The 72,089-nt window shown below is 41.8% G+C and overlaps 4 protein-coding genes and 1 long non-coding RNA gene across 5 annotated transcripts in view; 2 read left to right on the forward strand and 3 right to left on the reverse strand.

The window, feature by feature from the left end:
• The window catches only part of LOC138947630 (uncharacterized), a 55,533-nt gene extending 39,326 nt beyond the window's left edge, over positions 1-16,207 (reverse strand). Inside the window, exon 1 of the mRNA XM_070319139.1 lies at positions 16,050-16,207. The gene's annotated coding sequence lies outside the window, so the exon portion shown is untranslated. The remainder of the gene's footprint in view (positions 1-16,049) is intronic.
• A 2,417-nt stretch (positions 16,208-18,624) lies between these two features.
• On the forward strand, positions 18,625-29,739 carry LOC138947633 (glyoxylate reductase/hydroxypyruvate reductase-like). Its single transcript, XM_070319142.1, has 5 exons — positions 18,625-18,937; positions 22,382-22,552; positions 22,807-23,006; positions 25,786-25,971; positions 27,827-29,739. The coding sequence occupies exons 1-5, from the start codon at positions 18,736-18,738 to the stop codon at positions 28,040-28,042; spliced, it is 975 nt and encodes a 324-aa protein (XP_070175243.1). The 5' UTR covers positions 18,625-18,735; the 3' UTR covers positions 28,043-29,739.
• A 258-nt stretch (positions 29,740-29,997) lies between these two features.
• On the reverse strand, positions 29,998-41,481 carry LOC138947631 (uncharacterized). The gene is made up of 9 exons (XM_070319140.1): positions 41,234-41,481; positions 40,878-41,067; positions 40,474-40,559; positions 39,817-40,002; positions 39,112-39,233; positions 38,381-38,537; positions 37,651-37,789; positions 36,701-36,954; positions 29,998-30,430 (listed from the first exon to the last, which is right to left on the reverse strand). The coding sequence occupies exons 1-9, from the start codon at positions 41,380-41,382 to the stop codon at positions 30,205-30,207; spliced, it is 1,509 nt and encodes a 502-aa protein (XP_070175241.1). The 5' UTR covers positions 41,383-41,481; the 3' UTR covers positions 29,998-30,204.
• A 119-nt stretch (positions 41,482-41,600) lies between these two features.
• LOC138947632 (uncharacterized) lies at positions 41,601-60,108 on the forward strand. Its single transcript, XM_070319141.1, has 6 exons — positions 41,601-41,906; positions 45,023-45,162; positions 51,706-51,905; positions 52,610-52,717; positions 53,145-53,291; positions 59,031-60,108. The coding sequence occupies exons 1-6, from the start codon at positions 41,737-41,739 to the stop codon at positions 59,346-59,348; spliced, it is 1,083 nt and encodes a 360-aa protein (XP_070175242.1). The 5' UTR covers positions 41,601-41,736; the 3' UTR covers positions 59,349-60,108.
• Positions 55,728-58,540, reverse strand: LOC138947635 (uncharacterized). The gene is made up of 2 exons (XR_011449737.1): positions 58,179-58,540; positions 55,728-57,293 (listed from the first exon to the last, which is right to left on the reverse strand). It is a non-coding gene; the product is annotated as an uncharacterized lncRNA (long non-coding RNA).
• Positions 60,109-72,089: the final 11,981 nt, after the last annotated feature.

Consider the following 72,089-nt stretch of genomic DNA (forward strand, 5'->3'; position numbering starts at 1 on the left):
TACACTGGCGGCCATTTTGAAAAATTGTTTAAAAACTACCAATTTTATTTAATTTTTTGCGATGGCTCTGTATCAGGTTTTGTTAAGCACATAAAACTCTTCATATTTGCTAAATTTGGTGTTTGTTGCATGATTTGAATGATTTTGCAACATAGGAGCCCCACTATATCCTAACCGATACCAAAACACACATTATTCCCCCCTGTCATAAAGTGATTTGCATGTGAAATAAATGAAATTGCTTTCATATGTACGTGTTCTGCCCTATTGCACTGTCTCTACCCTTTTCACACCAAACGCTTCAACAACAGAATTTGGGAGGAGCACAGGCTCATTATTTCCTCAACCAAAACAACATACTTCTTCACTTCAAATACATCAATACGAATCAACTTTTCGACACACAGTTCACACAATCTTTTAGCTTTCACTCAATGCATGTAAATACATATTATAAAGATACTTTCTCAAATATAGACTAACGCACAAAAGAAGGTACTGACAGACACTCACGAGTTCGAATCACGGCTCACTGCATGTCGCCAGTTTCACTTCCTTGTGTCGCTGAATCCTCGTAGAATAATGAATTCCCAAAAACTCTCACTGTAGATGCCAACACACACACCTTTCACGTTTCTCCCCGAGAAACCCTTCCGCCATTAGCGAAAACAACCGTCGTCAGCTACGACCGGTAACGACGAAGACTCCTTCGTCTAGTCATCCTGCGCCGATGTGGTCCCTTGCTCGCCACCATCGTCCCGCGCTCTTCCGTGTAAGGTCCCTCCCTCGTACACGCCATGGAAAACCCTCATGGAAACTCCTAAAGAATTTAACCAAGTCTTAATACAACATTCTCTAAAACCATCTCTTCTTCCAAACGTTCATGTACCAACTCATACATTCTCGTTCATTCTACGTTCACATTCCGTCCACATTCAATATCCAAACTAATACTTAATCTATGAATAACACTACCATACAAAGCATCACCGTCTTAAACATAACATAAATGCGTAACATTTATGTTCAAGAAATTCCCCATGAAAACCCGTGATACACTTACATCAAGAATTCTCTCAAAGCTTCACACTAAGATTTGGTGCACTTTGTATACACTAACCTTTACACTCCAGCTATGTATTCCAACGTCAATAATATACAACATAGTAAATCATTTACCTTAAGAGACCCGTCTCTTGAAAGAGTACTTGTTCCCAGAACAAGACCGACACGCGCCGACAACCTTCCCGGTTGAAAATCTCAAACGCTGTGACGTTATTAACCCCAGACCAGCTACATGTCTCAAAACACAGCTCATCTCAAGCTAAAGCCAGTTTTGCGTGGAACGCACAAACACGAGAATAACGCTCTCCAGTCTCTACGCCTCTCTCTAAAACATTTAGGGAGGTTAAAATCACGACGTTGTTCACATCACAAATTATGCTACTCACATCTTTGTGACACCCCCTCTGCTTCTTTCTCTCTGTAAACTTGTAGGGCTAGGTATTTTTCGGTAACTTACCCAACAACCAAAATCACTTACCCAACAACGGGCCTGAATCCTCGATAGCTCATGGGTAGAGACTGTACACATTGTGGATCTACTTTTTCAATCAATCAATCAATCAATGAGTCTTATATCGCGCATATTCCGTGGGTACAGTTCTAGGCGCTCTGCAGTGATGCCGTGTGAGATGAAATTTTATACGGCCAGTAGATTGCAGCCATTTCGGCGCATATTTACCTTTCACGGCCTATTATTCCAAGTAGACAATTATTAACTGTGCCTAAGCAATTTTGCCAGGAAAGACCCTTTTGTCAATCGTGGGATCTTTAACGTGCACACCCAATGTAGTGTACACGGGGGGAGGTTCGGACTTGACTCCGTGAAATAAATTTCCGCCGAACCTGGGATCGAACTCACGCTGACAGCGGCCAACTGAATACAAATCCAGCGCGCTACCAACTGAGCTATATCCCCGCCCAAAAGTTCAGAACACTCTAATGTACAAAATATACATTTCTGGAGCAAACAATACAACCATACCGCATTTAAACCAGCAACTACAGGCTTGAACACATGAATCTCAATATAAAATCCATGAGTTTGGTTGTTTTCTGAATTCAGATCTGCCGTGCACAATCGTTTATCGCTAGCAAGATTCCAAGGAAAAGTAACTCTCATACTTTGTCTAGCGACACGAGTAGTTCCCCTTCCAGATTTCGGCTGCATCGACAAGACTGCAATCCGACGGTCAGTTTTCAACAATATTTCATTTTATAAACAGATCATACGCAATCAATTGCAAACATTTAATCAACTTAATTAAAGAACATGCAGCGGTTTCATACACTATTTTGCCCCAGAAAACTGAACTTCATACAGTTTTTAACGTTGGAACACGGGTGTAAAACTTCGTCTGCTAGTCACATTCGAGGCCGGAAAGAACATTTCCTGAGCGATACCAAAACATGAACAGAACACACACTATCTGCCTTTACCGCCACAACAGAATGACAACATAACTGTGTACTTGATTTTAGTTCAAAACATGGAAACTGACAAGAAGTGTTAACAAAATTGAATGATTTGCACGGAACTATACAACCGCGCATTATAATCGAGGTAGACTGGTTGGGTGAATATGATTCGATCAAACTTTCGCACAAAAACTCCTCTTTTCTTTGAATAACTGAAGAAAGGAGGAATAAAGAGGTTACATACCTCGTCTCAGTGATTATCAAAAATAATGGTCTCAGTTCGCGGTCATGAAAAAGCTCGCTGAAGCTCGCATTTTTCATGATCCGCAAACTTCGACCATTATTTTTGATAATCACTGAGACTCGGCATGTAACCTCTACATATCTGCCTTTGCCGCCACAGTAGAATAACAGCATATCTGTGTACTTGATTTTAGTCCAAAATAGGAAAACTGACAAGAAGTGTTAACAGAATGGAATGATTTGCACGGAACTATACAACCGCGCATTAATCGATCGCCTGCGCAGGTTGACTGGTTGAGTGAATAGGATTCGATCAAACTTTCGCAAAAAAACTCGTCTTTTCTTTGAATAACTGAAGAAAGGAGGAATAAAGAGGTTACACACCTCGTCTCAGTGATTATAGAAAATAATGGTCTCAGTTCGCGGTCATGAAAAAGCTTGCTAAAGCTCGCATTTTTCATGATCCGCTAACTTCGACCATTAATTTTAATAATCACTGAGACTCGGCATGTAACCTCTACGTATAAGCAATGTTGTAATTAGTAATACTGTATGATTGCGATTGACAATTGTCCTTTTATTGTCTTTATTTTTACATTTAGTCAAGTTTTGACTAAATGTTTTAACGTAGAGGGGGAATCGAGACGAGGGTCGTGGTGTATGTGTGTCTGTCTGTCTGTGCGTATGTGTGTGTAGAGCGATTCAGACCAAACTACTGGACCGATCTTTATGAAATTTGACATGAGAGTTCCTGGGAATGATATCCCCGGACGTTTTTTTTTCTTTTTTTCGATAAATACCTTTGATGACGTCATATCCGGCTTTTTGTAATTGATTGAAATTTTGGCTAAGCAATCTTCGACGAAGGCCGGACTTCGGTATTGCATTTCAGCTTGGTGGCTTAAAAATTAATTAATGACTTTGGTCATTAAAAATCTGAAAATTGTAAAAAAAATAATTTGTTTTTAAAACGATCCAAATTTACGTTCATCTTATTCTTCATCATTTTCTGATTCCAAAAACATATAAATATGTTATATTCGGATTAAAAACAAGCTCTGAAAATTAAAAATATAAAAATTATTATTAAAATAAAATTTCCGAAATCGATTTAAAAACAATTTCATCTTATTCCTTGTGGGTTCCTGATTCCAAAAACATATAGATGTGATATGTTTGGATTAAAAACACGCTCAGAAAGTTAACAAGTCGCGTAAGGCGAAAATACAATATTTAGTCAAGTAGCTGCCATTTTTCAGCAAGACCGTATACTCGTAGCATCGTCAGTCCACCGCTCATGGCAAAGGCAGTGAAATTGACAAGAAGAGCGGGGTAGTAGTTGCGCTAAGAAGGATAGCACGCTTTTCTGTACCTCTCTTTGTTTGAACTTTCTGAGCGTGTTTTTAATCCAAACATATCATATCTATATGTTTTTGGAATCAGGAACCGACAAGGAATAAGATGAAAGTGTTTTTAAATTGATTTGGACAATTTAATTTTGATAATAATTTTTATATATTTAATTTTCAGAGCTTGTTTTTAATCCGAATATAACATATTTATATGTTTTTGGAATCAGCAAATGATGGAGAATAAGATAAACGTAAATTTGGATCGTTTTATAAATTTTTATTTTTTTTTACAATTTTCTGATTTTTAATGACCAAAGTCATTAATTAATTTTGAAGCCACCAAGCTGAAATGCAATACCGAACCCCGGGCTTCGTCGAAGATTACTTGACCAAAATTTGAACCAATTTGGTTGAAAAATGAGGGCGTGACAGTGCCGCCTCAACTTTCACGAAAAGCCGGATATGACGTCATCAAAGACATTTATCAAAAAAATGAAAAAAACGTTCGGGGATTTCATACCCAGGAACTCTCATGTCAAATTTCATAAAGATCGGTCCAGTAGTTTAGTCTGAATCGCTCTACACACACACACACACACACACACAGACACACACACACACGCACACACACACGCACATACACCACGACCCTCGTTTCGATTCCCCCTCGATGTTAAAATATTTAGTCAAAACTTGACTAAATATAAAAAGAATAGAGATAAAGAAAAGCGTGCTATCCTTCTCAGCGCAACTACTATTTATTTATTTATTTATTTTTATTTACGAGGATTTATATCGCGCACGTATCTCACCACACAAGGCGACTCAAGGCGCATGTCACCTATGTTACCCCGCTCTTCTTGTCAATTTCACTGCCTGTGCATCGAGCGGTGGACTGACGATGCTACGAGTATACGCTCTTGCTGTAAAAATGCAGTGAGTTCAGTTTCATTCTGTTAGTTCGACAGCTTGACTAAATGTTGTAATTTCGCCTTACGCGACTTGTTATGTCTTAGTTTAGCAGGGACAGATTGTAAGACTAGGCGTGAGCCTAAAATCTCCATCCTTGAGTAATAAAGTTCGTTCGTTCGTTCGTTCGTTCGTTCGTCTCTCTCTCTCTCTCTCTCTCTCTCTCTCTCTCTCTCTCTCTCTCTCTCTCTCTCTCTCTCTCTCTCTCTCTCTCTCTCTCTCTCTCTCTCTCTCTCTCTGTGACTGTCTGTGTTTGCGAGGGTGTCTGTCTGTCTGTGTGACTTCATGACTGTCAAAGTACATGTCTGTCTGCCGTTCTGTACATTTATTTAAAGGCCAGCTAGTGTAAGTCATCATAAGTCATCCGCGAGCTTTAAGTATCGCCATGCACCAGGTTTGTACGGTATGTTTTGCTGTGTTTGGTTTTGTATTGTCCTTTTAGTCTTCCATGGTTGTAGTCGTGCATCTTCGTATTCTGTTACATTTACCTTTTTTCGTATCTCTCTTGGAATTAAAGGCACACACCTTTCCTGTGAAAACAGTTGAGATGATCATCTCCGGTCTGGCCCAGGCTCTAACATGGGATACGACCATCCCTCAATTTGGTAACCTTCCACAAATAAACAGCCTGGGTCATCTCTGTGCACAGTGGCAATTATTTCACGAGTCCAGCTAACAGTTTGTTTTTTTAGGAAATTATTTCATTAAGAAATATATACCACCGCAAGCAGTCAGGTCGCTGACGTTAGGTAGTGTGGTCAAGTGGAAGGATGGTCTTATCCGTTGTACAAGCCTGGCCACAGCTGATCGAGACGGTAAGCTCAACTGGTTTTTGCGAGAAGGAGCCGTGTGCCTTTGAATCATCAGCTTGTATCCATGCAAGGTGAGCACAAGCCGCCTCATCGAGATCTGGAAGATACTGAACGCATCTGATGACGTCATCTCGCTAGACAGTGGTGCTGTGGTCAGCATCTTTCCTGGACCGGGTAAAGAGCAGCAGGTTAGTTATGTCCCTTTAGTTTACATTACCTGGGTCGAGTCGTGTCAAGGTCGATCACTTCAGGTGGTGCTAGGTGAGAAGGGCTGGATTCCTTTTTTTTCAAAGAATTATATATATTTCGAATGAGCTGTTCTTCGTCACCTCATGCGACCGCATGATCTGAATCGCAAATTAGAAGCTGAGTCATGTCAAGGTCAATCAGCTAATTATAGTTTGGGTCAAACACATCAGGCTGAAAGTATTTTCAAATCAGATATTACCCCCTCCTTTTCTTTGTTTTTAATATATTTTTATCATCTTTGACAGGCCACAGCTGATTGTTAGATCAGTTTGACCGAATGATTGATTGATTGATTGATTGATTGATTGATTGATTGATTGATTGATTGATTGATTGATTGATTGATTGATTGATTGATTGATTTCCTTGTGTGTCCTTCCTTCAAGGTGTACGACAAGTTGAAGAACTTCCACCCCAACCTGACAATGTATCGGCAGAGCGATCTCCCCGACAGGTGGCACTACAAGCGTGGCCGCTACGTGGCGCCACTGACAGCTGTTGCCGACCTGGGATGGTTCATCATGACTGTAAGTGTATCATTAAATGAACCAGAGATGCGTACATACACACATACACACATATGCAGTAGCTTTGCACTTACCACTTTATTGCCCAAAGAACTAGTGCGTGAAATTGGTTCAGCATTAATTTTGTGCGACATACAGGCACAAATAAACGAGGGAGGGGGGGGGGGGTTGGGGGGTGGGGGGAGAGGGGAGGGGGAGGGAAAGAGAAGGAAAGAAAGAAAGAAGAAAGAAACGGTACACGGCTTTATTCCCCCCTCTGCTTCTTTACCTCTGTAAACTTGTAGGGGTAGTTATTTTTCGATAATGACCCAGCAACCAAACAAATAACGACCCAGCAACAGCCTGAATCCTCGATAGTGCAATGGGTTGAGAAGTTGTTCTGTTTCGGTACTACTTTTTGCGACTGAAAAGTTCCGAACGCTCTAACGTACGAAGTATACATCTCTGGAGCAAACAATACAAACATACCGCATTTAAATTAACAGCTACAGGCCTGAACACATGAATCTTCATATAAAATCCATGAGTTCGGTTGTTTTCTGAATCTAGATTTGCCGTGCTCAAACGTTCATCACAAGCAATTTCCCGCAAGGCAAGTAACTCATACTTTGTCTAGCGACAAGAGTAGTTCCCCTTCTTTTCACTCAGTTTCTTCGACAACAGACTGCAATTCGACGGTCAGTTTTCAACAATATTTCATTTAATAAACAGATCACACGCAACCAAATGCACACATCTCATCAATTTAAACAACATAAAGCGGTTTCATACACTATTTTCCCCAGAAAACTGAACTTCATACAGTTTTTAACGTTGGAACACGGGTGCAAAAGTTCGTCTGCTAGTCCCATTTGACGAAAGAACACAAGCGATACCAAAACATAAACAGAACACACAATATCTGCCTTTGCCGCCACAGCAGAATAACAGCATATCTGTGTACTTGATTTTAGTCCAAAATAGGAAAACTGACAAGAAGTGTTAACAGAATGGAATGATTTGCACGGAACTATACAACCGCGCATTAATCGATCGCCTGCGCAGGTTGACTGGTTGAGTGAATAGGATTCGATCAAACTTTCGCAAAAAAACTCGTCTTTTCTTTGAATAACTGAAGAAAGGAGGAATAAAGAGGTTACACACCTCGTCTCAGTGATTATAAAAAATAATGGTCTCAGTTCGCGGTCATGAAAAAGCTCGCTAAAGCTCGCATTTTTCATGATCCGCTAACTTCGACCATTATTTTTAATAATCACTGAGACTCGGCGTGTAACCTCTACGTACATGTACCAGTTGCTTAATAATAACAACCTTAAAGGCACACTTCTTCTTGTGAAAACAGTTGGGCTCTCCATCGCAGATCTGACCAGGCCTTTACATGGGTCGTACACTGACCAGGCCTTTACATGGGTCGTACACTGACCAGGCCTTTGCATGGGTTGTATACTAACCAGGCCTTTACATGGGTCGTACACTAACCAGGCCTTTACATGGGTCGTACACTGACCAGGCCTTTACATGGGTTGTACACTGACCAGGCCTTTACATGGGTCGTACACTGACCAGGCCTTTACATGGGTCGTACACTGACCAGGCCTTTACATGGGTCGTACACTGACCAGGCCTTTACATGGGTTGTACACTGACCAGGCCTCTACATGGGTCGTACACTGACCAGGCCTTTACATGGGTCGTACACTGACCAGGCCTTTACATGGGTTGTACACTGACCAGGCCTTTACATGGGTCGTACACTGACCAGGCCTTTACATGGGTCGTACACTGACCAGGCCTTTACATGGGTTGTACACTGACCAGGCCTTTACATGGGTCGTACACTGACCAGGCCTTTACATGGGTTGTACACTGACCAGGCCTTTACATGGGTCGTACACTGACCAGGCCTTTACATGGGTTGTACACTGACCAGGCCTTTACATGGGTCGTACACTGACGTGTTTCAGCCAGAAATATTAAAGTACAACCGGAGAGACAGCCACAAAGGCTACCACGGCTACGACCCACAGCACACACAGATGCAGGGCATTTTCCTCGCCACGGGCCCCGGAAAGAAACCGACACTGAAAGGTGCCCGGTATAGCTCAGTTGGTAGAGCACTGGATTTGTAATCTCATATATTTCATGGTCATTAACTTCTTTAGAAGAGTATATCTCGTCCGTGTTTCAGCCAGAAGCATTGAAGGTCACAGGTTCGAATCCGAGTCGGGAAGGACACGGGTCAACGCGACTCAGTTGCTGCTAGCTTTCCACTGGCAGGAAGCGACCCAAATTTTCCAGCGATATACACAAAATAAATATGAAAATTAAAATGAAATGGTTTATGAAACTTGAATTGTAGACAAAACAAAACATCCACAAGTAGAACGACATGACGATCTTTGTAAAGTCAATATAACGATCACCCACACGAACGACCAAAAGTGGTCTTTATAGACAGGTGGTTGCTATGAAAAGGTGAATTATATAGAAGAAAACTGGTATCATTCTTTATTTTGAAACGTTACCACTCCGGCCGGCCATCTGTTTGGCGGATCAGTGCATAACAGCAGTAGGCACAAGAAAAATGTTCATTCAAAATGAACAGCGTCGATGCAATGTCCACCAAAGATTTATTTTGGGAAGTGTTAAAGGTTAGGGTCAAAAGTTAATGAATTGCATGTTGTGCTGGATATATAAATTGTTTATTTCAGTCAATGCTTGATTCATAAGTACATTTTTCAGCATGGTGCATCTACAGGAGGGTGCTCCAACAATGATGCATAGTGCCAACATTTAGCGCAAACTTTTCACAACAGTGCATTATTACCACAAAGCGCATACAGCGATTATATAGTAGCAAGTTGCACTAAACATTTGAACAAAATGCATTTTGTTCAAATGTTAACAGCACAGCACCAAGTTTTGCATAAGTGCACAACAGCACTGACCATTTCACAAAAGTGCATAACAGCTGTGACAATTTTACAAAAGTGCATTGACCATTTCAGGCAGATGGCTAACATGCAGATTTCGCTTTTGTCTGTCTTTCTTTGAAAAGTAGGCATGTTCAAGATCGATGAAGTCATGAGCAATTGGGTTAGATGACAGAAAAGATTCAAAAACGTCAGATTCAGTTAGATGACAGAAAAGATTCAAAAACGTCAGATTCAGTGTTTTGGGCACTGTTGAACAGGAACATTCTCTCCTGTTCAACAAATGTGGGTTCAATTCAAAAGCAACATTGTCACAGATAGGCTAGTGTTACATTTCTGTAAAGTTTCAAAAACATCTTCCATGTTTTGGTTACTGTTGAACAGAGGCATATTTTCCTGTTCAAAAAAGTCTGACACAAATTGTCGTAGTTGTGGGTTAAGGTTCGATCTATACTGTCCTTCAAACGAGTCGTAGAACCGTCATTGTCACAGATAGTGTTACATTTCTGTTTTGCATTCAAACGAGTCGTAGAAGTAGTAGTACATTTGCGTTTGGTTGTTTTTTCTTTTAGATTCCTGTCACTCATACTAGCAGTATTGATTGAGGTACATAAATCTGTTGATGTACAGGGATGACTTGTTTGTAATGAATCCTTGTTTCCTCCACATTGAGTTTGCATTGCAGTTGGACAGAAATGAACAGGTGTTAATTGATAAACACATTGATAATGGCTTTTGAGAAAATCAATCAATTCTGCAAAGGAATTAACTTGATGACATCAAAACTGCAGCGCCATTTGAAGAATGGTTACCATTTCTGTTTCTTTGATGGGAATCAAACAAATAAAAACATTGACTATCCAAGTTACCATGAATGGCAATAGTTGACTCCTGAAAAGTAGCAAGGATATAATTTGAGACGATAAACGCCTGATGCAATCCCTCCTCAAGGTCAGTCAACTCAAAACCTTCATCATTCGCAACATCAGTAGGCAACACAGCGGCATTCGTATGTCCAGAAATCATGTCGAAAAAATATTACATTTCAAAAGCATGTCCAACCACAGTTGTTGGCAAGTGTTCGTGTCCGAAGTAGCCTTCAGTGTGTGTATATGTATTCATGTGACAGAGAACGTGACCTCATTGTTCAATCCTCTCTCTCTCTTCTTTCTCATTCGAACGCACACACGCAAGAACGTAGCCTACGCACGCATGCACGCGCACGCACACACACACACACACACACACACACACACACACACACACCCCGCTGACGCACACGGCAAACCACGCACACACACTGTGACTGTCGGCAAGCATCTCTTTTTGTTTTCTTTACCTTTGTTTATTGTGTTTTCGATATTTGTGTTTATTTTTTGCTTGACTTATCTGTTTTATTTTAATGTTTGCTATCCACATCGTGTGATAAATGTTTCTTCTCAGTCTCCGAGTCAGTTTAGTCAGTTTCTGCACGCCGTTTTGGTACTCCTTGTTTTTCTAACTGGTGTATTGTGCGCGACTGATTTGCGGATTTATTTTTATTCCTTTCATATGCAGTTGAAGTGTTGTGGGTGTTATTGTCTGTATATGCTATGTTGCGTCTGTGTATGCCTACAAGAATTTTGGGTGTAATGTGCCTGTGGTCTGCTCGCAGTCGAGCACAGAAAACATGGCGGCGCCCTGTAGGCAAATTCGTGGAAAGTCTTCCCGACCGCAGATACCAGCGTCGTCCGCGACGCTGGAATTACCGCCAACGTGCATACACCCACATACAGCCACATGTGCGCACAACGCGCACAATTAACTCAATGTAAGTTGACTGTCTTTATGCAACAGTGATGAAATGAGTACACTCGATTACTGCAATAGTATTGGGAGTGTACATTTAACGCTAAGTTCTGCGCCATGGATCAGAGAACACATTGACACCTTTGTGCCTAAAGCCTGTCCTTAATAGACTTGACCCACAAGTCAGCAGCGAATGTGATAAACGGGTTATCTCCCCTGAAAAGCGAAGCAAGCTTCGAAGATGGCGACGATGGAAAAGAGAAGAACTGTGAGCGAACTGCGAAAGGTGTGTGTGGGTGTGTGTGTGTGATGTGTGTCAGTGTGTGTGTATATGCGCGTGCTGTGTGTGATGTGTGTCAGTGTGTGTGTATGCGCGTGCTGTGTGTGTGTGTGGCTGTGCTTGCGTGAGCTTGTGTGTGTGTGTGTGTGTGAGAGAGAGAGAGAGAGCGATAGTGAGAGTAGGGTATGGTTGTTGGTGAAAGTTGAGTTGGACGCTGGGGTTGGGCGGGTGTGTGTGTCAGAGAGGGTTGTGTGTGTGGGGGGGGGTGGACTGCGTGTGTGTGTTTATTTGTGTGTGTGAGGGTTGTGTGTGTGTGTGTGGGGGGTTGACTGCGTGTGTGTGTTTATTTGTGTGTGTGAGGGTTGTGTGTGTGTGTGTGTGTGTGACTGCGTGTGTGTGTTTATTTGTGTGTGGTGTGTGTGTGCCTTTCGCCTTGTATTGAGGAAATTAAACTGCGTTTGCGTATTATGTGTGTGTTTGCAAGCGTGCGTGTATGTTAGGCATATCTCAGTAGGTGTGTGTATGTGCGCGTACGTGCAATGTGTGTGCGTGCGCGCGTGTGTTTGTGTATGTATGTATGTGTGTGTGTGTGTGTGTGTGTGTGTGTGTGTGTGTGTGTGTGTGAGAGAGAGAGAGAGCGATAGTGAGAGTAGGGTATGGTTGTTGGTGAAAGTTGAGTTGGACGCTGGGGTTGGGCGGGTGTGTGTGTCAGAGAGGGTTGTGTGTGTGGACTGCGTGTGTGTGTTTATTTGTGTGTGCAGTGTGAGGGTTGTGTGCGTGTGGGGGGGGTTGACTGCGTGTGTGGGTTTATTTGTGTGTGAGAGGGTTGTGTGTGTGTGGGACTGCGTGTGTGTGTTTATTTGTGTGTGGTGTGTGTGTGCCTTTCGCCTTGTATTGAGGAAATTAAACTGCGTTTGCGTATTATGTGTGTGTTTGCAAGCGTGCGTGTATGTTAGGCATATCTCAGTAGGTGTGTGTATGTGCGCGTACGTGCAATGTGTGTGCGTGCGCGCGTGTGTTTGTGTATGTATGTATGTATGTGTGTGTGTGTGTGTGTGTGTGTGTGTGTGTGTGTGTGTGTGTGTGTGTGTGTGTGTGTGTGTGTGAGAGAGATAAACAAACTATCAAGAACAAAACAAAACTGAACAAACGAAATGTTTTCCCCCCAACTCTGATTATTGCTTGTTTCGGAGACGACTGTGATTTTGACTTTTTGAGTAAGCCTACACGAACACACAAGCTCAATACAGCCGGCAACAAGTTCGGCGGTCGGGGCAGTGAAATACTATTTCAAATAGATCTATTTCACTAAGGCCTAAAAAAAAAATAGGTGTGGTTACGGTAACCCGACCTACCCTATATTTAGGGGCCGATCCTATAACTTTTTATTACATTTGTCAAAAACAAAAACAAAACAAAAAACAGTGCAAAAAACGCAATGAAAGCGAAAGCGCCCGATACGCACACTTATTTCCCTGTCAAGTAGGTTTAATTTGTACACATTAGAAAAAAAAGTTTTAAAAAAAAAAGTGATTGCCTACCTACCTACCCTAATTTTTTTGGCTATGTTACCGTAACCACACCTATTTTTTTTTTTTGGCCTAAGAATGTCAATGGATATAGGGCAACATACTTGTTTTTTAAATCAGTGATTGATTAGATCGTCATATTTTTGTGACACTGAGACCAAACCATCAAAAAATTAGCAATAGGCCTTGAATCAAAGTCGTGCGAGATCTGACCTTGCTGCAAATGTACGTGTACGACTTGGTTGTGTTGACGTTCAACTGGTAAGCTGGGCGATTGCAGGCTTTTATCCAGCGAAGGCAGCGATCTAGATGGTACAGATGCTTTCCCGGTTTCACAAATGGGATGAATTTCACGCCAACACAGCGTTCAGGATACCTATCATCCGTTTTACATTGTCCCCAAGCACAGCGCTTGTTAGCAGCATTTGTGTGTGTTTGCTTCCTAAAACAAGGGAAGTAACTCCCAGAGTCTCGATATGTGGATATGGTACGAAGACGACTACGCGAAGTATTCTCTGAAGTATTCTCTGACGTTTTCTTCGCGTAGTCGACGTCGGGCTGAATTAAAGACCGCCTTTACGCGCCTATTTTAACTCAATGAAAGTTGCTTGTCTTCCTGCAACATTGATGAAATGAGCACACTTGCAATTGCTTATTGCGCTGGTACTGAGTGTGAAAAGCTTACCATTATCTTTGCGCATTGCGCGCACATTCTACCTCAATGTGAGTGGCGTGTCTTAATGCAACAGTGATGCAATCCCTTGGATTAATTAACTAGTTTTAGGTGTGTGACATTCACACGGAAGGTACATCAACTCACGGCGAGGGGCTGTGTATTAACAATATTGACAGAAAACATTTATTTCCTTCCGAAGACTACATGAAAACATTCATAATTTCTCATATCCACGCCGTGGATCGTGTAACTCTGCATTTGCGCCACCGCAACTTTTTCAGTGCATTACGCGGACGAAGTAGCACGCTGCAAGATAGGTCTCTCACAGAAAATGAAAATTTGTAGGACTTTCAGGCATCATCTAGATTCTTCATTAGTACATTTTAAAGAAGTATATACTCAAGGTCTAAGGTACGTGCTTTTTTAGTCGAAATGTCAGGTTTCGGCAGTTCTGAAGTCCGATTTCTGCTGGAATTGTAGCTGAAATTGCACGATTTGTCCCTTCCCTCGTAACTTCAACGAAACAGCACTAGTTGATGCATTCCCGTGATGATATCCTGTGAGCTAAACATGTCCTTTGTATTCTTGATGAATGCTGTTGCACAATTTTGTCTTTGGGTGACGCACGCGGCAAAAGAAAACACAAACAATTAGACTTCATGTTATACGCCACCGATGCTTGGTGTAATTCGCCACCGCAATTTCACGTCTTGGATGTTATTCGCCACCGCAACTGTCTAATGAATTGCATAATATGTTGAAGAGTTCAGTGATTCTGTCACTTCCAATTGAAAATATTGATTTGACACGTACGCTCACATGGTGACAATCGTACAACACACACTCACCATGTGGTACGAAGGATTAAAGCTGCTATTAGGAAATCAGAATTTGGAAAGATTTTTTTTTTTAAATTTTTGCAGATGGGCGGAATTAATTTACAGTTTTGAAATGGTGGAGGAAAACAAACAGGTAGGACCCGGAAGAAAACCACTGACGACAAGCTTTTAATGAATAGCGTAAACCCAAATTCACTTTATGAACTGTCCCGGCAAGGGATTGAACCCGCGGCCAAGGAAATCAAGCGGATCATAGGGGCAGTACGCTATCCATCCTGCAATTCGTCGCCTTACACTAAGTAATGTTCAAACCATGCGGAACGTTTTTGTACATTCTTGTATGTGTAGTCAATCTTCCGAATGTAAATGAATGCATAAGAGAACATGAGGACAAACTTTTCATCAGCGTGCCTTCCTAAAAGTGAAATCTCATTGGTGAAAACGTTGGTCTTCATGTTCTGATGTGTCTTTATTTTGCTGCGTAATCTGTTCAGATCATCACTAGCAGTCATCGATGCATTTCCCACTTGTAATTATAGTATTTTATTCACTCTTACGGGTAAGCACTGTTATATTTCCTATTGATGTCATCATACCCTAAACCTCTTGAATCTCACAGTCCCAGGGATATTTTTTGGGGGGGTCATAATATATAAGCACATTCCAGTACATGTGGGTTATACACTCAAGTACAGATAAGCATACTTTTCATACAGAAGAAGAAGAAGAAGAACAAGAACAAGAAGAAGAAGAAGAAATACTACAGTTTGATTTGTCAACTCATGGTGCCTTTAAATCCTTTGCATAGGCAACATCACGCCACGCCCCTGAGTTTAAAACTTGCAGCACTAAAGTTAAAATGCTCCTATCAATTGCTGTCAGTTTTGTGACAAAAATAAAGGTTTAAATGCCTCCACGATGTTGATACGTTTGAAAATAACAATTTGCGTAGTGCGGTGGCGAATAACAAAAAATGCGGTGGCGAGTTACATCTAACATTGAATTGATGCGGTGGCGAATTACAGAGAGTTGTTGACACTCTGTTTTTATCTGCTTCTTGCAAAGTATAGATGGAACTATATACAGAGAAACTACACGTGGAGATTCATAAAACATTAAAGTTATCAGTGAACATGTCCAAGAATAACCAGTAATCTCCGTTTTGTTGCATTTGACGCAGAAACTGAAAATATGCCCAAAACATGGGGAAACGAGAAGAAAAACAGATCGTCACGATCACCAGGGCCATCAAAGCATCAAAAAATATATACAGAAATATAGCTAAGGATATAAGTTAGTGAAATGCAACACTTGAGAACATGCTGAGTGCCTAGCATTCTAACAATTTAATTTATCATTCGAGAGACCTACCTCGCAGCTTGCCTCTTCGTCGGCGTTAAGCGATAAAAAGTTGCGGTGGCGCAAATGCAGAGTTACACGATCCACGGCGTGATATCGGAGTTTTGTAAACATCTCTTCTCGGTCTTTATCGTGACAAAGGTGTGTACACTTCAGTAAACAAAACGTAAATTCCGCGATACTCCCCTGCACAAACAACTTTGGAACGTAGGCGTAGGACAGTATATATCGGTCGCTCCGCACCGAATTGAGGGCAAGCCTGTATTTGATAATAAGTGAGAGTTTTAGATGACGACAGAGATAAAAAATAGATCGCGTCTTGATGACCTTTTTAGGTCAAAGCGCAAAGTAGAACTTTGGTGATTTTTTTTGTTTTGCTTATTAATATGAGACTTTTACCAACTTTTACAGGACAGAAAACCTATATCAGCAATTTAAAAAAATTAAAATTGAAAATTTGAAATACCAATCCCTGTCCCTGCTGACCATGTGGTGCGGTTTTAATCCAGAGAGAACCACAAACTAACAGTACAAAATCCCCCCCAACGCTGGAATAATGGTCGACACCTTTGACACACACATATGGCCACTAGTTCCCAATTCCAGTGGGGGAGCTTGTTTATTTTATCTTGTCAGCGAGCCGCGCGGTGATAAATCCCAGCCGCGTAAACATTGCAGCCAAGGCAAGAAGAAGGGGGAAACTCGGGGACTTTTTCTACATTTATAAAGGGTAGGGGGAAGCAGACGACAAAATGTACGCCATCTTGTTATTCAGTTGCCAGGTTGGAAACCTAAAAGTTTGGACTCGATTTGCTTGTTTTTTCATTATATTGATATGTACAATTATTCATATTGCAAAATATAACATACTACAATCCCTTCAAGCTAAAAATGTAGTGTAAAACTGAAGGAACTTGTACTACAGCACTACAAATACAAATTCAGTATAGTTAGAGAGTATTTTACCTGCGTTTGGATTATGATGTTGTTGTTGCAACATTTAAAGCGTGTTCGATGTTTCTGACGGAATCATAAGCGTTTGAAAACAAAAAAGCCTCGGTTTACCAAACCTTTGAGAAAAATGGCTTAGAAAACGAGGATAGTGTATTTTTTGCAAATTTACTGAGACTATTTCTTTACGACAACGACCGGTATCGGACATTCGCTTTGAGGCAAACAAATTCACTCGTTGCCGCCAACTTCATTCAGACCCAATTCCAAAGGAGACAGTGAAACCTGCGAAGATCACAAAGCAGTCTAAATTGCAGACCAACGTGATGCGTACAATGATTAGAACCTGTGCTCTTTGAGGTTAAAATTAACTTCTGGAAACAACCAACCCAGTAACCCTTTTGCGTTTTGTAGGAATATTGTAGTTACGGGATTATGGAGATGTGTTTTAAAGAGGGTCTCATCGCAGGTTTCACAGTGACTTTGATCGGTATCTGATTCTGAGCTGCATGGCTTTCCACCCTCCTCAGCCAAGCTAGTGTGCATAGGCACACGCAACACACACCACTTCGTAACACACTTCGCGGCTGTACTGATAAAAGTGCATATATTTGCCTGGAGATAATGAATTACCAAACATCACAAAAAACAAGTTTAGAAACGCTGCTAGCATGAGCAGGTTCTAGAGGGTTAACAGTTTTAAGTTCTGCAGTAGTAAGTCGCCAAACAAAGAGTTTTAAGCTGGGGGGGGGGGGGGGGGATGTTACACTGGTACGAAACCTGTGAGTGTATGAGTAAAGACGAGCGCACAGACAACATAATATTAATGAATTCGATTTTATTTCAATTAAAAAAAAGTCTTAAGATCAGGGGCCTGTTAGATTTTAACCCATCTTGCTTCTGCCAAGGCCCAGCGCGCCGACGGTCGGTGGGGGGTGGGGGCTTGCCGCTATCGGGTTGTCCAAGACGCATGCCGCGAAAAGATTCCAGGCCCCGATAAGAGTAACAGACCACTTTGTTTATAATAGTGAATTTGGCTCCTCAAGAAGAAGTTATCGCCATATGTGTCGACAGTCGTTGTTCACCTGGTCCTTGACCGCTAGGCAGCCGCAAAATCGATCAGTCGTGGTACAGACTAATGTTGTTTGTTTGTATCCCTTTGCATTATATTGATATGTCAGTTTAAATGTGTTTTTATTCATTTGATATTGTGTAGTAGTTGCGATAATGCATGATTAATCTTTACATGTATAACTTTTTATTCGCTTTTTTTTGTTTGTTTTTTTGTTTGTTGGTCGGTTTACGATTGTCATTGTATCCATCTTAATACATGATTAGTTTTAGCAGGGACAGATTGTAAGACTAGGCGTCAGCCTAAAATCTCCATCCTTGACGGAGTAATAAAGTTCGTTCGTTCGTTCGTTCGTTCTGTCCTTTTACAGCCTGAAAACAGGACATACGGCCGACGCACGCAGATCATCGAAGCCGCGGTTTAGTGCGTCCCAGGACCCGCAGTCTTTTTAGGTTTATGGTGCGTCCCGGGACCCCCCGCTCCACTGGAAACTTCAGTCTAGTACGTGTTTTCGGCTTCTAGTGTGTGAAGGACGCATGCAGAGACGCACAGTTTGGGGAGCCAAAAAAATCAACACAAACTGCTTGCGCCTTTGCACACCTCCTATCAGAGCACTATCCCACTGAGTCCCCACAGACGACACACCAACGTGACACACACACACACCACATCAAAATGGCGAGCAAACCGATTGTGTTCGTATCGCGGGGAGCACCGCCAGAGCCTCTGAAAGACTTGGCCACGGTTTGTGAGATCCGACAATGGAAGGAACAACATGTTATCTCCAGAGAGGAGATGATGAAGAATGCACGTGGTGTGCACGCGCTGTTCGTGCACCCTCCTGACAGAGTGGATGCAGAGTTGTTTGATGCCGCCGGTATGTATCGGTGCGTGTGGCCTGCGCGGAGTAGTTGAATAGGTGGAAGTAAAAGTAGTAAAGTAGAAATAAAAGTAGCAAAGTTCAAGATTACAGTAGTTGTAGAAGAGAGAGAGAGAGAGACAATGACAATGACAATGACAAATCTTTATTTTTCGAGGGTAACAAGAATAAGCATAGATATGCTTTTTTGCATCTGGCCCTCGCCCTAAAGAGGGACTAAACTATTTTACTATAACTATAGAGAGAGAGAGAGAGAGAGAGAGAGAGAGAGAGAGAGACTGTATACTTATGTGTGTGTGTCTTGCCTGAGAGGCCGAGGGCCGGTTGGGGAGAGAGATAAAGAGACTGAGTGTGTGTCAGTGTGTCTGTCTGTGTATGTGTGTCTGTTTGTTGTGTACATATATTTGTACTGCACACAGACTGCAGAAGTTCATCAATGACCCCGCGGAGCGCGTACGTGTGCCATCGGATATCGCCGCTGTGTTAGCCTGTCAGTGTCAGTCGAGTCAGTCACGGTGTGTCAGTCAGTGTGTGTGTGTGCCGGCCGGTGTGTGTGTGTGTGTGTGCAGTGTGCCGGCGTGTGTGTGTGTGTCTGTGTGTGCGTGCGTGTTTGTGTGTGTGTGTGTGTGTGCCGTGGGCGCACAGGTCATACTGCCTGCGTATCTGTCAATTTCACACATAGGTCTATGGTCAGAAGGAGCGCACCGGTATGTGTGTGCACACCAAGCAAAATTTATTGAGTTCCTCAGTACTGAATAAAAGACGACATTTGAACACACACACACACACACGTGACACACACACACACCAACACATTAGCCGGCATTAACAATCAGACATATGTCTGCATAAAAAAAATCAAATTCACGATCAAACTGTCATTCTTTTCAGTGCTCCGAGTGATATGCAAGACACTGATTCCCTATCTCTCAGCAAATATTATGTTGGTTCGGACGGACATGATATCTGTTTGCCCAGGATACCCCGAGAGTGTGTTAGCTTTCAAACCAGGTCAGCGTCGGCTAAAACCTTTAAACAAATTAAAGGGCTTTGCCAGCGTATGATCTTGAAATTGAATATCAATGAGCATTTTATGATGAAAGTTCTATTTCATGTGGCTATGCGTTACTACAGTGTCAGTGACTCTGTCATCTAGTTACATGATTATGCAATGCACGGCCGTGTGTCTGTGCGTGTCGTGCGTACCTGTGCGTGTGTGTGTGTGTGCATGTGCGTGAATGTACAAGAGCGAAAGTGTTTATGTGTGTACGTGCGTGCGTGTCTGTTTTTCTGTGACCGTCTGTTCTAGCTTGCTTTTCTGTTTCGATTAATGCTCCGCCTGTAAAAATGTTCTGCATTATTCTTACCGTTTATGCTTGCGTTTATTTATACTTTACTGAAACGGACGCCAACGTAGATCAACGTAACATGCGCACAAACACACACAAAAGGTTGCCACACGCCTCATCTTTGTGATGCCGCTCGTTTATTCTGAACTGGAATGAGCTTCAAGCACTGACAACTAAGAAGCCCAACTCTCAGAATATCGAGAAACAGAGGGAGGTTTACATCCAGAAAACATGGAGAGAGAAAAATCTCTCGTCTTTCTGGTGCGATCGTAAAACTGAAAGATGATGGGAAACGATGATACCAGTCGGACTGACTGGGCAAGACATGTTGCTGAGCTGCGCATGAAAACTGAAAAATCGTCGCCGGCTGGGCGCCATGTCGGTTGGTCAGAATCATTATTTTGAGAGGAAGGAATTCAAGAAAGAGGTGTACAATAGAAGGCGAAGGGACGCCGGGAGGTCAATCTGTGGGTGTGTGTGTGTGTTACGCTAATCAGTTGAGGTTGGGCACGATGTCGACCAGTTCGCCTGGGCCAAAGACTACCGGTGGCTATGATCAATGTGGCGTTAAGAAGGCTCAAAGAAAAGACGTGGGGTATGCAAGGAGGGTTTATAGCACCTGCGGGAAAACATAATAAACTATTACAGTCAAACCTGTCTATTACGACCACCAAGGCGGCCGGACCGACCAAAAGTGATCATACATGCATTAGACCTGCAGGTTGTCAATATAATATGAAAAGGTGAATTACATGAAGTAACAAACTGGTCGGGGACCGTATTGGAGCTGTCGTTGTGGGCAGGTTGTCATCAAGGTGTGGTGGGCAGGTGGTCATCAAGGTGTGGTGGGCAGGTGGTCATCAAGGTGTGGTGGGCAGGTGGTCATCAAGGTGTGGTGGGCAGATGGTCATCAAGGTGTGGTGGGCAGGTGGTCATCAAGGTGTGGTGGGCAGGTGGTCATCAAGGTGTGGTGGGCAGGTGGTCATCAAGGTGTGGTGGGCAGGTGGTCATCAAGGTGTGGTGGGCAGGTGGTCATCAAGGTGTGGTGGGCAGGTGGTCATCAAGGTGTGGTGGGCAGGTGGTCATCAAGGTGTGGTGGGCAGGTGGTCATCAAGGTGTGGTTTGTTTGTTTGTTTGCTTAACGCCCAGCCGACCACGAAGGGCCATATCAGGGCGGTGCTGCTTTGATATATAACGTGCGCCACACACAAGACAGAAGTCGCAGCACAGGCTTCATGTCTCACCCAGTCACATTATTCTGACACCGGACCAACCAGTCCTAGCACTAACCCCATAATGCCAGACGCCAGGCGGAGCAGCCACTAGATTGCCAATTTTAAAGTCTGAGGTATGACCCGGCCGGGGTTCGAACCCACGACCTCCCGATCACGGGGCGGACGCCTTACCACTAGGCCAACTGTGCCGGTATCAAGGTGTGGTGGGCAGGTGGTCATCAAGGTGTGGTGGGCAGGTGGTCATCAAGGTGTGGTGGGCAGGTGGTCATCAAGGTGTGGTGGGCAGGTGGTCATCAAGGTGTGGTGGGCAGGTGGTCATCAAGGTGTGGTGGGCAGGTGGTCATCAAGGTGTGGTGGGCAGGTGGTCATCAAGGTGTGGTGGGCAGGTGGTCATCAAGGAGTGGTGGGCAGAGGAGGTTCCACCGTATATTGCCAGGGTTCAGCAGAAGGATTTGTGCTGCCCCGTCCCCTTTTTGAAACGACTTGTGAACGGCATCCATGCCCCACCCCAGTGTCACGGTTGTGGCACGTAAAAACCTGACAGAAGTGCAGGGATCGAGCTGATTACACCTGAACACGCCCACACACCGACCTGGGTAGCGCGAATCTTGTTGCTGTTAGCTTTCCACTAAAAAGAAGCGACCCAAATTTCAGTCCTTCAATGGAAATTAAAAAAACAAGAATGATAACAAATCCAGATATTGACGGGTACATCGACCCAATGGTCTATAGTGGACAGACGCATAACATGAAGTGAACACTTATCTCAGAAAGCATTGATTGTGTTCAGTCCGTCTGGCAAGAAAATAAAGTAATGAAAATGGAAGCGGAAAAAATGTCATTTCTCCTACTGGCAGGACCACAGCTGAAGGTGGTGGGGACCATGTCCGTGGGGCTTGACCACGTGGACGTGACGGAGTGCAGGAAGAGGGGGATCGCCGTGGGCTACACGCCTGGGGTGCTGACCATCGCCGTCGCTGAACTCGCTGTGGGCTTCCTGCTGGCCACTGCTCGCAGAATGAGTGAAGGTGAGTAGACCAGAGAGAGAGAGAGAGAAGGTGTGACTTTCAGACAGGGGAAACGGGTAGATAGAGAAACAGTTGACCATGGAGCCAGGATGTGTCAAGAAACAAAATAAAGGAATAAACAAAAGGACAACAAAATTGGAAGACTTTCAAATGGTATTATTTAGGCCTAGTTTAAATCAATCAGCCTCCTATCTACTTCGGAACAAACCTACATGTACAGTTACATTTTGAAAATGAAACACATTTTTGTGCAGCTTTCAGAGCAGTTCACAACGGGGTGTGGGGTACCCGCTGGGACAACGCCCTATGGATGACAGGGGCGGAGGTGGCAGGAAGCACAGTGGGTATCGTGGGTCTGGGTCGCATCGGGATGGCGGTGGCCAAGCGGCTAAAGGCCTTCGAACCAGCCAGGATTCTTTACTGCGGCCACTCTGTCAAGCCTTGTGCCAAGGAGGTACGTTTTATGGCCATGTCGGGGAGACCGATAATTTTATTTTGTCCGTGATGGGTTTTTTGCTTTGTCTTTAAAGGCACAGTAAGCCTCCCATAAACCATCACAGATACTGTCAGGCTTTTACACACAGTACAAACACCCTTCCATTTGAACGCTTACCGAATGGGAACATCCTAGGTGCCCTACGTAAAGAGCGAGCAATTTTCAAAGAATTATTTTTGCGGATTGTCTCCTCACACAATCGGACCGTGGTGCGTTTTGGCGCTAGACCTAACTTTTAAAATCTAAATAATAAATTGACAGCTTGTTACACAAACATTCTTAAATCATAAAAGAATTCTTTTTTCATCAAGACAAGATCAGTACAATTCGAAGTTTTGAAAGTTTGAAAAAAGAAAAACCCGGAAGCAGGGTCACGCAAGGTCGTGGTTATCGTAGCAGATGACGGTTTATGCCTATCGCCGGTTCCTCTGAACAGTGAAAAGCCATCGTTAGAGTTCTTGTGAACCACGTACAGCCGTTTGTTTCGTGCATAGTCAGAGGCATTCTGATAAGCATCGCTCCACGGCTATTGCCAGTTGTCTCTCTGACCGGACGCTACAGTCCTACGCGAATCTATCAAAACAAGAATACAAGAGTTATCTCCCATATGTTTTTCGCGAGCACTGATCTAAATTTGAGATCAGTGTTCGCGAGACGAAAATGATTGCAGATTGGCCGACTTCGACAGTGATCTCCGTTCTGTTCTTCACAGTTATGATAAAGACATCGTTCAAAGGTCAAAACAAGTCGAAATTTTGGGACTGCTGCCGGAAGGAGACCGTAATATATGGTTTCATCACTGTCAACTGGTTACAGAAAAAAATCGTCTGCTCCAGTGAGCGCCGAAACCAAACGGTTGATTATCACGTGACACTTTTGCCATATTTAGAGTTGTTTGCCCAGTAAATACATCCGCGAAAAATAGCTCGCTTCAAACTGTCTTACATATCAATTCCTTTGAAATTTAAAAATTACAAAACACCATGAAAAATCATTATCGACGATCGCGAATCTGCTTATATCAATAACTAGATGATTACCCTCTTCGCCGGGTACCGGCTTCACCGGGAAGAAGTAGAGCCGAATACCAGGCTGCGCCTGGGACCCGGCTTTGCCGGGTGTACGCCGGCTTTGCCGGCGCACGAAGGAAAGGAGATAAACGCGCAAAACACTGGAGACCTTCTAAAAATAGTAACGTGCAGTGACCTTCTAAAAATAGTAACGGAATGGGAATATCCGCGCGCCATACGAAGGAAGGGAGGTAAACGCTGAAAACACTGGAGAAGATAAGGAAGAGTAACTGGTAGTGGATCCAGACAAAAAAACCAAAATCGGTTCAGCACTGCGCGCTGAGAGCACGTGTTGAAATATCTCATCGACCAGGTTGTGTCCCGGGTGTACCTGAATATGGCCACTAAATTTGAAACAGATCCATCGAGAACCTTGGCCGCGCATCGCGAACAGACACACACACAGACGCAAGTCGTATATATCTATATATATATACGACTAGTGTCTGTCTATCTGTCTGTCTGTCTGTCTGTCTGTCTGTCTGTTCGCGATGCACGGCCAAAGTTCTCGGTGGATCTTTTTCAAATTTGGACACCGTATTCAGCTACACCCCGGACACAACCTCATGGATGAGATATTTCAACACGTGCTCTCAGCGCGCAGCGCTGTGCGCGCTGAACCGATTTTTTGTTGTTTTTGTTTTGTTGTTGTCGGGATCCACTACCAGTAACTCTTCCTTATCTTCTCCAGTGTTTTCAGCCGCGATTATCTCCCTTCCTCTGTGTGGCGTCAATCCATATTCCCGTTACTACGTTACTATTTTTAGAAGGTCACTGCACGTTACTATTGTTAGAAGGTCTCCAGTGTTTTGCGCGTTTATCTCCTTTCCTTCGTGCGCCGGAAAAGCCGGCGTACACCCGGCAAAGCCTGGTATTCGGCTCTACTTCTTCCCGGCGAAGCCGGTACCCGGCGAAGCCGGTAATCATCTAGTATATAGATACATTACAAAAAGCTCTAAATATGTCCCAAAAAAATCGGTTTCCTTGCCAGACAAGGAAACTCAAGGCATCCTGTCAGGGAGAGAATGAGCCGAACTCATTTTGACCTGAGTTCAGGATGAGTCAGAGGTACATAATAACGTGCTATTGCAGATAAGCTCACAGCGAATTACAAACTGACGACAACATTGTGAAAAAGGAAAACTGGATCACACGGGTTCACAATGGCTCAGGGGTAAGATAAACCACGCAAAAATAAATTCTTTGAAAATTGCTCGCTCTTTACGGAGGGCACCTAGGATGTTCTCAAGCGGTGAGTGTTTAAATGAAAGGGTGTTTGTACTGTGTGTAAAAGCCTAACAGTATCTGTGTTGGTTTACGGGAGGCTTACTGTGCCTTTAATGTGTAGCAAAGGTTTGTTCCAAGTTTTTGAGTAATTTTAAGAGGGTTTTGTTCTTAGGTTCTTTTGATGCACGTTTCAGAGAAATCAAGACAACACTGAGTAACACATGCACCTACAACCAGCGCTATGGCGTAATTTCTCTGCCCAAAACTAGTATTCATATGCAACACCAATTGAACTTCAACTGACGAATTCCACTCTGCACTTTTTGTTTGAGAACTAAACTCAAAATAGGGTAATCTGTATAATGTTGCTGTAAAATATGTAACAAATGCAACTAAATTATAACCAGAATACTCAACCCTTCTTGACTTTAAATCTTCAGGTGGGAGCAGAGTTCGTGCCTTTCAAAGAGCTGCTGAGTTCGTCAGACTTCGTGATCGCCACGTGCTCAGTGAGCGCTGATAACCAGCACCTGTTCAACAAGGAAGCTTTTAGCGCCATGAAGTCTTCCGCTATCTTTATCAACGTCACGAGAGGGGCGCTGGTGGATCAGGATGCTCTACTGCAGGTCTGAATGGATATGTGCTCTACAGTCTCTGTCGGGCATTAAAACCCAGTCCTTTGAGTGTCATATTTTCTCAATTAAGGGAACATCAGTCTTTACATTTAGTCAAGTTTTGACTAAATGTTTTAACATAGAGGGGGAATCGAGACGAGGGTCGTGGTGTGTGTGTGTGTGTGTGTGTGTGTGTGTGTGTGTGTGTGTGTGTGTAGAGCGATTCAGAGTAAACTACTGGACCGATCTTTATAAAATTTAACATGAGAGTTCCTGGGTATGATATCCCCAGACGTTTTTTACATTTAGTCAAGTTTTGACTAAATGTTTTAACATAGAGGGGGAATCGAGACGAGGGTCGTGGTGTATGTGTGTGTGTGTGTGTGTGTGTGTGTGTGTGTGTCTGTGCGTGTGTGTGTGTAGAGCGATTCAGACTAAACTACTGTACCGATCTTTATGAAATTTTACATGAGAGTTCCTGGGTATGAAATCCCCAGACGTTTTTTTCATTTTTTCAATAAATGTCTTTTATGACGTCATATCCGGCTCGTCACTTTCACTGCCTTTTGCACTAGCGGGGGACTACGGTCATTGTGAAAAAATGCAGTGCGTTCAGTTTCATTCTGTGAGTTCCGCAGCTTGACTTAATGTATTAATTTTGCCTTACGCGACCTATTTCATTTTTTGGATAAACGTCTTTGATGACGTCATATCCGGCTTTTTGTAAAAGTTGAGGCGGCACTGTCACACCCTCATTTTTCAATAAAATTGATTGAAATTTTGGCCAAGTAATATTTGACGAAGGCCGGACTTTGGTAATTGCATTTCAGCTTGGAGGCTTAAAAATTAATTTATGACTTTTGTCATTAAAAATCCGAAAATTGTAATTACAATTATTTGTTATATAAAACGATCCAAATTTACGTTCATCTTATTCTTCATCATTTTCTGATTCCAAAAACATATAAATATGTTATATTTGGATTAAAAACAAGCTCTGAAAATTAAAAATATAAAAATTATGATTAAAATAAAATTTCCGAAATCGATTTAAAAACAAGTTCATCTTAATCCTTGTCGGTTCCTGATTCCAAAAACATATAGATATGATATGTTTGGATTAAAAACACGCTCAGAAAGTTAAAGCGAAGAGAGGTACAGAAAATTGTGCTTATAAATGCAGCACAGCGCAACCGCTACCGCGCTAAACAGGCTCGCCTTTTGTACGAGCGGCGGACTACGGTCATTGTGAAAAAAATGCAGTGCGTTCAGTTTCATTCTGTGAGTTCCACAGCTTGACTAAATGTAGTAATTTCACCTTACGCGACTTGTTTTGCTTTGCTGTCTCTCATTCATGTCTGAGTAACTAGGATGACCTTTAACACACAAAAAAGACAGAGCGGGTGTGTGTGTGAGAGAAAGAGAATGAGAGAGAGAGTTAATGCCTGTATCCGTGTGTGTGCATAGCAGGAGGGTGTGGTTAGTTAGTTAGTTAGTTGTTGCTTTTTGGGTCCAGCGGACCATGTAGGCCAAATCAGGAGGGTGTGGTGTTGCTGGCCAGATGGGGTGGGAAGGGGCAGAGAATGCACCTCGGAGGGAGAGAGGGATAAATGGCCGCCTACCTGTGTTATTTTTGGATGAACACAGTGGTTTTCAGTGTTCGGAACAAGATGCACGGTAGATTGATTCTTTACAGTATCCCTGTCAGGCAATAGGCTATCAACATTGTCAGCTGAATGCATCGTGTTTAGTCCTCCTAATCTTTGGGGAAACGATACAAGCTTCGAAACTAGGATTTAAAAAATATTTCAACATCTAGATCTTTTTTGATCTTTCGACACACTGACGTCATACTGTTTCTTCACAGGCACTGACCTCAGGACAGATCGCCGCAGCAGGGCTTGACGTCACGACCCCAGAGCCGCTACCCCCCAATCACCCACTGCTGCAGCTGTCCAACTGCTCCGTCCTGCCGCATCTGGGGTCCGGCTCACATCGCACGCGCACTAACATGTGTCGCATCACCGTCAATAACATTCTGGCCGGACTACGAGGGGAACCGTTGCCTTCTCCCATTCCATGAAAGTGGACACGATGTCCTGCTGTTTTGTTTTTTATCTTGGCTAGGACATTTGGAATGATCTTTTGCTGAGTGCTTATTTTCTCTCCCTTGCATTATCGTGCTCAATGAAAATAGAGATGATCTTTTGCTGTTTTTGTTTATCTTTCACTGTATATGTTCCACTTTTGCTTTTTACTTTTAGTGCTTCTCTCTCTCTCGCTCTCTCTGTGTTGCTCTCTCTCTTGCTTGCATCATCACAAATCAAGACAGCCACCGTGTTCGCTTGATTGTAAACACCATCTCAATAGTCTTCTCTCCTTATTTTTTTTGTCCCATCATCAAACGCCCAGGAATTAATGGCATCACCACTAGCTAGTCTTGCAAAAACCTAGCTGAGTTCACTCTGCCAGGGTTTCTTATTTCACATAATCAGAATATTGCAGAGTTACTTCATCACAAGAAGGGGGGAGGGGGGGGGGGGTATTCCTGAAAATTTGCCCAGCTGGGGGAGAACCATGCATGTGCTGTGTTAGATTGGTTGAAATTTGAGATTTCAACCAATTCAACCTCTTTTGGGGGGTCTCATTCAGTTGGACACTTTCTCACATATACGACCCCAGATCTCACTGAGGTAGCAGTCCCCCTTTGAACAAAAAGTCAAGCCCCCTCCTGCTTTTTTGCAGTTTGGCGACTACTGATATTTTTATTGCTTCTGATATTTTTGTTGTTATTTTTTTAATGAGCTTCTTTAAACAAACAATTTATTGTGATTTTATTAAGTAGATTCATTGTTAACACGTGTGTAGTTGTACATTAAAACAAGTTGCGTAAGGCGAAATTACTACATTTAGTCAAGCTGTGGAACTCACAGAATGAAACTGAACGTAGTCCGCCGCTAGTGAAAGTGACGAGCCTGTTTGGCGCGGTAGCGGTTGCGCTGTGCTTCATAGCACGCTTTAATGTACCTCTCTTCGTTTTAACTTTCTGAGCGTGTTTTTAATCCAAACATATCATATCTATATGTTTTTGGAATCAGGAACAGACAAGGAATAAGATGAAAGTGTTTTTAAATTGATTTCAAAAATTTAATTTTGATCATAATTTTTATATTTTTAATTTTCAGAGCTTGTTTTTAATCCAAATATAACATATTTATATGTTTTTGGAATCAGGAAATGATGAAGAATAAGATGAACGTAAATTTGGATCGTTTTATAAAAAACTATTTTTTTTTACAATTTTCAGATTTGTAATGACCAAAGTCATTAATTAATTTTTAAGCCACCAAGCTGAAATGCAATACCGAAGTCCGGCCTTCGTCGAAGATTGCTTGGCCAAAATTTCAATCAATTTGATAGAAAAATGAGGGTGTGACAGTGCCGCCTCAACTTTTACAAAAAGCCGGATATGACGTCATCAAGGACATTTATCGAAAAAAAGAAAAAAACGTCCGGGGATATCATTCCCAGGAACTCTCATGTAAAATTTCATAAAGATCGGTCCAGTAGTTTAGTCTGAATCGCTCTACACACACGCACAGACACACACACACACACATACACCACGACCCTCGTCTCGATTCCCCCTCTATGTTAAAACATTTAGTCAAAACTTGACTAAATGTAAAAATGATGTTGAATGATGAAGCCAAACAAATTGATTAGTGAAGATGTAACCACTAGAAGGGTACTAATGCAATAAACAGAAAACAAAGCTTTTGTCCACGGAGTTGCTTGTATTCTTTCATGTTATAGGACGTCACAATATCAGTCAAGCCACCAACCTGTCGAATGCATGAGTAAATATCTCTCTATTTCTCTCTATTTCTTTCTCTCTCTTTTTCTTGAAGCAAATCCAGCGCCAGCCACCCCCCCCCCCCCCCCCCCCCCCCCCCTCTCTCTCTCTCACACATTCTCATGCACGCATGCTCTCACGTACACACACACACACACACAAACAAACCCTGCGCACATTCATGTGATTACACTGTTGCACATATATTAGTTAAAGCCAGCTCTCCGATTTCAATATCTTCAACATAATATAAAATTCTTTCAATTGTTTCATACGTCAATCCATTCTGGCTTTCCAAATAGACTCTAAATCATTTGGTACAGAAAGAAAAACCACTTAGATCCGTACAGCTCTCTGCAGAAGTGAACAGCCATTAAAACAGCATTCTGTTATGATGAGTGACCTAGTGACTGGTGAAAGGTCAAAGTGACTTGACACACTGGTTGTCCCCCTTCCTTCTCCATGGAACAGACAACAGTTCGCGGCACATCCTCTTGAGGGCGCCACAGTCTCACGTGCAGCTCGTCCCCTTCGTTGCTTTCCCCTAGGTATGCGACCTTGACCTCTGACACTCCGGCCTTCACGTTTGCTTCTGTCAGACTGCTGCCGAGATACCTGAAATTGAGATTGATGGCGTGAGAGATTGAGTTTCAACCCTCTCTACTTGCCTGTCTTAAGCACCAGATGCTGAAGAAACACATACACACTGTGATACACACACACACACATATACACATACCAATGTGACCTTCACACAGTGATTTGGCTGGGTACGTGTTAGTTTTTCATATCATTTCAACCCATTTGGCTACAAACCTACAAACTACAGTGGTACCTGTGATGAAAGGACACCCTAGGGACCAGCCAAAAGTGGCCCTACACAACAGGTGGCCTTGTCATGACAGGCATATTTTTTGTCAAGACAATAGACAAAGAAAGCGAGGCGCCTGATGTCAGGTCGCGTTTTAGCAGGCTGCTGAGTTTGGAAGTGTTTTGAAGTGTTTAGTGTGCTTCTAACCCTACTGTTTCGGCCTGCAGAACCTCCGAGAGGTTCATTGACAGCCCAGGAGCTGCAAAAGGCTGTCTTTTGCTCCACCTGTTAAGGTATTGTTACATTTTTTCTTTATTTTTCTCCGATACAACTGACCACTGAGTGACCGCTCGTTCAACATGGCGGCCGCGGTACGGTTAACCACAACTGTCCTTCCTGTTTTTGTCATGAACAAGAACCTACCAACCTTCAGTGACAAACTTTATACTGTAAACGAGATCTGCTCAGCTTGTGAGAAAAAAACTGGACATGACTCGATCCTCGGCGCTCAAAAAATAGGGGCGTTATGGAGGATTTATCCAAAACAAAGCGACGCTCGTGTCAAGCTCCTCATCGAAGGGTTTTCTCTGAGAGGAGTATCGGTAACAGTTTGTGACAAAAACCCTTTTGTTGTCATGACACGAAATGGCGAAAGAGAGATCAAAACGACGAAAGTTACAGCTAGTCGGCAACCTGCATGCCCATCTCTTTGAGCAACCAGGACATCAACGCTATGTTGACAAAGCTCGGGGTGAAGCCTCGCTCAGAGCTATTAATGGAACGGGCGAGAGACGAGAATGGTGGACTTACCCGCTGGTTGACAGGCAGACGATTCATGTACGTTGAAGTTCCAGATCGCCCTCTGACAGAGAGGGTATCCCTTGGTGTCTTCACTGCCTCCATCTTCCATCAGGAGCAGAAGGCTGCCAGGAACCCTCACAACACGCCTTGTGGCCGGTGTTTACAACTAGGTCACGACACGCCCACCTGCCCTAATGACGTCTTCTGCCGGGAGTGTGGGAATCCCGGCCACAAGAGGGGAGACCCAGCATGCGGACCACTTCGTGTCGACGGAACTGCAGCACAGGAACCCGTGATCGACACCGAAGTTGTGGAAGACACTGCTGCGCAGACCAACCCTGACGGTGATGACAGCCAGCCCCCTTCTGAGGGGAATTCTGAGGGGAATTCCACTTCACAAGCCATCGCAGTACCCAAGCAAGTCCCATTACACAACTCGACTAAGGCAAACACACGCAAAGGTCGAACACATCAGGCGACTTTACCCTTTGAAAGGTCGAGGTCGTTATCAACGAAGAGAGACAGGGAATCCCTCGACCATGAAAACAGTGCTAACAAACTGACACGCCTTGACTGTGGCGCTGCCACGAAGGCAGTGTGTGACCAAGACAGGGATGACCCTGAACGTGACACTCAGAGAAAAGAGAACACTCCTGCCAGTGTGTGGGGCTGACTCAGCCTCGTGCACCACGACTGACCTGACGGATTCTGACCCTGCGATGCCCCACGGACTTTACGACTGACGGACGACGATTTTACTCGCAATGCTAGCTCGTGTTTGCCATGGCGGCCTTATCTATTTCATCTGTAAACATTCATGGTTTACGAAACAAAACAAAGCCAAAAACTTTTTTTTTAATTTAAGAAAACAACAAATTGATATCGTCTGTGTTCAAGAAACATACGTTTCAGAAAGTGACGTTGAGCAATGGGAAAGAGAATGGGGAGGGAAGATTTTTTATTCAACGGCAACGAATCATAGCCTTGCATGGCCAAATAATACTTGCTCGAAAGAATTTCCCATTTGAAATGCAATGTGTTGTGAAGTCGAGAAGAATACTTGAGCTTGAAGTCATGGCTAACGAAGAAAAGTTGTATGTTTTTAACGTTTACGGTCCAAACAACACGAATGAAAGAAGAAATTGTTTTGCACTTCTTGAAACATGTTTAAGGGAAAAAGCAGATTATCAGAAAATAGTTTGTGGTGATTTTAATTGTATTTTGGATAATGATTTAGATATCATAAGTGGGGAAAAACATAACGCTTTTGATGTGAACATGTTTAATAACTTGCTGGCTGACAACGGCCTGAACGATCTGTGGCGTCTTTTTCATGTTGATGATAAAGAGTTCACATGGTCACGAAAAACACCCTTTATTGCCAGGAGACTTGATTTTATATTAGCCTGTGATGATGTATTGAATCGGACACGTGATTGTAAGATACAGTCAGTAGCACAGACCGATCACAGGATGGTAATCATGCATTTTAATTTAACACATATTGATAGAGGCCCGTCGTATTGGAAGTTTAATGAATAGTTTACTGAATGATTGTGAATTTGTTGAAAGAATGAATGAGTTGTTAGAACAACATATGATTGAAAATGTACATTGAACCTCAGATGCACTGGGAGATTTGTAAAGTTAAAATAAGGGAATTTTGTATTAGTTTTAGTAAAAGGAAGAAAATGCAAATGATTGACCAGAAACAGAAGTTGCATAACGAATTAAATGAAATCGATATCAAGTTGTCCACTGATGTAGAAAACCAATGTTTGTTGACACAGAGAGAAAATGTTAAGCACAAATTAGAAATTTATAATATTCACGAGGCAAAAAGCGCACAGGTGAGATCTCGTGAAAAATTTATTGCAGAAGGGGAAAAAAATACCCGATATTTTTTGAATTTGGAAAAAACAAGGGCAAATGTTAAAGTAATGGATAGATTGTGTGACGATAATGGATACATTTTTACATCACAACAAGAAATAATGCAAGCGCAAACCGATTTTTTTCGAAAAATGTTTGGTACGAAAATGTGTTTAGATATTCCACAATTAAAAGAGGACCAGACGAATGAGTTGGAAAAAGATATTACAATTGAAGAAATTGGTAGAGCACTTCAATCATTAAGAAACGGCTCTGCGCCGGGCTTGGACGGCGTCACAGCCAGTTTTATGAAATTTTTCTGGTCTAAAGTGAAGGATATGGTGTTTGCCTCCTTAAGCGCATCTTTTCAAGCTGGAGAGATGTCTCCTACACAAAAAAGGGCGATGATATCCTTAATTCACAAAGGAAAGGATCTATCACGAGATAATTTAAATAATTGGAGACCCATTTCTCTCACTAATACTGATTACAAAATATTTGCAAAATGTCTGGCACATCGCCTTGGGTCTGTTGTTTCTAGTATTATATCAGAGGACCAGGTTGGTTTCATTAAAGGTAGAAAAGCGAGTGATATTATTCGATTAATTGATGATGTAACAGATTTTATGAATTGTAATAATAAGCCAGGCATTCTCCTTGGTCTGGATTTTGCACGAGCTTTTGATTCAATATCAAAGGAATATATGATTTGGACATTTCAAAAATTTGGTTTTGGTGGAAATTTTTTAAATTGGGTAAAAGTATTAATGAATAATACCACAAGTTGTATTAGTTACGTGGGTTGGATTTCCGAGGAATTGACGTATTAACCGGGATCCGTCAGGGGTGTAATTTTTCTCCGATGGCCTTCGTCCTTGGCCTTGAACTCCTAGCCATTAAAATCCGCAGTGATCAGACCATAAAAGGACTGAATTTTCCATCATTTGATCGAGAGAGAAATATGGAATATGTGTTAAAACTGGCAATGTATGCAGACGACGTAACACTGTTTCTCAAAGACAAACACGACCTGTAACAGGTATTATTGATAGTAAAACAGTTCTCGTATATTTCAAATTTAAATTTGAATCAAAATAAAACCGAAGCAATGTGGTTGGGATCCATGAAGAACAGCCCAGAACAATGTTGTAATATAAAATGGACAAAACAGTTAAAGATTTTGGGTATTATATTTAGGAATGATATTGTTGCTTCTGACATTGAAGAAAACTGGTCAAAACGTTTTGATAGAATTGAAAGAATTGTTGGAATGTGGTCAAGAAGAAATTTAAGTATTAGCGGTAAATTGTGCATAATTAAAACATTTTTGATATCCCAGTTTGTATACGTTTTTCAGGCACTCTCTGCTCCGACAAAAGTGCTTGACAGACTGAACACTATCCTCTTTAAATTTCTGTGGAAACGTAAGTATTCAAACACTAAAGCTTTTGAGAAGGTTAAACGAACAGTTTTGTGTGATAAATTAGAAATGGGCGGTATTAACATGATAAACATGCATGATATGCAGACATCCTTTTTGTTATGCTGGGCAGCTAGGCTACAGCAAACAGATTTTCAAAATTGGAAATTAGTTCCAAGACATTATTATGACGTTCTTGGAAGTCGTCTGTGTTGTTTTCAATCAACTGCCACCCCGAGACAGTTTGTAGGCCTGATGAGAATAAAATCGAAATTTTGGCAACATGTTTTAAAAAAATGGATTGAGAATAGACATTTGTTTTTTGTAGAAAAAGAACGATTTATTGATCAATGTTTGTGGAATAATGCAGGTATTGTTTTTAAAAAGAATGTTTTGTGTTTTGAAAATTGGATTAAAGCTGAGGTGAATGTTGTACGTGATATATGGATAGGCGGTAATATTGTCCCGTATGAACAGATTTGTACCACTGTTGGTTATAGCGCCACACGGCTTTTTGAATATAATGCTTTGCACACGGCCCTCCGCGCGCGTGCACTGCGAGAGGACACAGCCAACGGAAACGCGAGCGACGAATCTGGGCCCTGTCTACAAGACCTGTTAAAAAAACCTTCCCTCAAACAGTTCCGCGCTATTATAACAAATGCAAAAGCAAGCGTACCCTGCTCTGTAAAATTCTGGTTACATAAATATAATATTTCCATTGACGAGAAATATTGGCTCTTGGCAATTAAATGTACAAGCGAGGAAAGATTAAAGTTGCTTCAATGGAAAATATTACATAATATTTACCCCACAAACATTATACTCCACAAGATGAAGTTGAAAGAAAATAATTTGTGTAGTCTTTGTAACGAAATAGATTATATTGAGCACTTTTTTTGGAAATGTAGAAAAATGAGGTTATTTTGGGAACATGTTATTAGATGTATTTTTGTTAATACGAAAGAAAATGTTATATTAACAGAACATGATGTATTGTTTGGTTATTTACCAGGAATGCATACCCCAACAAACAAAATTATAAATCATATTTTGTTGATAGCAAAAATGTGTATCAGCAAGTTTAGATATGGTAGGCCTAATGATTTAAATATAATGTTTAATTGCGAATTAGGGTTGAGACGTTTGAGTATTTTGTAAATGAAAATGATTAAGTATATGTGCATATGCATATGTATGTGTGGATTCATGATTATGTTGATGTCGCAAATTTTGACACCGCAGACACAACCGCATAGATTAATACATTCTTGTCCATTTATGTATTGTAAGTATTCGCGCCAAAAGTAAATGTTAAATGTACTGTGCCACAGATTAATGTACAGTTAAACATACAGATATATACCAAGTGTGTTATATAATGTTATTGTTTATCGAAGAAGGAAAAAAATAAAATAAATAAATAAATAAATTTTAAAAAAAATTAAACATAAATAAAAATAAAAATTATCATCACCAGCAACAAAATCATGCACACGAACTGTCCAAAAAAAGAAGAAACACGAATAGCGCTACAATAAGGTCAAAGCGTAATCGAAGCTAGGAATCTAAGCATATGAAACTCGAATCCCTCCCGGCTTTCACGCTGTGATTTGTTGCAATATAAGGTCACCAATATTATCAATTAAGGGCATCGCACAAATCGACGTCGGCAAAGCCATTGCTGCCGCGTACAATCTTCCATTTGAAGCGTTTGCATATAACCAGTTTTGTACCATGTCATTTTTTTTTCCCCGAACGGATACTGTCATAATCCAAGCAAGTGAGAGTCTAAGAGAAATTCTCAAATTTCAATTACGTGAAAAGGATGTAATATATTGATTTGTAAACGAAAAAAAAAAAAAAAAAAAATATAGACAAAGAAACAATAGAAGATGTCCTTTCATGGGAGGTGTTCTCTCATCGGAGGGGCCCTACATCGTAGGTACCACTGTACATAACATTCTAAAATCATACTTACCCTTTCCGCAGGCCAGGGTACAGAGCATCCAAGGCAAATCGTATATAGCTGGTGTAGTTGGTGTGTTGGTCATCTGTGTCGCTCCAAGCCACTGTCATACGGTGGTAGGGCAGGTCGCCGATGGTGGCGTTGTCAGGTGGGGACTGTTTCGGGACGATGAGCGGTTGTTTTCGCACACACAACGGCCCGTAATGTTCCCGCCAATGGTCTGGCAGCTGGGTTGGGCGACGGGTGGTCGGGTCTATCAGTATTATCTGTTGTGGAATACAGTGTAGCCTATTTTATAGTGAGTAACGTTCATCAATCTTCAACCACACTAAAATATCATTAAATTGCATTGCATTAGGGGTGGGGAGATAAGCTGAGTCAATGTTCCAACGAGTTCATCATAAATAGCAAGGGTTCGACAAGGGGAATTTTGCTAGGCCTCTTTCACCTGAAGATAAATGCCCATCTCACCCTTACTACTAATTACCTCCCCCATTCCCTCCCCTTATTTGTTCACCCTCCTTCAACCCAATTTTGCGTCCAAACAATCCTCTCAAACAATCCTCTCAAATGTTTTCCATTGTACCATACCGATCCAGGGTTTGCCTCCGTATCATATGCCACTTATGACCTTGTCATGAGGGCATTAAACTTAATTTGATTGATCTGTGATTGTTTATAAAAATTAATTAGAGCTAGATTTCCTTTAAACTTACTATAAAATATGATTTCAATCCAAGGAAGGACAAAGTCTCAGTGCAGAGAGTATACAGATTTCTCTCTATGTTTTAATTGATTCTAATTCCTTATCCTTCCCATTTCTATTTTCTATGCTTAATTTTTCATTTTTCCTGAAAACTTTGAGAAATTACTGCTGTCATTAATTGTCTTGGTAAGTCTTTAGTTTTCTGATATTGCTTGTCTCTCCCACAGTCAATTTGTTATTCAGATTTTTCACTTACCTGATTAATAACAGTGAGCATGACGTGACCGGACGGCAGGGTGATGTCGGTGACCACGCTGAATGACGTACGTCCCACATGACCCACAGTAAGTGTCACATGCAGCGGGTATTTATTCTCCTCTGGTTCGTAAGCACAGCTGTTGTCAACAGTAAATAAATATAGACTTGAAAGTCAATCCCACACCTGTTGTAATTTGCCAAAACAAAGTCGATTTGTAAAAACAATGCTAAATAAAAGAGCACAAATACGAATTTTTTAGTTAGAACAAAAATGCAATATTTTTCTTTTCCAATTTTGTTTTCTGACTGCTTCTATTTGTACACGTTGCTTGCAGAGGAGACGCAGCTACATAAAAAGAAATCCTTCTGTCGGTTTAACACAAAAATTGACAATGTGAACACACTCCCTTTTTCTCTAAATCTCTCTTACACAACTGTGTGCTGGTAAATCTCTTCACACTAAAACATTCTCTCAAACATCGGCATTCTTTTTAACTCATTGTCTCCCAGGTACTCATATGGCTCTATCTGACCAGGTACAGATATATCCGCTCAGACTGTTAGCTTCAGTCGCTTCCTGTAACATCCATCTAACGCCTGCATTCCAGCGTGTTGATACAGTTACTACACAGTTACTACAATCCTGAGTGACCTGCTGCAGCACAGCTGGTCTCGGCTAAATAAAACTTGGTCAACATAGGTGGGGTAGAAAGTGTTAAGCACAATACCTATTGATGTTATACTGTGATGCAGCCATGAAGGTTATATGCCCTTCCCTCAGTCTGTCGGTTTCCATAAAGCAGCGACCATCATGACCTCTGGTTGCCATAGCGACCTGACGTGCCATCCGTGCAAGCATCACCAGACTCATTGTGGAAGGGTTGCCTGGCAACACAAGTCAAAGAGTTTTATTCAAAATACATGTGTCTAACCTTTAATTAACTAATATTTGTGTGTGTGTGTGTTTTCCTACAGTAGATATATTTGCATTCACCTATCTTCTATTTCATCTTCTCCTCTTCTTCCGAGTGACACACACACATGCACACTTACAAACACACTCACATGTTCAGACACACACTTTTATACAGACACTCTCGCACAAACAATATTTAACACACCTGCACACACACATGTACAGAAACACAATATTACACACCTACACACACACATGCACAGAAACACAATATTACACACCTACACACACACATGTACAGAAACACAATATTACACACCTACACACACACATGTACAGAAACAAACATATGCACAGACAGCTGTGCGCACGCACACACACACACACACACACACACACACACAAACCAAACCTAATATAGCCTGAATGAATAGACTCGTAAAGTAGTTTGCTGAAATTCCCAACCGTTTACTGATTTAGACCCGCACACAAACACATACAGTTCTACCAAAACTCTTGACTGAAAGTGACATACTGTATTACCAAATCTGTCAATGGCTTGAGGGGGAAGACCCGGATGAATGACTTTGGCATGATGACACGTTGAGCTGGGATCCAGTGAAAGGTTGGTACTTGTCAGCTGTGCCATCCTCCTCTCTTGTACACTGTGGGTTGAACATAACACAGCAAATTAGACACACATATAATAATGATAACATTTTACAGACAGGAGTTATTGCAAACATGGTTGGTACTTTTCAGCTGTGCCTTTCTTTTCTGTTCTACACTATGGGTGGAATATAACACAATGAATGGGACACGAAATTATAAAAACAGACACAAGTTGATGCAAAAAGGATAGATTAAATAATCTCTAATTGCGATAACCGATAGATTAATCTATGCTTTTTTTTTTTTAGCTGCATGCAAAGTATTTTCACACACAAAATAACATCCAAAATTCTCCTGGTTGGGACAAGTTCACAAAATTAGAAAACAAAATGTGCACTGATTAATAATTAAGACCAAAGAATACAAAACTCCAAGTCTATGCAAGGGACATCTTAATTATAGTTATAGCCTGTGAAGATCAGACGAATTGCCACAACTACAATTACTACTACCAGAAGATTTCCTCATAAAGTCCTTTGAAATTTCTTGGTAGTTGCAGCATTCGAGAGCTATAACCATCCTATCTATCACTACGTACTAGCTTAACAATGTTCAACTGCTCTTGACGGACCAAACCTTTGTGGCTGGGCAGTCTGCACAGAGACATTGTGGAACTGATGTGTTGGTGGCAGGGGCAGTTCAACAATGAAACACTGGGACGGTGACACAGGATTTCCAAAGTCAAGGTCGTCCTTAAGTCTGCTCATCTGCAGCTCTTTTAGGGACCGTGATGCATCCAGCAGTTGGTCATAGTCAGGATAGCTGTTGAGGAATATCAAATATACATGTGTGACAGGGCGACGTTGTAGTCTTCTTCTACATCGCCAGCTAGACACCTGTCAGTGTCAATTGTAGAGTTCTGTTTGTGATGGGGTCTTGCTGCTGTCGTCACCTTGTATGCTCTTGAGTTTTTGCAGGGCTATTAAGGTAGCTTTACAATTCTTAACCCTGTTTGACTAGCTGTGCCTCCAAAGGTGATTGACGTGCTTCATTCACTTGGTTGTATGCCAAGTATGCATGTAAAATAAAAAATAAAAGGGCAGTCTGATCGATCTCTCAACACCACATATTCAGGAATAAAACAAATTGAAGTGTACTAAGATATGTGAAGTACACATAATTATCTTGATCTCTCTGCATGCAGTTTATACCTGACACAGTTGATCAACATTTGACGTTAGTGTTGATTTGGAAAAATAAATATTTGGAAATTAAAGTGAGACTTCCACTTACTATGTGACCTTTTTCCAGTAAAGCTTCGCAGGGCACCCAACTTTCTTGGAAGACTTTTTTGCATCTGTTTCCTGAAGACCTGTACCCTGTGAAGTGAAAGGCACAAATTAAGTCATATGTATACTTTAAGGATAAATACAAATTATTTCATGGCATTTATTTTTAAAAACTTAAGTACCGATGCAGATATATCATAGCTACATTTGTAATGCCCCTCTCGTGTTTTTGTGGCAACCCGCCATGTCCATACAAAATTTCAAGAGGTCTCGGAAGGAAGAGAAGAAGGAAGAACTAATTCCTAAAAGTAAAATCAGGCTTCAACAGCTATAGATCATAGATGCAAACTGCTTTCCTTTTCATTGTCATGCTTAGGTATTTTTGGATCAAATTGTATGTAACATCACCTCTGATGGTTTATTGGATTCATCACTTTCAGCTGAGCTCACTGTCTTTGGCGGTCGCTTGGGACCGAAGGAGCAGCATCTGACGCAGCTCTGATCAACAGTGTAGGGCACCATGCAGCCTGGGATTATCTCCCCCTGCTGACTCCAGAGAACACGCTTTGGCTTGCTTTTTTCTGACAGTGAAGTATGCCTGAAATGACAGACAAAATACAGTGGAACCCCTCTTTTAAGACCTAGACAAAATCTAAGAAAATCAGGTCTGAAAAAAGAGGGAATCTTAAAATGGGGGTAAATTTACAGGGATCATGGATGCAGTACGTCTGGGCTTGTATAATGCTGAGATAAAGTTGGCCTACCATGACACAAAGGATGTACGTGTCGCTCGCTCGAAGCAGGCCAGCGTCTCTTGTAAATTCTCTTCATCTGAAATGATTCCTGTAATTACACTGTCCGTTTCTTCTGTGAAAGAGAAGCACGATGGCAAACTTTCACGAAGGTTGGCCATCGCGCTCTTGTCACATGATATTGATCACGTGATGTTCAGTAGTAGTCACATGACGTTTGAGATTGTTGACATATGAGGCTTCCGTCGTCTGCTGGCGACCAGACAAGTTAATATCTGCAAGATTACCACAGTTTCTGCCTTGAAAATGCGATAAGAGCAGAAAAAGTACGTATTGCACTTATCAGCTCAAAATGGAGGCTTCTTTTAACACTAATAACAGAAAGCCGGAGACCAAGGAAAAGCCAGACGACACTTCGGCTGAATACTCGTACCATTTGGGAATATTAGCACGTTAGCTTTAAATATAACTTGCGCCGGGTAAGAAATGTGAACGTTGGACCTACCTTTTCAAGCATGCATGCGAGACAGATAATCAGGACATTGTTCTGTCAAAGCGGATGGTCGTTTAGCAGACGACAATTTGCAACGATTCTGTCAAAACGTTACTTACCTCATCGAGCGATGTCTTGTCAAACTCAAGCGAATCTCCAGCCAAAGAGTCCGGATGCAGACGACAAAGAGAGGTCAATTTATTATTTACACAACTTATTAATCTTTCAAAGGAGTGTATATATTTAATACAATGAAAACTTGTGCAATGGCTTTCAGCAAGTGAAAGAAATGTGCTGCGTCATTCTCTAGGCACAGTTGTATTTTTATTCATTTTTTTCTGATAACTATTCTGTTCATCTTTGATGTTAGCCTTGCTTCTTTTATGGTACTCTTTTGTGTGAGATACAGGCACATCCTCATAATTATGTTTTTACGCTTAGTCAAGTTTTGTTAAAACATTTAGTCAAAACAATCTACACACACAGACACACACACACACGCATTTGAATCGAGACGAGGGTCGTCACCGTCGTTGTGTATGTGCGTGTGTCACTGTGTGTCTGTGTGTGTGTGTAGAGCGATTCAGAGTAAACTACTGGACCGATCTTTATGAAATTTTACATGAGAGTTCCTGGGTATGATATCCCCATTTTGAACTCAAAGCCATGACGTTCCCTACACAAGGCTTTGATAACGAACGGATAAGGGGCGTAACTCCTTAGTCATATTACAGTTGAAAATTCAAAGCGGGTCGGCTTCACTCAATTTCTTGGCATCAGAGGCTTGACATAAATTAGGAAAACAAATGGTTGGACCCATCATGGACCAACTAAAACGCTGTAGGGCGGAATTAATATTTTGATGGTATTTTTGAACGTTCTCAGTGTCACTGTAGGAAGTGGCGTTCTCAGCGTGCAGAAAGTGAGCGTCAAGTCCCTTTGTATCAACAACGAAAATCTTTGCATCTTTGAATGAATCGAAACGCATGAGTGGTAAGTCTCGTGCGTTTCGATTCATTCAAAGATGCAAAGATTTTCGTTGTTGATACAAAGGGACTTGACGCTCACTTTCTGCATGCTGAGAACGCCATTTCCTACAGTGACGCTGAGAACGTTCAAAAATACCATCAAAATATTAATTCTGCCCTACAGCGTTTTAGTTGGTCCATGATGGGTCCAACCATTTGTTTTCCTAATTTATGTCAAGCCTCTGATGCCAAGAAATTGAGTGAAGCCGACCCGCTTTGAATTTTCAACTGTAATATGACTAAGGAGTTACGCCCCTTATCCGTTCGTTATCAAAGCCTTGTGTAGGGAACGTCATGGCTTTGAGTTCAAAGTGTCCCCAGATGGGTTTTTTCATTTTTTCGATAAATGTCTTTGATGACGTCATATCCGGCATTTTGTAAAAGTTGAGGCGGTTTCACGATTTCATCTTTCCCCTGGGTACATATTTCCCCCTCGACATAATTATACTAAAGACTGAAATGTTGTTTCCTGGTAAAATTAAGAAGTGAAATTATTTATGGACAAAAAGCATGTCAGTTTCTTGCATGTGAAGAAAATTGGTGGTAAAATTTAATAGATTTCACCCCCAAAATCGAATTCTTCAAAAACGTGTACTGATCGAATGGTAAGATGGAAAACATTTTAGGATGAATCAAATTTCTAAGTTAAATAAAACAAATTGGTTGGACAAATTTGGCCCCATGAAGTTAAGGTACACAAGGTCGCTCATCAGTACTAGCGTAGGGTGTTTTTTTGTTCAGTGTAGAGTTTATATACTAGATCAACGAGGCCGAAAAGCGAAATATCAACACGGCGAAAGATGAAAACGTCACAGCGGCTCTGTCTCACCCTCATTTTTGAGTCACTTGAGAAAAAGTGACTCTATGTAATCGGTCAGTGTTAGTCTGTCCGGCCGGCCGGCCGTCCGTCCGGCCGGCCGGCCGTCCGTAGACACCACCTTAACGTTGGACTTTTCTCGGAAACTATCAAAGCGATCGGGCTCATATTTTGTTTAGTCGTGACCTCCAATGACCTCTACACTTTAACGATGGTTTCGTTGACCTTTGACCTTTTTCAAGGTCACAGGTCAGCGTCAAAGGAAAAATTAGACATTTTATATCTTTGACAAAGTTCATCGGATGTGATTGAAACTTTGTAGGATTATTCTTTACATCAAAGTATTTACATCTGTAGCCTTTTACGAACGTTATCAGAAAAACAAGGGAGATAACTAGCCTTTTCTGTTAGGCAACACACAACTTAACGTTGGGCTTTTCTCGGAAACTATAAAAGTGACCGGGCTCAAATTTTATGTGAACGTGACTCATTGTGTTGTGAATAGCAATTTCTTCCTGTCCATCTGATGCCTCATATAATATTCAGAACTGCGAAAGTGACTCGATCGAGCGTTTGCTCTTCTTGTTCAATAGAATTGGTTGACATTTTGGCCAAGCAATCTTCGACGAAAACCGGACTTTGGTATTGCATTTCAACTTGGTGGCCTAAAAATTAATTAATGACTTTGGTCATTAAAAATCTGAAAATTGTAATTAAAACTATTTTTTATAAAACGATCCAAAATTACATTTATCGTATTCTTCATCATTTTCTGATTCCAAAAACATATAAATATGTTATATTTGGATTAAAAACAAGCTCTGAAAATTAAAAATGTAAAAATTATGATTAAAATTACATTTCCGAAATCGATTTAAAAACAATTTCATCTTATTCCTTGTCCGTTCCTGATTCCAAAAACATATAGATATGATATGTTTGGATTAAAAACACGTTCAGAAAGTTAAAAAGAATAGAGATATATATAGAAAAGCGTGCTATCCTCCTAAGCGCAACCGCTACCGCGCTTTTCTGGATTGTTAATTTCACTGCCTTTGCCACGAGCGGTGGACAGACGATGCTACGAGTGTACGGTCTTGCGGAAAAAATGCAATGCGTTCAGTTTCATTCTGTGAGTTCGACTGAGCTTGACTAAATGTTGTATTTTCGCCTTACGCGACTTGTTTATTTTTTACATACTGTACAAAGTTTTAAAACGTCTATAATGAATAAGTAATATAATCCTTGCAAATATATTCAGTAGGTCTTATTTTCCAGAACGGAGGCAGCCTGTACATGTTCTTTTCTGACATGCAGTGAGTTATGTACACTTAAAACATTATAGAAGGTTTCCTTTATGATTTATTGGGATAGAAGTCTAAATTATTTAAAAATGCCTCACATTACTGTTAAAACAGTACATAGGGGTGTCGTTTCACTGTGTCTTTTCATGTTTTGTGCAGTGGCAAAGAAAAAAAGCATCGTTCTTTTGTAGAGGTGTATGACCTGAAGTCAGTCAACTTACGACTGACAGAAGACTCCACCCCTTACTGTGCAACAGTCATCCACCCCGGTCTATCCCCGGAAGCCATCAGCCGTAATGGTGAGAGAGAGAGAGAGAGGGAGGGAGAGAGAGAGAGAGAGAGAGAGAGAGGGAGAGGGAGAGGGAGAGAGAGAGCGAGAGAGAATTGAATTGAACTTTATTTAACAAGGATTAAGATTTAAGGCTACGCCTTTTCTTACAATCTGTCCTTAGGACGCACAGACACACAATGATAAAATTGAAAAATTAAAAAGTTTTAAAAAGTTTACGAACAAAAGGAGGTCAGAAAACTTCAGCACGTGATGATAAAGATGATGATGATGATGATGATGATGATGATGATGATGATGATGAAGATGAGGCATGAAGAGCATACATATGTGGTTATCCCCGAGTACGCAGTACTAGGGTCCTGCAGACTTTAATTGTGTGTGTGTGTGTGTGTCTGTCTCGACTTAACAGCTTATTGCTGGGAAACTACTGGGCGCAGTTCGTTCAAAAGTTGATACACTAACTTGATAATAGGTCTGATTGATCGTATTAAAACTTCATAATGTTACCTGGGACCTAAATGCCAAATAAATCACAAAAACCACTCTTAACGGGGGGAGTTTTTGCGGTGGGAGGCTGGTCGCTTTGCGAATAGCCAGTCACTGAACTAAAGGGGAGACTTGGGCGGCTGACGTCACGCAGTGACGAGAAAAGCATGATTTGCAAGCCAGCCGCAGCTGGTGGGGATTTGGTCTCGGCAAAGAAACTACAATACAGTGCTTGGTCTCGGTGAGACTGAAAGAGAGAGAGCGACAGATACACACAGTGATTCAAGGCGCACAACTCTAGTAAAGTTGTCGTAGCACGTCCGTCTATGGCCAAAGTGATCCGGGTTCGATTCCCGGCATGGGCGGTCTATTTTTTTTTTTTTTTTTTCTTTTTTTAAATTCTTGTTTACTATTGTTTATTATGAACGTTTCAATGTTTTATTTCACTCTAATAATTTTTTTAATTGTGTAAAATAAATAAATAAATTTTTTTTTTTTTTTTTTTTTTTTTTTAAATCCAAGTGATCCGGGTTTGATTCCCGGCATGGGCGGTCTATGTTTTTATTTTTTTATTTATTTTTTTTAAATTCTTGTTTACTATTGTTTATTATGAACGTTTTAATGTTTTATTTTACTCTAATAATTTTTTTAATTGTGTAAAATAAATAAATTTTATTTATTTATTTTTTTTTTTTAATCCACGTGCACAAGACAAAAACTTTCATACTGGGGGAGCGAGCCAGTCTGAAGAGTACTCGGGTCCAGCGCCAGCGTTTTTTATTCATAAAATCAAATGCATACTATGCAAGTAATTATAAGTACAAGCTGGTAGCAATCGAACATCTAGCAATAGTACAACAAAAATATGTTCAGAATATACAATGCACAGCATATCTTTGGCGTAATACTAAGTGTGGTAAATCAAAACGCGTTAAACTACTCAGACATTAAGTGTTTTTTGACACATTTTTAAAAACTTTTTAATGACTTTAAGTGCTTAAAGGATGATGGAAGTGAATTCCAAACTGATGTACCCGAAAAAGCAAGACTGGTTCGTGGAATCGGTGGGATCAAGTTGACCGACCCATATCTGTGGGTAGCTTTATTAAATAATCATGTAATGTAAATCGGCACTTTACCGTTATACAATTTATGCATGAAAATGGCTTTGTTTAACTAATGAGATGCTTTTCCATTGGAAGAAAGTTAAGCATTTTTAATGTCATATCTGTTGGGGCATTATCCTTTACGATGAGTTTAGCCGAGCGACGATAGAGAGAGTCTAACCTTTTCAAGTGGACATCACTGCTGCCATCCCAGAGCGTCGAAACATAATTGATGTGAGGCATTACATGAGCATGGTGGAACATTTCCAGAGTCCTTCTGTCCGTAAATTGCTTTAACTTGGATAGGAGGAAAACGTTCTTGGCTACTTTCTTGCAAATATGCTGTAATTGTGCCTGCCACTTGAATTCACAATCAATAATTACCCCAAAAACGCGATGCTGTTGAACTTGTTCAATTGATTGCGTACCAATATTAAGATTTAGTTTGAGTGGAGAAATCTGGTGTTTTTGTCTGGTTGCAATTACCATACTTTTAGTTTTTATTGGATGGACAAGCATAGCATTGGCACTACACCAGTTATTTACATCGTTTAACTCATTCAAGGCGCGTCTAAATTTTCCCTGTGTTCCCTGCCAGCGCGCGATTTAGAGCCATTTTGAAAAAATTATAAAAAATCAACAACACAAGATAACCTTACATTATAAGATGTTTGATGGGTTGTTGAAGGCCGCGGTCAATAAATATGAAACAAAAGTCGATATGCCCCCCGAGGACCGACAAAAAAGCTGGTCTGTCAACACACCACCAAACATCGTTTTTGTCATCATTTTGGTAGTGAGAAAATAAGTGCACAATCAACCCAGGGAGCCATGCATGCTTTGAAACACGGGTTCCGTGCTGATAACCACACGAGTCCCGGTTTGATAACCACTGGCAATCAACGATAGTCATGGAGCGAGGATTATCAGAATGAGCTGGCGTGTGAAAGCAACTTTCTGTGTTTTTAAGTTCATTAAATGTTGGGATGAATATGTCAGGTTTGAGGATGCACAGTTCTGTAGGTTCATCTCGGTATTCCACCCCCTCGGCTTTCTGTTGTAATCATTAAGCTGAGTGATCGAATGTGGAAGCTACGTTTGGTCAAAGGTCACAGAAGATTTGCGTCGTGCTGCGAAGGAAAGAATCGCGATCTTGTTTCCGACTCAGTACCTCTTTGTTTTTTATTAGACCTGTCATACTGCTTGCTCGGCTTTGTTAGATGTTTGCATATCTTGTTGCTATTTTCTTTGCTTTTATTATTGTTTCTTATTTGTGCTTCGTTTATCGATACAACGTCTTGTGCATGGGTCAAAATGTGTGTGTCAGGGGTCGTTTTACTTGAACTTGACGTTCGTGTTTCTCCGAACGTCTGTGTATCGAAACACAGATACACGCACTCCATGACTCTGTAAGAAGACAAAGCATATCGCTAAGTTTCATTTGTTTTTGATGAGTGTATGACCTTTCATGAAGTAGTTTTGTTTTTTGTTTACTTTTGCCAGTTTGCCAGTTCGTTTTTGGAACTTTGCAAAGCAGTGTCGTGTCGTCTGTTTAGGTCTGGGGAAACACCAATGAAAAGAGCCGAAGAATCCCGGAGCGTTTCTATTGGGTTTGCTTTTGATTATCCATGTATAACCTGCTTCCTGCAACTATGGTAACCGGGGATTTATTGCCTGGGGAACATGAGATTTATTTCCCAGGTGCTTGTGAATGAAAACTCGTGAAAATGATGACAAACCTTTATGTTTTTGCAAAGTTTGGAACTTACTCTTTTAGAAAATATATCTTATGAAACATTTGAAAGTACATACCTTTTGTTGTCTTCATATCCAGGCAAAATATCCAATTTGAAGCACACAAAAAAAACTTTTTTGTTCTTGAATGAAACACCAGTAGCTCACTGTTGCAGTACTTTTTCTCACAAAATCAAGCTGATATGCACTGTTTCAAATGTCAAGAGTGTTGCTGGTGAATCAGAGTGTTGCTGGTGAATCAGAAACAAAAATTACTGTTAAATAGACTTGAACTGGTGAGTGTCAAGCATAATCGAGGCGCGTCTAAATTGTTAAATTGTCCCTGTGTTCCCTCAAATCCCACGATTTTGACCCATTATTAAAAAAGATTATAAAAATCAACAACACAAAATAACCTTACCTACCTTACATTTTTGCAAAGTTTGAAACTTGCTCTTTTAGAAAATATATGAAACATTTGAAAGAACATACCTTTTGTTGTCTTCACATCCAGTCAAACTACCTCTTTGAAGCAAAAAACAAACAACTTTCTACGTCATGGGTTCATCATACACAATGTCATGATCGACACTTTCATTGCCCGAATCATCACCCAAATGATCGTCCATTGGCACAAACTCGTCACCCGGTGAATCTAAAATATCATCTCCACTATCATCATCACTTAAGGTCAAGATCAGAACCGTACTGAATAACAAGTTCTAGCACTCTTTTTAAGTTACTACGTCTTGTCAACAGAACGATCCGCCATCTTGGAAAAGTCAAAACACGTGGGTCGCACACCGTCAACAAAATCAAATTAATCCCATCAATTGAAAGGAAGGAACTGTTTACAGTGAATGGTTCCACTGTAGACAGATAGAAGTTCATTGCAGGGGTTGTTTCGTTTACACCGTTAAAAATTCGTGATATCCGTCGGAACTCAAGTACAGGCACGCGGCCAACGCTAAACACAGGTGTCGGAATTCCAGTTTCGACACGCAGCGAATGAGTTAAAGCTGTTTGAATGGAGGACTCTATTACCGTAAAATCCCTAGCATAAGCCCACCATTTAGCAAACGCCCACTCCCCACTTTGGGCCAAAAGTTGTGCACAGGGGTAACTACCTAGCAAACGCCCACCCTGGTTTTTTCAAAGAGAATATAGGCTCACTTTCACTAGGATTTGTGCAGACTGTTCTAAAAGTCATCTTTTCCCCCTTCTTTACCTTTTCGTGTTTCTTTCCTTTTTATATTTAGTCAAGTTTTGACTAAATATTTTAACATCGAGGGGGGAATCGAAACGAGGGTCGTGGTGTATGTGTGTCTGTCTGTGCGTGTGTGTGTGTGTGTGTGTGTGTGTAGAGCGATTCAGACTAAACTACTGGACCGATCTTTATGAAATTTGACATGAGAGTTCCTGGGTATGAAATCCCCATACGTTTTTTTCATTTTTTTGATAAATGTCTTTGATGACGTCATATCCGGCTTTTCGTGAAAGTTGAGGCGGCACTGTCACGCCCTCATTTTTCAACCAAATTGATTGAAATTTTGGTCAAGCAATCTTCGACGAAGCCCGGACTTCGGTATTGCATTTCAGCTTGGTGGCTTAAAAATTAATTAATGACTTTGGTCATTAAAAATCTGAAAATTGTAAAAAAAAATACAAATTTATAAAACGATCCAAATTTACGTTCATCTTATTCTCCATCATTTTCTGATTCCAAAAACATATAAATATGTTATATTTGGATTAAAAACAAGCTCTGAAAATTAAATATATAAAAATTATTATCAAAATTAAATTGTCGAAATCAATTTAAAAACACTTTCATCTTATTCCTTGTCGGTTCCTGATTCCAAAAACATATAGATATGATATGTTTGGATTAAAAACACGCTCAGAAAGTTAAAACAAAGAGAGGTACAGAAAAGCGTGCTATCCTTCTTAGCGCAACTACTACCCCGCTCTTCTTGTCAATTTCACTGCCTATGCCGTGAGCGGTGGACTACGAGTTTTCGGTCTTGCTGCGTTGCATTGCGTTCAGTTTCATTCTGTGAGTTCGACAGCTACTTGACTAAATATTGTATTTTCGCCTTACGCGACTTGTTTCTTATTCTTTGTCCCCTCTCCTCACTCCCAGTCCCACCCATCCCCGACAAAGTGAATTAAAATTACGTCATGCTTTTCCACTGACGTCTTTTGTCTGTCAGTTACGTACCGGTACTTTGACGAGCTTCCTGGTGGCCTGAAGTTTGTTCTTGAATCTCTCTGTGCCATTTTTGCAAAATGCCGAAGCGACAGTCTTACACTGTGTCTTTCTCTGTCTGTCTGTCTGTCTGTCTGTCTGTCTGTCTGTCGGTCTCTCTCTCCTCTATCTCCCCTCTCACTCTCTGTCTGTCTGTCTGTCTGTCTGTCTGTCTCTCTCTCTCTCTCTCTCTCTCTCTCTCTCTCTCTCTCTCTCTCTCTCTCTCTCTCTCTCTCATGATTGTCCTCGTTGGCCTTCTTTGCCTCAAAGTCCCTTTTTTTCCTCCTTTTTCCTCCACTTCTACTCACACGACCTAACTTACATGCTTTCGGGGTTTGTATTCACTCAATTACACGGTTGAGCACAAAACTTACTTTGTGCAAAGGGGTCTATCCCTAGCAAACGCCCACCCCCCAATTTTGCCCTAAATCTGTGCACAGGGGGGGTGGGCTTATGCTAGGGATTTTACGGTACTGGAACAGACTTTCCACTTGAATGAAGAGAAGAATCGTCAGCAAAAAAATCACTTCTTACATTACTATCAGAAATGTGCAGTGGCAGATCATTGATATATAGACAGAACAAGATCGGCCCAAGCACTGACCCTTGAGGCACCCCGCAGAGAGAGAGAGAGAGAGAGAGAGAGCGCGTGAGATAGAGAGAGAGAGAGAGAGAGAGAGAGAGAGCGCGTGAGATAGAGAGAGAGAGAGAGAGTGAGAGAGAGAGCGGAAGTGTGTGTGGGTGTGTGTCTGTCTGTCAAAATCTATTTATTTCTTCCTGGTTTACTCTTCTCTCATTCCCTTTCTATTTGAGTGTGATATCTATATTTGCCTGCATGTCTGTCTGTCAGTCTGTCAACCTGCAAGTTCATCTATTCATTCGTCAATCTAAGACTGTGTTTCTGTTGATGTCTCTGTGTCTGTGTGCGTCCATGTGTGAATGCATTTTACCAACAAATAATTCTTATTATGTGCAGGTCACCCTTCACTACCAAGTATTCTAAAAGCAGCAAGTGCATGCAGGATGTACGCCATGCACATGCCAGCAAACGATAGCGGGGAAACGTTCTTCCAGTATGACCAGATCACCAGCCACTGTTTCACTTTCATCTCATCATCGTTGGTCAACATATCGCTGCACATGTACACCTCTTCTGTACCCAAGTGGCCTTTGGAAGTGGGTCCTGTTAACGTTAATGAGAAAAATGTGTCACTCTATAGATGCAGAATTTAGATTTTTGTTCCTGTCAGTGTCAATAAGTAAAATCTCTGTCTGCCTACCAGTCTCTTTGTCTCTCTTCCTGTCTCTGTCTATGTCGGCCTGTCTGTCTGTCTGTCTGTCTGTCGGTGTCTCTCTCTCTCTCTCGATCTCTCTCTCTCTCTCTCTCTCTCTCTCTCTCTCTCTCTCTCTCTCTCTCTCTCTCTCTCTCTCTCTCTCTCTCTCTCTCTCTCTCTCTCTCTCTCTGTGTTGCTTGCAACAATTTGATCAGATTGAACTACCTTTGAAAGTGTGGAAAGAACCAATTGGGAAGTATATGCTGTGTTTGTGTGTGAGTGGCAAATTATTGTTTTTCAGTAAAAAAAAAGTGGGATTTTTGTTCAAGGGAGATAACCCTTGCATGACATCATGAAAACTACATGTACTTCTATGCAGAGTTGTTTCCATTTAGTTAGTAAAGAGCAGGGTCTTTGCATGTGTGATTGTGTGCTTGTTAAAGTGTGCATGCACATGTGAGTGTGCCATGTACATAGATAAGTCTGACATTGTAAGAATAGGACTTATAAGAATAAGCATAAACAGTCTGAAAATACTTCAGCTGGACAGTATCGGAACAGCAATTTTAGGATTGAAAATCATAATCATGTGTGTATTGTGTACAGGTAAAACTGCAAGGCGGTCACATGGGTCGCACTTCACTGAGCACCGTGTCAAGCATGACCTCACCTGCAGACCCTGAGAGAAGAGAACTGATGAGACAGATTAATCAGGTTGGTGTCTAAAAGTAAAAAGTGCATGATTTATGTGTGTGTCTGCCCAAAAGTTTTGTTCTCATGAAAACGTTTTGGACCTTGTTTATTGTTAATGTGGAGTTGTTTACAATTCAGATCTCACTAAGGCGGAGTAGGAATTGGATCCTTTTTGCCTATCAAGAAGTGATCATATCAGTCAGTTATGCATGACCATGACATGCTCATAGTCTTACCTTGATGTATAATTATGTAGGTGGATACTGGAATGCTAGTGGAGACATACCTGTTTTAACATTGAAAGGTGAACAATAGAATAAAGTATAGTGAAGTGCATCAGGAAAGATGATTCCTCATTTCTTTAAATTCTAGTCGCCATGTCATGACCATGTTTGTAGAGAGCATTATTAGACCTTTGTCAGCATTTGCTACATTCTCCATTTTTCAGGTGGTGCTGGTAGACAAAGAGACCCGCAGGCCAATCCCCATAGAGGACAAGTGGCGCAACCTGTACCAGTCTCAGTGTGTGCGTGGAGAACCGCTCATCATCAAGCGACAGGACGTGCCCGAGTCAGGCCCTCTCAGCGTCTATCAGGTGGGTAGGCTTTGTCTTTCATGAGAAGCAGAACAATGGTGACTGCGCGTGAGAGCGAGAAATAAAAAGACCAAAAAATACTGTACTCATGTGTTTAACGAACACAACAAAAATCACAATGTTTGACTTTTCGACCCTAAGGTCTTCCTCAGGAGAACAAAACACGAAACAGAGCGGATTAAAAAAGAGGACAGGGAACAGAATAGAAAGAAGAACAACAGTTGTCATGGTTCACGAACCAACACAAACGGACAAAATAAATTTGATGAGAAGTTCAGCTGTGATTTACCTGACGTACGTGGCATGACTTTAAGAACTACTAGTGTCTCTAGAGAATACATTTTTCTCAGACATTCTGAAAGCTGAGAAGCTTAATTTGTTCCCCAATATTAAGGTGTTCACTCCACTTTTGTTGCGTGTTTTTCTCGTTACTGTGAGTAAGAGAACCCAAAGAGCAGAGATTGGAATTTGGATAAAGCCAGCCCTCAAAACATGAAAGAGTTAATACTGTCATGTCAATTCAAAATACAGTACAATGGGTGCGTAACCTGGTGTTTAGGATGTTAGCCTTGCGTGCAGAATGTTCGGGGTTTAAATCCCGACCGCGCCTGGTGGGTTAAGGGTTGACATTATTTTTCCAATCTCCTTGGTCGCCTTATCTGCAGACCTGCTTGTGCCTTATCCCCATTCCTATGTACACGCAAGCACAAGACCGATCGAGTACTCACAAAAAGTATCCTGTAATCCATGTTAGATACGAAAACTGCCAGCTTGTATCCCCTGGAATCAGAGCATGACTGCCTTAATAGCGAGTTAAAACGGCAATACTATAGTCTTGGGAAAGCTTACTGTAGCCTGAGTGTACGTGGCAGGCGCAGCCCATGATCGTAGAAGGAGAAGAAGAAAATACAGTACATAGCAAACACATGATACACATTTATATGGGTCATTCTCAGAAATGGTGGTACAGTGAGAGTGAGAGGGGTGACACATTTGAAATCATGAAAAAGTAAATTAAAATTATTTCTACCACGACTTTTTTCATCTGAATCTATTCCTGAGACATTAAAGCATTGTTGTATGTCAATAAAAATGGTTTCTATACGTTGGTGTTGTTTTTGTGTGCTTTTCAATTGCGAAGTTCGGCCGTTTCCGGATCGCCGAAGCGTTACACAACTTTCGTGATCAACAATATTTTCAGTCTCATGGCTAAATGCAAACATGCAAACACCAACAAATTACTGCAATCGACAGTCAGGACGTCAGTATTGGACGTAGCAACACATCTTTGCAAAAACTCACGCTGAATTTGAAGTTAGGGGCTTCGAACAAAAAATTTTGAATGTCGTAACGCATCGTTTCCAGACTCGACGCCCGAACATCGGACAGCAATGTGCTGCATGACTTTGCCACATCACGGCTATTTTTAGCTCTTTGGCGCGCAGGAAGTTCGAACAAGAAAATAGTCCTTTGAATCACAGCCAAATATTCACAGAAAACACCAGAATCATATCATTTGCTGAAACTCATGGCGTCGTTTCCTGACCTACGTCACGACTGAAGATGGTTTTTACTAAATTGTCGAGCCTGCAAAGCTTTGTCACAAACTTACACACCGCGGTTGGCGACAATGTAGCGTCGGAAAGATATCGAGTGCAACAGTTTCTCAACGCGCGAAGTTTAGCGGCAACAAAGTAGCCAAGAAGTTCTCGTATCTTCTGATCGCCGATGTTCGACATTCAACAAGTACTTAAAATGGGTAATCTGAACGCAACAGGAACTTTCAACAAATACAGCAAACTCTGACGAATTGTGTTTTGTGTAGTTATTTTCGGTCAGACGGGTTTTGCCGGCAAGAAAGGCCAAACAGTGCAGATTCATGTCTGTTGCACAGGAACCGAAAGTGGTTCAAGCATTTCGTTTCTGTGTTACGACTTTCACCTTAGTCAGTTCCAAATGTCATTTTTTTACCAATATTAGTTGAAGTCCTTACCTTTCATAACTAGAATGTGTTGGGTAGAACACAAAAATACTGCAGAACTGATAAAAAATGCACAAAGGATTGAAGGCTTAGGTGGTTTAAAGTTGGAATTTGGTTTCCATGTTACAACATTCATCACGTAAATACAACACTTTAAAACGTCTCTTATTCAGCAACCAATAACTCTTTTTGTCTAATTTTTGCATTATTATGTATAGCAAACAATAGACTTCATAGTAAAAACAATTATTTTGTATTTCTTGACACTTTATTTTTTACTTTGTATGTAACACTTTGTACCACCATTTCTGAGAATGACCCATATATATATGTACATAGGCATGAAAAGGAGTCTAAAACTGTGACATGCTCAGGAAAACTTTTAGCCTAAAAAGGAGACACACAAAGAAAGGCTAGACAAATCCAGTCACACTTATAAGCTCATAAACACACTATAAGTTCAAAAAGTAGTTTATTTTTAACAAACTAGTAAATTTAAATCCCGGCATATGTACATAACTTGTCACAACGTCACAAACTTCATTTAACCTTACAAGTGCACTATGACAGAAAATAAACATAACCCAAGCAAAAAACCCACATTAAATGACTTTAAATATCAAAACAACACCAAAAACAAAAATCTAACATTATTACACCCGACTAGAGCATTGTGTACATAACCGTCACATCATATCACAAAAATGCAACAAAAAAGGTGACAAAAGACGATTTCTGACCCCTCAGTACAAAACACATGTAAAAGAGATAGACACCAGACAGCCACAGCAAGGAGAAATGTAATCACAGAGGATGAAAGGAATAACATCCTTTTTCACTTCATCCGTAAATAATTGCTAAAAAATCGAGATTAAAAAACAATTTAACCACACAGAATGAAACCAACATCAAATATAGTTAGAAATGCTTACAACTATGAAGTTAAAGTGGCAAACAAGCAAAATCCGGTTATAGGGGCTAGACAATTAAAAAAAAACAGCAGCAGTCAAACTTTGTTCATAACATCACAGCGTGACATAACCAAAACAGATACATTAAAACAAGAACATTCTGACCCAACAGGCAAACAAATGTATGGACATCTCCAAATAAATGAGAAGAACCCTTAAGAAGTAAAAGTTGTGGATGAAACCACCATAAATCCACTATACAGCAAAAGAAACCTATGTGTACATAACGGCACGCAAAGTCAGAGGATGAAAGTGCCCATATCAGCTAAAAATGGTGCCAAAATAACTGCAATCAACAAATCTGAGAAAGAAATTAGTAGCAAAGGGACACAGTTACCATTTTAAATCAAAAAACAAGATAACATATGTAGCAGGTAAGAGATAAGAGGGAAAAATACATTGTACATAACGCCACACTGAGACACCTAGGATTCTGAGTGATGTATCTTAAACAGATGCACACCTACAAAGGCAGAAATTATAAGAAAACAAATGACACACAGAAGGTACAAATAAAAGAGCAACTAGCAGCCCTGGAACATAAATTCAGATCATCATCAGAAAATGCAAGAAAAATGAGAATGTGTACATAACATTACAACAGGAGATTATCTTTCATGCATTGAGTGCTGGTGAGTACTGCTCACTTAGATTTTGTCAGTTGGGAAATGATCACTGTTTATCAACAGACATAGGAACAAGAATACATGAAAAAGTATATAAGTGTAATATGATTGTGAAATAAGTTATCAATTCTGAAGATGGTTAAAACAGGATGTGTAAATAAAAATCTTGAAGCTCACAAAAAAAGTCTGGTCTCAGCCATAAGTCTCATGTAGGCTATGCCTCCAGAAAGATTTAGCAGCAAACATGTAAATAAAAGCCCAGTGTTCAAGGGACATCATGTAGCCGTCCTCCTTGAAGACTCGCAGGATGTTGCACACGGGTATACAAAAAACAAAAAAACAAAAAACAAAAAACATTTTCTCTTCCCACAGCCCAATTCCTCAGGAAGACCTCCCAGGCTCCCTCAGCAGTAGCTTTTGTGATCTGAAAGAAAAAACGATTTGCAATTATAGATGCATGTATAGTTTCTGAAATGCTTGCTATAATGTTTGGATTTTACACTATCTGCTATCATCACAGCAAAACGATATGATGTGACGTTATGAACATTTTCAGGGTCATAAAAACAGCTGAATGCAGTCATCTACTGCTCAGCTTTTAATTCTTTTAGCAAAAAAGAACAAGATTTGATCGTAGTAGAGAACTCTCTACTGCACAGCCTTCAGAACAAGATTTCAATAACGTGTACATAATGTCACACGTCACCCAGACAAGCTATCTCGAACTAAAGGCGTGTGAAGTTATGTACACGCAGTCATGGAAGAAAACACGAATCCCACAGAGAAAAGTCTGAATCTCATAACTCGGTCATTTACAAAGAACAACAAAAAAATGAACCACAAGTCTGAAAGAACGAAAATCAAAGAAAATCATTGATAAAAATGGTAAATATTCCGCGCCTAGCCCGAAGACAGTAATCTCATGATGTGACGTTATGAACATCGCACCGTACTTTCTCAACCGATTTCCTAGCCCGTCAGAAAGTCCCTTTCAACGCAGGAACAAAAGAAATCAACATAGTAATGTTTTCCACCTATTTGTACAAAGATTCTATTTGTATTAGCTTAACCATGCATCGTACGTTATCCGTCACGACAACAGCTTCGTATCTGAACAATCAAAATAAAATTTCTTCATTGTGCGTCAGATCGGAGACTTCGTTTAGCGCGCGATATTTTCGACTTGCACTCAACCATCGTTACAAACAAACAAAACACGTCTCAAACAGCAATATGACTTACAAAATTGATAAAACTTACCATCATTGTGTACATAACACATTTCAAAGAATCACGACAAAACACTTACCTCCTGTGTTCTCTTATTTCTCGTTCGTTTCAAACGCAGACTTCTTCAAATGAAACTACGATCGCATGGCTGGAAGTCAGTAAACAAAGTTTGTTCACACCCCTTGTAGAAACGAGTCCATGCGCGGAAGAAAATATAGTACATAACTAACGCGTCACGACGCATCACGCAGTTGGCCGAAAAACCTTTCCCGTACCGCTGTTTATCATTGGATTCGTGTTTTAAACTCATTTTCACACAGAAGAATGATTTTTCATCGAAAATCAACAAAAACTTTGTTGTTCTAAAAGTTGAGAATGAATGTCGGCTCATTAATACACTCGGCCGGAAAATCACGACAGAGAACGACGTACATTCTAGCCTATGGTAATCTTCCGGTAAGCTTGACTTGGCAAACTTCGGGGCACTTCGAACTTTGCAAGGGAAAGACCGACCATTTCAGAATAGAATCTCCGTATTTTTTCTATATTTTGGACAGTGATCTGACAGTATGGGAAAGTTTGCCGAGCACACTGTACTAGGTGTCACAGAATTGCAACAGATCACCGTCAATAATCACCAACAAAACATCGATTATATTCCGCACACGTGAACCACACGCTACGGAGTCATGTCCGAGCCGAGAAAAATACCTTCTTCGTCAATGCTCTTCATGTTCACGATTTTAAATAAAAAAGAAGCATCAACAAGAGACCTTTTCCGGAGGTTGTATCACTTTTTCTGACTCGACGCCATTTTGTGCCTGTGACTATATATATATATACGCTACAGAAGTGTTATTACTCTCTTCACAAAAATAAGTCAATAAACACCACAACAAACACATTTTTGATTACCTGTATTACCTTTCAGGTGAAAATAGCCTGGAGCGACACCGACAATTACAACCACACCAACTTCGCCAGTTATCCTCGTTTTGCTGTCGATGCCGTCCATGATGCGGTGAGGCTGGGAAAGCTTGAAGGTCACCTCTCACAGGCAGAAATCTCTTCAGGTATTTCTCAGGTGAAAACGGCGTACCTGGGAGAGTGTGTGGAGGGGGATGTGCTGAAGATTCAGGTGTGGAGCGTGGAGGGTTATGACAGAACGGTGCTGTGTTCCATGGAGAAAGACGGACAGGTGATAAACCAGGTGACGCTCACCTTTCATGGTCCTGGGAATTCTCTGTGAACAGGTGTGATGGAGTGATTTTGGTGAGATGAATTATGCGAGTTTTGTTTTAGCCTGTACAATTGCTGCGAGATGGGAAAAATATTAACCAGAGTCTAACGTCACAGACTTGCTGAGGGTATGTGACTGTTTAAAGCAGCGCTTGATGCATAATGGAAGATTCAGTTGTATGCACATAATATTAAAATAAAGAGAAGATGGTTATGTGTAGCTGTGTGTGACTGTGCTCAGATTATGTTTGCCTCGCATGTAAATACGTGTATTCGAAATTGTTTACTTCAAGAATAATGCCTGGTGTGTGATTACTTTACATTACACTGAAAGAGAAAGGGGCACGCCACGACAGGAGATACTGCTTATATTCTCCTTCCCTTATTTTTTTGTTTAAGCCACTCTAAGGTGGTGAACCCCCATGCGTATATGAGTGTGTTTCTGTTCTTGTGTGTGTGAATTCAGACACGTACATATCTCGGTGTGTTTGTGTGTGAGAGAGTGCACACACGCCTTTCTGTATGTGAATGTGCATGTGTTTTGATGGCTGTCTGTGTGGCCGTCCATGTGTGTGTGTGTGTGTGTGTGTGTGTGTGTGTGTTTGTTTGTTTGTGTGCATTTGTAATTACATTATGTACTTGGAGTTCTGAAAATGTTATGTATTTTACTGGCCTAGTTACTGCAGTTTGTTTACATATTGTTGTACCTGTGATAAAATTATAATATTCCACCACTGTATTATGGAATAAAAACAAATGAGGTTATGAAACCTGGGGTCTCTGGATTATGTGAATGGAACCTGTGTTCTGTAAGTCTGCTCTCTCTAGCTCTGGCTCTGTCCCTCTCTCTCTCTCTCTCTCTCTCTCTCTCTCTCTCTCTCTCTCTCTCTCTCTCTCTCTCACACACACACACACACACACACACGCACACGCGCGCACACACACAAACACACACACACACACACACATAAAGATGTGGAACCAATCTCCCAGCACCAGAGAGACTAAGCATTGAAACAAATAAGCGACCGTCATTCTCAAATTACTGTGGTCTTTGTGAACACATACCTCTTCATAAATATTTCTCAAAATTAATGCTATCAGGATTTTATCACAAAATGTATCTTGTTCATTCAAAATAAAACCCGAGTCGCCTTATAAACCATACCTGCGATGAAAGGTCATTGCAGGTGGCCAGTCATGACAGGTATATTTTAGTAAAGATAATAGACGAAGGGACAACAGAAGGTGTCCTTTCCTCTTCGGTGTCCTCAGAGTCCATGGAGGGACCTCACACCGCAGGCACCACCGTACTGTGGAACCCCCCTTGGAAGGCTTTCAACAATCCAAGTATAAAGGCTTTCAACAATCCAAGTATACAGGCTTTAAACAATCCAAGTATAAAGGCTTTCAACAATCCAAGTATAAAGGCTTTCAACAATCCAAGTATAAAGGCTTTAAACAATCCAAGTATAAAGGCTTTAAACAATCCAAGTATAAAGGCTTTAAACAATCCAAGTATAAAGGCTTTAAACAACCCAAGTGTAAAGGCTTTCAACAATCCAAGTATAAAGACTTTAAACAATCCAAGTATAAAGGCTTTCAACAATCCAAGTATAAAGGCTTTAAACAATCCAAGTATAAAGGCTTTAAACAATCCAAGTATAAAGGCTTTAAACAATCCAAGAATAAAGGCTTTCAACAATCCAAGTATAAAGGCTTTAAACAATCTTTGAAAGTCTTAAAAGGTTCCACTGTGTTGGCATACCCTTTGGGGGCAGCAGGTCATGCTCGCGTCAGTCTGATCATCACTTAAATCAAACTTGTAATCCGTTACGAAATTGCCAGTTTTGTAAATTTTGAATTATTTGTAATGAATGTTATATTCATTAACCGAATTCATCGATGAATTGGAGAAGCGAAAAAGCTTTTTTGTTTAAATCCGAAGGACCCACAGTTAAAAAAAACTATTAGTCTTGTGGGTTTGAGTGTGCACACCAGTACTTTAAAGGAACATGTTTTTCCTGTAAAAACAGCCTTGACTCACCATCTTAGATCTGGTCAAGCTTTTTTTGACGGGGAAGTGGGCTAGCAAAAACGATACTTTGGCTTTTTTTAAATGCTGGTCGACTTAGATTTCAACCATTTGATACTGTCTGTTACTGTATCTGTGTAGATTGAGTATTGCGCGCATACAAACGTACTTCCGCGACAGGGCAACTGTCACAATTACATCAATGTGCTGCATCTTACCATTGCAAAGCAGACGAATTTTCGAACTTTTCTTCTTTATTTGGTGTTTAACGTCGTTTTCAACCACGAAGGTTATATCGCGACGAGGGAAAGGGGGGAGATGGGATAGGGGAAAGGGGGGAGATGCAGATGGGATAGAGCCACTTGTTAAGTGTTTCTTGTTCACAAAAGCACTAATCAAAAAATTGCTCCAGGGGCTTGCAACGTAGTACAATATATGACCTTACTGGGAGAATGCAAGTTTCCAGTACAAAGGACTAAACATTTCTTACATACTGCTTGACTAAAATCTTTACAAACATTGACTATATTCTATACAAGAACCACTTAACAAGGGTAAAAGGAGAAACAGAATCCGTTAGTCGCCTCTTACGACATGCGGGGTGCAGAGAAATAAGGATGTGGAAAAGAAGACTTTTGGTAAGTGAAATAAAGGTGATGGATCCAGTCAGGTAGAAATAAGACAACAAGAAAAGAATTGGAAAACTGCAGGGAATAGTAGGGAGAGTTTTCTTGGAAGGAAATATAGGTGAAAGGACTGTTAAGGCAGAAATAAGACAAAAGAAGAGAAGTAAAGGGGTGGGGTAGCTCTGTGGAAACACTCCCGCCGCGTGAAGGCGACCCCATGGGAGCAATTTTCGAACCACTACAGTTTCTGTTTTGTGTCACTATCAGTCTATGAGCGCCCTTGTTATAACGTTGTGCTGGATTTGTATTTTAGATTCAGAGGTGCACAATAACATGCTTTCGCAAATATAGAGTAGGATTGAAAGCGCAAACGACCAAATTGATCATGCATGAAAAAGAGGGTCACGCGGGGCCCCGATGGCTCAAGGGTTGAACTAAACCACGATAACTTGTGTGTGGTTTACGTGTGCTAAATAGCAATGCAAGTGATCTGTACGTGTCATTTACTGTTGTTGAATGCTATTGTGAGTGTGTTCTATAAGGTTAGTATTGCTGTTTTTGTGAAAGATGTCATCGTTCTGTAAACCTCCTGTGAGGCGGAGTGGGGCTTTAAACGTTAAACCTGACATACCGGCATAACTTGCGAGATGTGCACTTGCCTTGTCTGAACATGCTTCCTGTCGTCTGTGACGATGCATTGCGTGTTATGTACATTTCCTTGTTGTGTCAGATTACGTGTCTTTTAGCTCGCAAAGAATCTTGAAAGGCATTAAAGCTGCTACTGCCGGTTGTATGGCTTTTAATGTCAATTATTAAAGCAGATAGTTGTGTGTGTGTGTGTGTGTTTATTTGTGTGTGTCAGTGTGGGGGGGGGGGTGTGCGTGTGTGCATTTGAATTTCATTCTTGTATCGGTTACTTTGGTCATAACAAATCAGTTCCTAACTGAATCTCACTGTATTGTCTTGTTTTTCAGGCCTAGCAGAGTTCAACTGCACGCGGACGGGGACTCCTTGCAACAACGGAGGCAGCTGTGAGGCAGGCACGTGTGTTTGTCCACCTTCTTTTGCGGGCTACGATTGCTCACAAAACACGCGTAAGTATCTGTTTTATGCACAAGAATTTTTTTTAGTTATAGACATATCTTTATTTGGTTTTGCAAAGATCTTTAACTGGAATATTCTATTGTTTATTGTGGATACTTTTATTGTTTATCTGATCTCTAAATACTAACTATAGTCTCCTTATCCACCCCAAATCGTAACCCATCCCACCGCGGCCCCAAACCCACCACCTCATCTCATCCGTTAACATTTCGCAAATTTTTTTTACGATCCAAAGTTTATACATAGTTAGGGAATGAGCGCTCGCTCAATTTTCAGAAATACCTTAATTCCTTTCCTTGTAAAGCGTCACATATCTGTGTATCAAGGGTTTCAAAACTCAACAGCCTGCTTTCTGCGCTGAGAGGAATGTTTAAACGAATAATTTCGTGAAACGGTTCTCGGCTATTTGCTACAGTCGTACAAGGATCATTACAAGTGATAACTTTTCAAATGCACAAATTAAAAAAAAAAAATCAAATAAACAGATGATATGTACACGTACCTTTTCTTACAGCTTAGTGCTTACTAGTTCTTGTTTTCTGTAGTTTAATGACTTCTTTCATCATAATTCGTGTGTACAAGTTTTCTCAATGTATCTAAAGACACCTCTTTGTTGAGAAAACTGATGCCCCACCACAAAGAAAGAAGATATTTCTTTAAGATATTATGCATTCAGAGGAATATGTGTGATATACCGTACACATCAAAAGGAAAAGCTGCAAACAATTTGAATTAATCGTTGAAAGCAAGAAAAAGAGTCGTTAAGAATAGACAACATTCATTTCAGTAATGAAGACGTCAGGAAGAGGAAACATGAGGTCGTGTGCACAAATGTCAAAATGCGCCGTCTCATCTTGTTGATGTTTGTTTGTTTGTTTGTTTGCTTAACGCCCAGCCGACCACGAAGGGCCATATCAGGGCGGTGCTGCTTTGACATTTAACGTGCGCCACACACAAGACAGAAGTCGCAGCACAGGCTTCATGTCTCACCCAGTCACATTATTCTGACACCGGACCAACCAGTCCTAGCACTAACCCCATAATGCCAGACGCCAGGCGGAGCAGCCACTAGATTGCCAATTTTAAAGTCTTAGGTATGACCCGGCCGGGGTTCGAACCTCCCGATCACGGGGCGGACGCCTTACCACTAGGCCAACCGTGCCGGTATCTTGTTGATGGATGGCAAGACTTGATTAACCATGTTTAAAATAATCTTGGGCGACCTGGAACTTTTGCAAATGGAGTTAGTCGTCTGTTTGTGTGTGTGTGTGTGTGTGTGTGTGTGTGTGTGTGTGTGTCTGTGTGTGTGTCTGTGTCTGTGCGCGCGCGTTTTTGTGTGTGTGTGTTTTGTGTGTGTGTGTGTGTGTGTGTGTGTGTGTGTGTGTGTGTGTGTGGGTGTGTGTGTGTGTGTGTGTGTGTGTGTGTGTTTTGTGTGTGTGTATGTGTGTGTGTGTGTGTGTGTGTGTGTGTGTGTGTGTGTGTGTGTGTGTGTGTGTGTGTGTGTGTGTGTGCACTATCTGTCTCTATCTGTCTCTGTCTCTGTCTCTCTCTCAAAAAGAAGCTTTTGGTCACCATTAATTTTGCGTCGAATATTTTCCAAAATATATACGTCGCAACCACACGTATACGTATGCGCATGCACTTTAAAGCAACTGTTGCAATAAAATAATATCTGCCCTGCCACTTTTCAATTAGTCTTATTAATTTGTGTCTTCTTAATGATGAAGATGATGATGATGATGATGATGATGATGATGATGATGATGATGATGATGATGATGATGATGACGATGCGAAGACGACGACGACAACGACAATGGTGGTGGTGACGACGACAATGATGATGCTGCTGCTGACGATGTGACGTCATACAACAGCGACGACGATGAAAAAAACAGCACCACCATTGCTAACAACAACAACAACAACAACAACAACAACAACAACAAGCTTAAGCAATGCAAACTGTAACTTCTTTCACTTCTCTCCGTCTCCCCAGAGTTGATAAGTCGTGTTGGCGCGTGCCGGTACCAACCATGCGCGAACGGGGGCACGTGTTACATCATGTCGAGCTCGGGCACGACGGGCACCACACCGGGCACCACGTTGAGCATATCGGGCAAGCTGAGCAGCCCGGAGACGTTTGGCTGTTACTGTCCCGACGGCTTTTATGGCGAGCGGTGTGAAATACCTTCAGGTAGAGTAGCTGTGTGTACCGGGAGTTTTTGGCTCAAGTGTAGCCTATGCGATGCTAAACTGTGTCTGTCTGTGCGTGTGTATGTGTGTGTGTGTGTGTGTGTATGTGATAAAAACTTTAACATTTGACTAAACACAGAAATACTAATTTTACCTGGTTATTATCCAAGCAACAGCTTCAAAATATTGAAGCAATGATCAACATTGTGTCGGCATGTGTGTAGTTAAAGCGTGTATCCAAAGAAAACGGGTGGTGGGGTTTTTTGAAGGGGTACAAGCAGTTGACTGGTTTGTGACGTGTGTGGTATGTAGACCAGGTCAGGTGTCAAGACCAGGTCAGGGGTCGCGCGAAGGATTGTGGTATACATGTACATAGATTCACTTCTCCAGTTCACCTCTGCATTCGCCGATTCGGGGAAGACGATTTCACGTTCTTCGGTTTCTAAGCTCCAGAAAAGTAAATAAAGAAGATACCGAAAAAAGCGTTTTTCCAATGTCCACGCGAGGAAGAGCTGTCGAAAGCGCAGTGTCGATCTGGCAGTCGTATCCCGGTAAGTACAGAGACAGATCTAGTGTCTCCCACTCTGATAACGTGTCACCTACTCAGGCTACTGTTAATCCGTTTTGTTTTAATTTCTTTTTATTTCAGCAGACACAGATGTCAAACACAGTGCTAGGCAGTCACCTCTAGTGAAATGAGTTGATCTAAAGTGCCTGTAATGTTTGGATGTCTTTGTTCTTGGTTCGATTTATGTGAATTTCAAGACTTGCAGTAGACCTAGAGTCTCAAGTTTACTCTGCCCGTATAAAACTGTCCACCATTTACTTGAACATGCAGATAAAATTATAAGGAAACGGAATGAATCTGCTCTCAAAGTCAAAATGATCACGATTTTGCCTCAGATTCAAAACATGCACTGTCATGGTTTTGTCTGTATAATTTGGTAAGTCTTATACTGTACCTTGCAACAACTTTCTTGAACTTGAAAGACAGTTTTTGAATGCTAGATCTGTATCGCGTCTCATTCCAGACTCGATCCTCTCTTTGATTGTACTGTTTGCTTACAAACTTATTAATTTAATTAATTATTAAGCGTTAGTTTTAACTCTCTCTCTCTCTGTGTGTGTGTGTGTGTGTGTGTGTGTGTGTGTGTGTGTGTGTGTGTGTGTGTGTGTGTGTGTGTGTGTGCGCGTGTGTGTGTGAGTGAGTTTGTGTTACTGTTTGTTGATTTCTTACGGGAGCCTTGAAGGCTTCGCCTCTTGTTTTTGTTGTTTTTGTGTGTTTTTTGTGTGTGTCTGCGGACGAGAAAATGGGGATGAGTGATACAGGGGGCATGGATAGGTGAAGGGGGGCGGGGAGTGAAGGGGGTGAGTGATACAGGGGGCATGGATAGGTGAAGGGGGGGCGGGGAGTGAAGGGGGTGAGTGATACAGTGGGCATGGATAGGTGAAGGGGGGGGGGGGGGCGGGGAGTGAAGGGGGTGAGTGATACAGGGGGCATGGATAGGTGAAGGGGAGCAGGGAGTGAAGAGGGTGAGTGATACAGGGGGCATGGATAGGTGAAGGGGGGCGGGGAGTGAAGGGGGTGAGTGATACAGGGGGCATGGATAGGTGAAGGGGGGCGGGGAGTGAAGAGGGTGAGTGATACAGGGGGCATGGATAGGTGAAGGGGGGCGGGGAGTGAAGGGGGTGAGTGATACAGGGGGCATGGATAGGTGAAGGGGGCGGGGAGTGAAGGGGGTGAGTGATACAGGGGGCATGGATAGGTGAAGGGGGGCGGGGAGTGAAGAGGGTGAGTGATACAGGGGGCATGGATAGGTGAAGGGGGGCGGGGAGTGAAGGGGGTGAGTGATACAGGGGGCTTGGATAGGTGAAGGGGGGCGGGGAGTGAAGGGGGTGAGTGATACAGGGGGCATGGATAGGTGAAGGGGGGCGGGGAGTGAAGAGGGTGAGTGATACAGGGGGCATGGATAGGTGAAGGGGGGCGGGGAGTGAAGGGGGTGAGTGATACAGGGGGCATGGATAGGTGAAGGAGGGCGGGGAGTGAAGAGGGTGAGTGATACAGGGGGCATGGATAGGTAAAGGGGGGCGGGGAGTGAAGGGGGTGAGTGATACAGGGGGCATGGATAGGTGAAGGGGGGCGGGGAGTGAAGAGGATGAGTGATACAGGGGGCATGGATAGGTGAAGGGGGGCGGGGAGTGAAGAGGGTGAGTGATACAGGGGGCATGGATAGGTGAAGGGGGGCGGGGAGTGAAGGGGGTGAGTGATACAGGGGGAATGGATAGGTGAAGGGGGGCGGGGAGTTAAGAGGGTGAGTGATACAGGGGGCATGGATAGGTGAAGGGGGGCGGGGAGTGAAGGGGGTGAGTGATACAGGGGGCATGGATAGGTGAAGGGGGCGGGGAGTTAAGAGGGTGAGTGATACAGGGGGCATGGATAGGTGAAGGGGGGCGGGGAGTTAAGAGGGTGAGTGATACAGGGGGCATGGATAGGTGAAGGGGGGCGGGGAGTGAAGGGGGTGAGTGATACAGGGGGCATGGATAGGTGAAGGGGGGCGGGGAGTGAAGGGGGTGAGTGATACAGGGGGCATGGATAGGTGAAGGGGGCGGGGAGTTAAGAGGGTGAGTGATACAGGGGGCATGGATAGGTGAAGGGGGGTGGGGAGTGAAGAGGGTGAGCGATACAGGGGGCATGGATAGGTGAAGGAGGGCGGGGACTGAAGAGGGTGAGTGATACAGGGGGCATGGATAGGTGAAGGGGGGCGGGGAGTTAAGAGGGTGAGTGATACAGGGGGCATGGATAGGTGAAGGAGGGCGGGGACTGAAGAGGGTGAGTGATACAGGGGGCATGGATAGGTGAAGGAGGGCGGGGACTGAAGAGGGTGAGTGATACAGGGGGCATGGATAGGTGAAGGGGGGTGGGGAGTTAAGAGGGTGAGTGATACAGGGGGCATGGATAGGTGAAGGGGGGCGGGGAGTGAAGAGGGTGAGTGATACAGGGGGCATGGATAGGTGAAGGAGGGCGGGGACTGAAGAGGGTGAGTGATACAGGGGGCATGGATAGGTGAAGGAGGGCGGGGACTGAAGAGGGTGAGTGATACAGGGGGCATGGATAGGTGAAGGAGGGCGGGGACTGAAGAGGGTGAGTGATACAGGGGGCATGAATAGGTGAAGGGGGGCGGGGAGTGAAGAGGGTGAGTGATACAGGGGGCATGGATAGGTGAAGGGGGGCGGGGAGTGAAGGGGTGAGTGATACAGGGGGCATGGATAGGTGAAGGGGGGCGGGGAGTGAAGGGGGTGAGTGATACAGGGGGCATGGATAGATGAAGGGGGGCGGGGAGTGAAGAGGGTGAGTGCTGGGAAATGGGGGGAGGGGTGACTGCTTATTTTACCCCAAATGACGTTTTTTTCCTGGGATTTTATCTTCACTTGAGGTTCACTATTTCCTGAAAAAAAACGGTTTTCAAGACACTGCGCACGTTCGATGCTAAAACAGTCTTAGTTATACAAAACACAAGTCATACAATCTATACAAGCCAGTTGTTAACCCGTGATTTGTAAAAATGTAAAAAAAAATTACAAATCACGTCGAACCTAAAACCGCGTAAATGTTTTTTCTTGTCTTTCTTGTGGGAAATTCGGATCGCTTCCTCCCAGTGGAAAGCTAGCAGCAACAGAGTCGCGCTACCGCAAAGTCAAGGGATCCATTAGATATTTTGTTTCTTTCTTTTCTTTATTGTCCCATCGCTTGGAATTCGGATCGCTTCCTCCCAGCGGAAAGCTAGCAGCAAGAGAGTCGCGCTACCCCAAAGTCAAGGGATCTATTAGATTTTTGTTTTTCATTTCTTTATTGTCCCATCGCAGGGAAATTCGGGTCGCTTCCTCCCAATGGAAAGCTAGCAGCAACAGAGTCGCGCTACCCCCAAATCAAGGGATCGATCAGATTTTTTTTCTCTCATTTCTTTACTAGATTGTCCCATCGCTGGGAAATTCAGATCGCTTCCTCCCAGTGGAAAGCTAGCAGCAACAGAGTATTATTGCTTATTGCTGCTAGCTTTCCAGTTGGAGGAAGTGACCCGAATTTCCCAGCGATGAGACAATCTAGTATTGTACTGAAAAATCAAAAAATCTAATAGATCCTTTGACTTTGGGGCAGCACGACTGTGTTGCTGCTAGCTTTTCATTGGGAGGAAGGGACCCGAATTTCCAAGCGATGGGACAAGAAATACATACACAAAAATATATATAATAGATCCCTTGACATTGGGGTAGCACGACTCTGTTGCTGCTAGCTTTCCATTGGGAGGAAGCGTCCCGAATTTCCCAGCGATGGAACAATAAAGAAATGAAATTTTTTTCGAATAGATCGCTTGACTTTGGGGTAGCACGACTCTGTTGCTGCTAGCTTTCCACTGGGAGGAAGTGACCCTAATTTCCCAGCGATGGGACAATCTAGTAATGAAAAACAAATCTGAAGAAACAAATCTAATAGATCCCTTGACTTTTGGGGTAGCGCGACTCTGTTTCTGCTAGCTTTCCATTGGGAGGAAGCGACCCGAATTTCCCAGCGATCGAACAATAAAGAAATGAAAAAAAATTCGAATAGATCCCTTTGACTTTTGGGTAGCGCGACTCTATTGCTGCTAGCTTTCCAGTTGGAGGAAGTGACCCGAATTTCCCAGCGATGAGACAATCTAGTAATGAAAAAGAAAAAAAAAATCCAATAGATCCCTCGACTTGGGGATAGTGCGACTCTGTTGCTGCTAGCTTTCCATTGGGTGGAAGCGACCCGACTTTCGCAGCGTTGGGACAATCTAGTAATGAAAAAAAACTTCCAACAAAATCTAATAGATCCCTTGACTTAAGGGTAGCGCGACTCTGTTGCTGCTAGCTTTTCATTGGGAAGAAGCGACCCGAATCTTCCTGCAATGAGACAATCTAGAAATCTCATTTGACTTGGGATGTGAAGCTAATGGGATGGGGGCGAAATGGGATAACGGCGATCCGGGATTGCTCCAAAATGGGATGTGGAGCTAATGGTACATGACATGGTGGTAAAATGACACTTGGCCTGATAAATGTCGCCAAAATGGGATGGGGGCGAATTGGGATAACGGCGAAACGGGACTAATAGATCCCTTGACTTTGGGGTAGTGCGACTCTGTCACTGCTAGCTTTCCACTGGGAGGAAGCGACCGGAATTTCCCAACGATGGGACATCCTAGTAATGAAAAACAAGTCGCGTAAGGCGAAAATACAACATTTAGTCAAGTAGCTGTCGAACTCACAGAATGAAACTGAACGCAATGCAACGCAGCAAGACCGTATACTCGTAGCATCGTCAGTCCACCGCTCATGGCAAAGGCAGTGAAATTGACAAGAAGAGCGGGGTAGTAGTTGCGCTGAGAAGGATAGCACGCTTTTCTGTACCTCTCTTCGTTTTAACTTTCTGAGCGTGTTTTCAATCCAAACATATCATATCTATATGTTTGTGGAATCAGGAACCCACAAGGAATAAGATGAAAGTGTTTTTAAATTGATTTCGAAAATTTAATTTTGATCATAATTTTTATATTTTTAATTTTCAGAGCTTGTTTTTAATCCAAATATAACATATTTATATGTTTTTGGAATCAGAAAATGATGGAGAATAAGATGAACGTAAATTTGGATCGTTTTATAAAAAAAATTTTTTTTTACAATTTTCAGATTTTTAATGACCAAAGTCATTAATTTTAAGCCACCAAGCTGAAATGCAATACCGAAGTCCGGGCTTCGTCGGAGATTACTTGACCAAAATTTCAACCAATTTGGTTGAAAAATGAGAGCGTGACAGTGCCGCCTCAACTTTCACGAAAAGCCGGATATGACGTCATCAAAGACATTTATCATAAAAATGAAAAAAACATCTGAGGATATCATACCCAGGAACTCTCATGTCAAATTTCATAAAGATCGGTCCAGTAGTTTAGTCTGAATCGCTCTACACACACACACACAGACAGACACACACACACACATACACCACGACCCTCGTCTCGATTCACCCCCTCTATGTTAAAACATTTAGTCAAAACTTGACTAAATGTAAAAAATGGAGAAAAAAAATCTTACCATTAACAGAGTCGCGCTACCCTCAAGGGATTTCGTTTTTGTCCGTTGACTTTGGAGATGACAAGAAAATATCGGGCGCAAAAACGTGATTTGTAAAAAATTTTACAAATCACGGGTTTAACACCAGTCTCTCAAATAAATTGAAACATTTGTCACAGCCAACATAAAATGTTTATTTCCTCTCACTTTGTATCCTTCGTGGACAGTATTCTACTGGACAAAATTCACATTTCCACCCACTCATCGCCCCTTGCTGTTCCATACTTCTGTGCAAAGGCGTGGGTGTGTTGTCAGATTATATAAATTGACTCATAATCAAAGATCAATCAATCAATCAATCAATATGAGGCTTATATCGCGCGTATTCCGTGGGTACAGTTCTAAGCGCAGGGATTTTATTTTTTTAATTTTTTAATTTTTAATTTATGCAATTTATATCGCGCACATATTCAAAAGGCGCAGGGATTTATTTATGCCGTGTGAGATGGAATTTTATTTTACACAATACATCACGCATTCACATCGGCCAGCAGATCGCAGCCATTTCGGCGCATATCCTACTTTTCACGGCCTATTATTCCAAGTCACACGGGTATTTTGGTGGACATTTTTATCTATGCCTATACAATTTTGCCAGGAAAGACCCTTTTGTCAATCGTGGGATCTTTAACGTGCA

This window comes from Littorina saxatilis, linkage group LG14, assembly GCF_037325665.1.
Source record: "Littorina saxatilis isolate snail1 linkage group LG14, US_GU_Lsax_2.0, whole genome shotgun sequence".
NCBI lineage: Eukaryota > Metazoa > Mollusca > Gastropoda > Littorinimorpha > Littorinidae > Littorina > Littorina saxatilis.

Coding starts and splice junctions, on each gene's coding strand:
- LOC138947633 (XM_070319142.1), top strand. CDS start 18,736: ATGGCGAGCAAACCGATTGTGTTCGTATCGCGGGGAGCACCGCCAGAG. Junction 23,007..25,785: donor TCAAGCCTTGTGCCAAGGAG/GTACGTTTTATG, acceptor TTAAATCTTCAG/GTGGGAGCAGAGTTCGTGCC. Junction 25,972..27,826: donor ATCAGGATGCTCTACTGCAG/GTCTGAATGGAT, acceptor GTTTCTTCACAG/GCACTGACCTCAGGACAGAT.
- LOC138947631 (XM_070319140.1), bottom strand. CDS start 41,382: ATGGCCAACCTTCGTGAAAGTTTGCCATCGTGCTTCTCTTTCACAGAA. Junction 38,538..39,111: donor TCAAGCCATTGACAGATTTG/GTAATACAGTAT, acceptor TTGTGTTGCCAG/GCAACCCTTCCACAATGAGT. Junction 36,955..37,650: donor TGCTCACTGTTATTAATCAG/GTAAGTGAAAAA, acceptor ATTCCACAACAG/ATAATACTGATAGACCCGAC.
- LOC138947632 (XM_070319141.1), top strand. CDS start 41,737: ATGCATGCGAGACAGATAATCAGGACATTGTTCTGTCAAAGCGGATGG. Junction 52,718..53,144: donor TGATGAGACAGATTAATCAG/GTTGGTGTCTAA, acceptor TCCATTTTTCAG/GTGGTGCTGGTAGACAAAGA. Junction 53,292..59,030: donor GCCCTCTCAGCGTCTATCAG/GTGGGTAGGCTT, acceptor ATTACCTTTCAG/GTGAAAATAGCCTGGAGCGA.